General features: G+C 45.8%; 3 protein-coding genes and 1 pseudogene across 4 annotated transcripts; 1 reads left to right on the top strand and 3 right to left on the bottom strand.

The window, feature by feature from the left end:
- Window positions 1-6,957: 6,957 nt before the first annotated feature.
- On the bottom strand, window positions 6,958-11,484 carry LOC311218486 (uncharacterized protein; the record flags this gene model as incomplete). The annotated part of the gene is given in 4 exon segments (XM_084301166.1): window positions 6,958-7,032; window positions 7,034-7,613; window positions 11,056-11,144; window positions 11,449-11,484. Coding segments are annotated over 4 exon segments (780 nt in total).
- Window positions 11,485-11,514: 30 nt separating this feature from the next.
- On the bottom strand, window positions 11,515-18,606 carry LOC311218485 (ubiquitin carboxyl-terminal hydrolase 42-like; the record flags this gene model as incomplete). The annotated part of the gene is made up of 12 exons (XM_084301165.1): window positions 11,515-12,225; window positions 12,906-13,047; window positions 13,511-13,611; window positions 13,806-13,946; window positions 14,324-14,435; window positions 15,354-15,436; window positions 15,968-16,038; window positions 16,195-16,262; window positions 16,467-16,569; window positions 16,729-16,839; window positions 17,432-17,632; window positions 18,378-18,606. 12 exons carry the CDS (start codon window positions 18,604-18,606, stop codon window positions 11,515-11,517), a joined length of 2,073 nt encoding a protein of 690 aa, XP_084157291.1.
- Window positions 18,607-28,330: 9,724 nt separating this feature from the next.
- LOC311218483 (ATPase family AAA domain-containing protein 2-like) lies at window positions 28,331-45,429 on the bottom strand (annotated as a pseudogene). The gene is made up of 11 exons: window positions 45,364-45,429; window positions 44,255-44,349; window positions 40,560-40,719; window positions 39,602-39,692; window positions 36,393-36,707; window positions 35,337-35,463; window positions 34,116-34,299; window positions 29,939-30,098; window positions 29,489-29,602; window positions 29,303-29,392; window positions 28,331-28,353 (listed from the first exon to the last, which is right to left on the bottom strand). The product of its transcript is annotated as an ATPase family AAA domain-containing protein 2-like (transcript).
- Window positions 45,430-47,788: 2,359 nt separating this feature from the next.
- On the top strand, window positions 47,789-57,204 carry LOC311218482 (zinc finger CCCH domain-containing protein 11A-like; the record flags this gene model as incomplete). The annotated part of the gene is given in 13 exon segments (XM_084301163.1): window positions 47,789-47,842; window positions 48,043-48,162; window positions 48,938-49,061; window positions 49,492-49,602; window positions 49,605-49,694; window positions 50,335-50,454; window positions 50,960-51,040; window positions 51,392-51,445; window positions 52,826-52,891; window positions 53,411-53,902; window positions 55,747-55,916; window positions 56,331-56,392; window positions 56,937-57,204. Coding segments are annotated over 13 exon segments (1,812 nt in total).
- Between the last annotated feature and the right edge of the window lie 3,744 nt (window positions 57,205-60,948).

Below are 60,948 nucleotides of genomic sequence, written 5' to 3'. Positions count from 1 at the left end.
GGAGCAGGCCCCGGGCTGGACTGGAACAGGCTGTGCTGAGCCTGCTTTGCCCATGACGCTCCTTGTGGAGTGATCTCCCTGTCCTTCTGGCAGCCCTTGAGCCCTTGCCAGCCTCTTTTCTCCCCTTGGCGTTGGAGGAGGGGCAGGGAGAGAGCGCTTGTGCTGGAGCTCAGCTGCCCAGCTGAGGAAAACCACCACGGCTCTGTCTTGCCGCTGCTGCAGCACGCTGGTAGCAGCCAGCACCGTCTGTTCTTCGAGCCTCAGCAAGCCCACAGCATCTTCCCAGAAGGGATCCCTTTCCTTCACTCCTGACAGGCGCCGCCTCCAGAGGCTGAGGGCTTGTGCCCCGTTTGCAAGCGCTTTCTCAGTGCCCCCTTCCCCAGAGAAGGATCCCAGCTGCTTGGCTTCCCTGCCCTCTGCTGCCAGGCTCCCGCAGCTGCTATCCCAGCAGCGCAGCAGCCAGCTGACAATGTGCTTGCCCGGAGGACAGCTGCAATCTTGTCCCATGGCTTGCAGCTCGCCCAGGGATGGGGATCACCTGCTTCCTGCTGCTTTTCTCTCTGCTCTCCTTTCCAACAGCCTCCTGTGCCCTGGGATGGCCCTACCTTGGGGTAGGCTGCCTCGCCTTCCTCTTGCTCCTTCCCCTTCTTGGGAGGACTTTCTGCCCTGCCGAAACGAGATGACTTCTGCATGCATTCCTTCCCCTTGTGTGTATTAGCGCCTGAGACAGCAACAGGGTCGTCCCCGGAGCCAGCTCTCAGGGCCTGTGCCAGGCTTGGAGTGGCTGCAGGGAACATGCCAGGGGCTGGAGGGGCTGCAGGGAACATGCCAGGGGCTCGAGGGGCTGCAGGGTGAGTGACAATGCTTTGAGGGGCCTCAGGTCCTGCCGCAGTGGTTGAAGTCGATGCAGGGAACATCAGAGTTGTTGGAGGGGCTGCAGGTAAAATGCCAGGGCTTGCAGGGGCTGCAGGCTGCGTCACAGCTTTGCATTAGGTCAAGACGCATTTTCCTAGAACCATACATTTCCTCCTGGAGGGGCTGAAGAGCATGGAATGGTCTTCAAAATGCACAGAGCAGACCCCAGCAAATGTAGAGCTGCTGCTAGCAAGTAGGTAACTTTATTGTTCCTGTTGTTAATTTTGTTTCACAACAACAGATGCAAATATGTATCTTGAGTTGAGGGCAAAGGTGACCTTGGATCTGAAGCACACAGGCGTTCGCTAGTGTCCCCCCATCCGGAGTGAATCCAGAATGACTCGGAAGGAAAAATAAAGTCCAAACCAGTGCGTTGTGATAAAGAGAGTTTAATAGGGTAGAAAAGGAATAAAAACCAACAAAATAATAAATAAAGATATTTATAATTTATATTAATATATAAAAATATTTAATACTATTAAATACTTATAATTTTATAAAAATAAAACAATGCCATACTGTACAACACAGTCAATAAAGTGGATTTAATTAAATAAGAAAACCAATAAATTAAATGAAAATTAAAAAATTTAAATTTAATACAAATAAAACCCATTTTTCCCATTCCAGTGAATTGCTATCCCCATCATCACTTCCCATCCCACTGATCATTTGCTATCCCAAAGACCTCCCAGTTCTTATCCCCTTGGCATGCCAGTGCAAGAAGAGCTGCAGGCAGAGGCCTTGCTGAGTGACCACCTAAGGAGAGGAATTTAATCCAGAAGGCAGGAAAGAAGAGCAATGCCCCGAAAGAAGAACCAAGTCTTGTCTCTCAGCCCTTTGGTGTCCCAAGCAGCAGTTGCCATGGCCAAGCTTTCCCAGCCCAGCTGCTGCCAGCATCTCCCCAGCTTGCCATTGCCACCTTCCTGGGTGAGGCGCGCGCGCATTTGCCATTGGCGCTGTTGCCATCCCTGTGAGTGGCAAGCCCATCCCCTAGCTCCAGCACGAGAGAGGGGAGAGGGCAAGCGAGAGGGGCAAGGGCTGAGGAGCGTGGCTGAAGCTGGAGCAGGTGCCTGCAGAGGTCTCTGTGCCTGCCTGGGTGCTGCAGGGGCCGTCGAGGAGAAGCCCGAGGTCGGTCACGGGTAGCCGTAATAGTAGGCTATGGCGTGGTCCTTCTGCCGCTGCACGAAGAATTGCACGGGGCCGATCTTGGTCTGGTGGGCCGCCTGCTGCCGCTCCTCCTGGGCCAGCTTCTTCAGGCGCTCCCGCTCGGGACGCTGCTGCGGCGTGATGGGCACTGACTCCTCCTGCTCCTCCAGCGGCGTGGGCGCTGCGTCGCGGCCCACCCAAGGCCCACACGCAGGGCACGTAGTCCACGCGGGGCTGCGCCGGACGCTGCAGCGTGCGCGGCTGCATGGGCAGAGCTGGACGCTGCGCTTGGCCCCCCGTGGCTGGCAGGCCCAGCTCTCTGGGCGCCGGCTCTATGGCAGCGTCCCCTGTTCATGCTGTGCTGCCTGGTGGTGCTGGCACCTCCTTTTCCTTGCCGCCAGCTGGGGGCCGGGGGGCAGCGGGCACAGCGCTGGAGCCTGGCACTGTCGGCGGGGCGCTGGGCATGCTGCTGGGGCTGCTGGAGGTGGGCTGCGGCTGCACACAGGCCAGCTGGCACGCTGGCCCCAGCGCCTTGGCCCTGGCCCCCAGCGGCTGCAAAGTCTCGCTGGGGGTCTTTGTCCCCGGCTGCTGGCGCTGCAGCGTCTTGGCCCCGCTGGTCTGGGGACAGAGCCTGTCCTGGGGCCGCACGGCACGGGGCTCCCCACTCGGAGTCTCCGGCAGCAGCCGCGCTCTGCGGGGAGGTGGTGCCGCTGCTCCTTGCCCCCCTGCAGCCCCCGGGCTTCGCGCTCTCTTGCTGGGTGCCGTGGTGCTGTTGATCGCCAGCTGCTGCCCGCTGCTGCCTGCTTCCCTGCTGCTGCCAGCCACCGTGCTGCTGCCACCCGTCTTCCCCTGGCACGGTCTCTTGCGGCCTTGGCCAGCCTGGCCCAGCAGCGTCTTCCTCTCCTTGCCGGGGGGGTTCTCTGTTGTCGGCCTCCTGTGCTGGCAGCTCTGCGCTGTCCCGGGGGTGCTGCTGGGCGCAGGGCGCTTGGCCCCCCGCTTGGTGCCGGTGGACGCAGGGGCAGGCGGGGGGCTCTTGAGGGGACCCAGGGGGCGTTTGGGCAGGGGTCTCCCATGGTCACTGCGGCCCTTGGGGTTGGGGCGTTTCTTGGGGGAACTCGGGGGGGATTTGGGCTGGGGTCTACTAAAGGCACTGCGGCCCTTGGGGTTGGGGCGTTTCTTGGGGGAACTCGGGGGGGATTTGGGCTGGGGTCTACTAAGGGCACTGGGGACCTTGGGGTTGGAGCGGGTCTTGAGGGAACGCTGGGGGGGTTGGGGCAGGGGTTTACTAAGGGCACTGAGGAGCTGGGTGTCAGGGAGGCTCCTGGGGGGACTCAGGGGTGGACTGGGTAGGGGGCTCCTAAGCGCACTGGGCAGGGGACTGGCTGCAGGGCTGAGCGGGGGGCTCACTGCTGGCATGACGGGGGACTGCAGCGACAGCCCACCCTCAAGCTTCTCGGGGCGCAGCCCAGGGGTTGAGGGGACCTCACCGAGGGCTCCTGTGGCTTCCAGTCCCTGCGTGCTCGGCTCCTCGATGTCCTCGCAGAGGTCGGGCAGCTGCGAGAGGAAGCGGCCGAGGGCAGGACTGCTGGGCAAATCGGGGAAGGCGTCCTGGGGCTCCACGGCATCGAGCCAGCTGAGCAGCTCCTCCATGCCGGGGATGGGGATGTCCAGGTCAGCCAGGAGCTCGTCCTGCATGTGCTGCAGCTGCTGGCTGTCCCCTGCCAGCTCTGGAAAGGCCTCGGCAAAGGCATCAGGGCCCAGCTCGGGCAGCTGCGGGGGCTCCTCAGGCACCTGCGGGGCTGTCGCCGCTGAGGACGAAGCAAGAAAATCCCCCAAGACGGGCGATGTCAGCTTTCCCATGGCCCCTGGGTGTGGGGCACCCAGTGGCCGGCTGTGCCAGCCCCAAACTCACCGTCAGGCGTCGCCGTCTGGGTGCTGGCGGTCCTTGGAGCCTGGGCAGGCTTGGGGGCAGTGGGGCCGGGCAGCGGGGTCCCCTGGTCCTTGCTGAGCCCCACGGCGTGCAAGCAGGGCTCCGGCAGCTGCCCCCGGCTGCTGCTCAGGGTGCGGGGCGTGGGGAGCGCCTGCCCCCGCAGCGGAGGCCCCGGGACGAGGGGTGGCGGGGGGTTGCGCTGGGCGGGGGCCTGCAACAGGCAGGTGCCTGCGGGGTGCAGGAGCTCCCCATGGAGCACGGCCCTGGGCCCCAGCCCCAGCGCATGGTGGGGTACCAGTGTCCCCGTCACCATGGGCTGTCCCCACTGATGGACGGGGGCACAGGGAGGAGCGGTGTGGGGGAGCTGCCCCCCGGCGGGGAGCTGCACCAGCTGCAGCTGGTGCCCCATGGTTGGGAGCTGCACCAGCTGCAGGTTTTGCTCCACAGCGGGGAGCTGCACCAGCTGCAGGTTTTGCCCCACAGCGGGGAGCTGCACCAGCTGCAGATTTTGCCCCACAGCGGGGAGCTGCACCAGCTGCAGCTGGTGCCCCACGGCGGGGAGCTGCCCCACAGCAGGGAGCTGCCCCCCGGCGGGGAGCTGCCCAAGCTGCAGGTGGTGCCCCTGGGCTGGGAGGTGCCCCCCAGGTGGCAGCTGCACCCCGGCGGGGAGCTGCAGCACCTGCCCCTGGACCCCTGGCACCACGTGCCAGATGGTGGCCTGGGGCAGCGCGGAGGGGAGGGTGGGTACCTGCGGGGGCTGCAAGGGCAGCGCCGTCGCTCCGGGGAGGGAGGGCAGCAGCCAGGCAGCCACCGTTGGCGGCACGGCTGGGACGACGAAGGGGGAGTTTTGCGTCTGCGCAAGCCGCGGAAGCCGTCTGGGGAAACCCTCTGTGGGAAAAAGGCCGCTGGGCTGAGCTCTGGGGCGCTGGGCTCGCCAGCAGGGCCGCAGCCCCGGGAGGAGCGGGAGCCGGCTGCTGGACCTGCCATGGTGGCTGGAGAGTGGGGCGGTTGCTTGGGGAACCCGGGCAACGGGGGTTCCATCCCAACGGCTCACCAGCCCCTCGCCGACATCTTGGGGAGGACTGCAGGCTTTGGACCCAAGCAGGCTGCCCAGCGCAAGACTTGGCCATGTTCATTAGAACATTACTAGCCTCTAAGCCTCATGGCATCACCTTCCATCTTGACTGCTAAACCTCCTTGCTCCCTACTATCTTCTTTGCCAAGATACAGCTGTCCACATTTACTTTTCCTACTTGGCTGGACTGAATTTAAGAAGGGAGCTTGCAACTCTTCCTCTTGTTTGCCACTTCATCATCAAACCAAATGAAAACCATTTGCCTTTAACCTCTTTATTTCAGGCCTTCTTTCCTAGTGGTCATTCAAAACTGGGAAAAAAATAGTCTACCAAGTGGGGTTTTTTTTTGATTTGATAATAAATCTGCAGACTGTTAAGTCATCAAGCACTTCAAGACTGTTTGAAATAATCTCGAGATTAATATAAAAGGAATTCCTCACACACGCTGCGGCCGCTTACCTTTAGTATAGTCGTTGGATGCGATGGAGCAGTATTTCTTGCTTTCGCCTGCACTGGAAGTCTTCCCTTCCTTGTAAGGTTGTTTACTGCTCTCACTTCTGCATTACTGTCCTGGTTTCAGTTAGAACAGAATTAATTTTCTTCCTAGTAGCTGGTGGAATGCTGTGTTTTGGCTTAGGATGAGAAGAGTGCTGATAACACCCCGATGTTTTAATTGTTGCAGAGCAGTGCTTATACCAAGCCAAGGACACCTCAGACTTTTGCTCTGTCCTGACAACAGGCAGGCTGGGGGTGCAGTAAGAGCTGGGAGGGGACAGACCCAGGACAGGTGACCCGAACTAGCCAAAGGGGTATTCCATACCATCTGACGTCATGCTAAACAATATATAGGGGTGGCTAGCCGGGGGAGGGGGACCAGACTGCTCGGGGTTAAGCTGGGCATCGGTCAGCGGGTGGTGAGCAATTGCATTGTGCATCACTTGTTTGTACATATTATTATTAGTAGTACTATTATCATCATTGTATTATTATTATTATTATTATTATTATTATTATTATTATTATTATTATTATTATTATTATTATTATTATTATTATCCTGTCTTATTAAACTGTCTTTATCTCAACTCACGGGCTTCACTTTCCATTTCTCTCCCCCGTCCCAGAGAGGGAGGGGGGAGGGTGAGCGAACGGCTGCGTGGTGTTTAGCTGCCAGCCGGGTTAAACCACGACGATTACTCACATGAAGAGCCATCTGGAGGATGGGATTCTTCCTTCTTCTCCCGCGTTATCTTCTGGAAACGAGGATCTAAGTGTTCCAAGGAGCCTTTCGCTTTCCTGGTGTTTCTCCTTTTTCTTCTTTTTCTTCTCCTTTTTCTTCTTTTTCTTACGCTTGCGATTGGCATTGTCAAAGTGGAGCGCACAGAAACACAAATCATGAAGCCTGAAAGAAACATGCAAGTTAAAAAGGGAAAAAAAGATGTGGCACTTGTTGCCTATATGAAACTTGATTTATTTTACCACAGGTGATGATTTGCAGCATGTCAGCTATTTTGTGGTGCTTTGTGCACACGCAACTTACTTTAGATGCAGCAAACTTAAGTCGTCAGATTGAAGGACCATAGGTCCTGGTTTGTACACAGATCATTAACAACGGCTAGCTCTGGAATATGTGCAAGCAGAAAAAATCTTTTAACCTAATCTGGAATGGTGTACGGATGTGATTCGAACTATGTGGTCCAAAGCTAGTGCTCTGACACAATTCAGCAAGAGCTTTCCTGTCTTCACTGATCAACCTAACAACATGATCCCCAGCCAGCTGGTGCTATCTAAATAACTTAGAAACTACCAGAAAAAAAAAAAAAAATGACATGAGAAGCACCCAGAAAAAAATTAGGATAAAAAATGCGGAGTATGCTGGAATCCTTGCTTACTTGGAATCCTTCTCTCCATGTTTATCCTTAGACTTCTTTTTCTTCCAGAACTTGTGATATTTTTGCATTTTTTTCACCACCTACAAGCTCCTTTTCTATCTTTCTGTCTTTCCTTTCTATTTCACTTTCACTACCTTCTGCACGGGTATATTTTCTTTTTCTGTTTCCTTCTGTTTCATTTTTCTGGCGACAGTTCTCCAAATGAGCTGACACAGGTGGAAGCGCATGTCTTTCACGAGAATGTCTTCTGGAATTTTGCTGAGGTACCGAGCAACGATGCAAGTCTGCTCGGGGTGTGCTAAAGCGACGTACATCTTCCTCTCTCAAGAGGGAACCGTGAGGCCATCTGCTTTTGTAATGATAATGCTTATGTGACCTGCTGTAGTAAGTTGCAGTCGATCTGTCAAAGGCTGAATTGCCGTGAGAGAACTTTCTCTCTCTACTGTCTCCTGTCGCATGAGGTGAATAGTAATCCTTGTAATAGCTACATCTTTCCCATCTCCGTGCTTCGTCTCGATAGTATCTTTCTCTGCTCCAACTTCTTTCCCCTTTGGGTCGGTAGTACCTATTGCTACCTTGTTCTGATCTTCCTCCGCTGCCAGATCTGTACTTTGAATATTTGACTGCTCTTCTGCCATTCTCAGGGCTGTTTCTTTCAAGAGGGAAAGATCTGTACCTGCTTCCCTCCCAGTACTCCTGCTTGTGACTCTTTTGCTCAACAAATTCCACGCTCTGAGAACACCTCCTCTTGCTGGAAGGACTTGCTTTTTGACTCTCCTTCTCTTCACTAGGAGCATGTTCCCTCTTTCTTCGGTAATGCTCTTTGTCAGTGGTTTTAGTCTTGTCCTTTGTATCTTGGCGTCTATCTGCAATAGCTAAGGAAGAAAGATTGTTAGAGCTACATTCAGTGTCAGACTTGAGAGAGGAAGTTTGCCGCAATTTCTCACCAGGCTCACAAGACTCTTTGCCATACAAAACATTTTCTTTTGAAATGAGGTCACGTTCTTTTGATCTTCTTGCTTTCTCCTTGTCTCCACGGTCATCACATTGGTACTGGGCGAGGTATTCATCATTCCCAGGAGATTTCGGAGGTTCCGCAACACTGCATAAAATAAAAACCCATTTCTCACTTCTGCTGAAGGACGTGAATATTAAGAGTAAAACCTTCCAACGTCAAACAAACAAACAAAAACCTCCGGACTACAGGAACCCTCGCAAACTTATGCCATTTAGAAACCTCTCCTGTGATTAGGACACCTTCTTCAGCTCCCAGAGAAAGTGCTTTTTCCCCTCTTGCTTCTGAAGCCATTGCACTAAAAAAGCAAACGCATCTGTCTCCTTCCACCTGCTGCTCTGAGAAAAAAGGCATAGGGGCGAGCGGGGAACAGCCAGTGTTTCTCCAGACAGTTGTAGTGGGTTTACGTGGCAAGGTTTTGGTAGCAGGGAGCCATAGGGGTGGTTTCTGTGAGAAAGATCTAGAAGCTGCCCCATGTTTGGGAAGGGCCCCATTGTTTTCCAGATCCGAGCCAATAAGCGATGTTGTTTTTCGCCTCTGTGAGAGCATATTTAAGACAGGGAAAAAACGCTGCGCCACACAGCAGCCGGGAGAGTGAGAGGAGCGAGGAACAGCCTTGCGCCAAGGTCAGTGTAGAAGGAGGGGGAGAGGTGCTCCAGGCGCCGGAGCAGAAGTCCCCTGCGGCCTGTGGTGAGGACCATGGTGAAGCAGGATGTCCCCCTGCAGCCCATGGAGTACCACGGTGGAGCAGGGTTCCACGCTGCAGCCCGTGGAGGAGACCACGGTGGAGCAGGTGGCCCTGCACCGATGGAGGCTGCCGCCTGTGGAAGACCCCTGCCGGAGCAGATTCTGGGCCGGACCTGTAGCCCGTGGAGAGGAGCCCACGCAGGAGCAGGTGATCTGGCAGGAGCTGCTGCCCGTAGGGGAGCCAGGTTGGAGCAGTTTTCTCCTGAGGGATGGACCCCGTGGTACGGACCCATATCTGGAGCAGTTCTGGAAGAGCTGCTGCCTGTGGGAAGCCCACGTCGGATCAGTTCATCAAGGACTGCATCCCGTGGGTGGGACCCCACAGCACAGGGGACGAGAGTGACCGAGAAGGAGCGGCAGAGAAGAAGTGCTGTAGACTGACCATAACCCCCATTCCCCGTTCCCCTGCGCCGCTCGGGGGGAGGAGGTGGAAGAGGGTGGATGGGGGGAAGGTGCTTTTGTTTTTTTTTCCTTTGTTTTCTCACTTCTCTTGCTTGTTAGTTGTAGGCAATAAATCTTACTATCTCCTTATGCCGAGTCTGTTTTGCCCGTTACAATAATTATTGCGTGATTTTCTCGTCCTTATCTCAATCCTTGAGCCCTTTTCACATATTTTCTCCCCATTCCTCTTTGAGGAGGGGGAGTGAGAGAGCGGCTGTGGTGGAGCTCGGCTGCCCACTCGAGCGGAACCACGACAGTCTTTTGTGGCGCCCAACGTGGGGCTCGAGGAATTTGAGATAAGGATGATAGTTAGTAGAAGTAACGGGCAAAAATATGTGCAGGATGATTGTTAGGAATGTACAAGTTGTGAAGAATTTAAGAAAGCAGTAACTGTGATATGTTAGTGTGGTGAAGGGACGAGGGGTGGTGTGTGTGTGTAAAATGTCCACCTTGTCGGTGCTGTGATGATGTTATGTTTATTTTGGTGTGGTGAATTCTTTTTCTTTTTGATGTAAGTGAAGTTTGTGAAGGTTGTTGTGATAATTGTAAAGTAAGAGTATGTTGTGAGTAGTCTTAAATATGCTTTTAACAGAGGCGAGGGGTGGAATGTAGTGGGTTTACGTGGCAAGGTTTTGGTAGCAGGGAGCCATAGGGGTGGTTTCTGTGAGAAAGATCTAGAAGCTGCCCCATGTTTGGGAAGGGCCCCATTGTTTTCCAGATCCGAGCCAATAAGCGATGTTGTTTTTCGCCTCTGTGAGAGCATATTTAAGACAGGGAAAAAACGCTGCGCCACACAGCAGCCGGGAGAGTGAGAGGAGCGAGGAACAGCCTTGCGCCAAGGTCAGTGTAGAAGGAGGGGGAGAGGTGCTCCAGGCGCCGGAGCAGAAGTCCCCTGCGGCCTGTGGTGAGGACCATGGTGAAGCAGGATGTCCCCCTGCAGCCCATGGAGTACCACGGTGGAGCAGGGTTCCACGCTGCAGCCCGTGGAGGAGACCACGGTGGAGCAGGTGGCCCTGCACCGATGGAGGCTGCCGCCTGTGGAAGACCCCTGCCGGAGCAGATTCTGGGCCGGACCTGTAGCCCGTGGAGAGGAGCCCACGCAGGAGCAGGTGATCTGGCAGGAGCTGCTGCCCGTAGGGGAGCCAGGTTGGAGCAGTTTTCTCCTGAGGGATGGACCCCGTGGTACGGACCCATATCTGGAGCAGTTCTGGAAGAGCTGCTGCCTGTGGGAAGCCCACGTCGGATCAGTTCATCAAGGACTGCATCCCGTGGGTGGGACCCCACAGCACAGGGGACGAGAGTGACCGAGAAGGAGCGGCAGAGAAGAAGTGCTGTAGACTGACCATAACCCCCATTCCCCGTTCCCCTGCGCCGCTCGGGGGGAGGAGGTGGAAGAGGGTGGATGGGGGGAAGGTGCTTTTGTTTTTTTTTCCTTTGTTTTCTCACTTCTCTTGCTTGTTAGTTGTAGGCAATAAATCTTACTATCTCCTTATGCCGAGTCTGTTTTGCCCGTTACAATAATTATTGCGTGATTTTCTCGTCCTTATCTCAATCCTTGAGCCCTTTTCACATATTTTCTCCCCATTCCTCTTTGAGGAGGGGGAGTGAGAGAGCGGCTGTGGTGGAGCTCGGCTGCCCACTCGAGCGGAACCACGACAACAGTGGAGAAAAACGGAAAAACATTCTATAAAGGAACACAAGTTCTCCTTGAGGCACCAACCTGCATCAGAGTGATATGCTCAGTGCTGATCATTAGTTCTGTTCGTGACACTGGACACACAGTATGGAATTGTACTAATTTAAATCCTTCCATTAAATACTATTAGTAGACAGATAAAACTGTAACGAACTTCCATAAAGTCTTGTCTTAATCAGACTGTGCTCATTTTACCTCATTTCCTCTGACAAGCTGTTCAGCTGGCTGGCTGTGAAGGACTCCGTGATGACTTCTCGATTGACTGAAGGCATAGCTCCAGGCATCTGCAATTAAAACGCACAAGTCAGCAGACAAAAAAATACTATTTGTAGTAGTACTGAGGACTAGTCTTGTCAGAATTTCTCCATTAAATGGTAAGCAAGACCGCTGTGAGTTGTATGCATTATCTACACTTCAAAGATAACCCCAACTCACCCCCCAAAATCTACTTCATGAAACTTAGGAATTTTTATCTCAGCTGAGCTTAAGTTGACAAGTTCTAATGTAAGCGCAGGTCTGCAAATTCTAAGGGGATAATACCACAAAGTCTTACGATCACGTGTGTGCTGTGTTTTCTCAGTATTTCACCTGAATTAGGAACACAATAAACACTCCCGAATACATCGTAGGTGAGAAATTCTCGATGGAGCAAATCTATGTTTCAAGCGATCCATTTGTTTTAGAAAAGAACATCTCAGAAGGTTTAACAGGTTCAACTCGGCAAGTGGAATCATCAAGTTTCAGTCCGTTTTCTTTAGATTCATTAACTAACCTAATAGCACCATTTAGTGAATCTGTTTTTGGCAGCTCATGCTGGGATCTTCCTTTGTCAGCATTCTGACAGGAAGAATTGGAATGCTGCAATGTACGGACTACCTTTCCAACCAAAATTCCATTAGAGGACATTGCATTGCAATTCCTTTGAAATAAGCCCTTTGACTCCTCCTCAGATTTTCCTGAAGATTCTGCACCATAAGGGACTGTGTTATCAGAGCTGAGTTTAGGATTTTCATTCACTGTTGGCTCCACAAAAATTTCATCAGAAACTTTTTTGTTTGTTTGCATTTGCTTCATTTGCATTACCGAATTTGTAATTGTGGATGAAGGAACAGCCTGGTAGAGATCTTCATCCTCCACAGCACTGCTAAGACAGTCAGGCTGTGACACAGTCTGACGAGCAGGCAATTTATTGTGAATACTGATGGTGATCTTCTGTTTTCTTGACGTATCAGTAATTGAAGGCCTGGTAATTGCCTGGTTCTGAACACAGGCCATTGGTGGTGCTGAAGATGGCCTTTTTAGGGTGACACCAGTGGTCTTTGTGTCCTCTTTTATGGATCCATTTCCATTTAAACGGCTTGAATTCTGTATTTAGAAAGAAGAAATTGCAAGATGGATTAACGCAAACACTGCATGTAACATTTTCAAACACAAAACTCTCCTACTGAGTGTTTCTACAAATGGTCTTAACACCTCAAAAGAAAAACACACTGCCCTTTAAGGATAAATACAAGTCCAATAAGCGTATTCAATTCCTGCTTTTGGTTTACTGCAGATTGGTATCAAATTAACATCATCTTTGAAAACCAGCCAAGCAACTTAACATTACCTGCTGCTATTCCCAAATATATTTATTTTCCCCTTTAAACATACCCTGAAAAGCCTGAAGTAATCGTTCTGGTGCTCAGGAATAAGACATTTAGTTTTCCCTGTCTTAGCTAAAGTGACGAGGATAGGAAAAACAAGTCCTCTTTTAAATGATTTGAGGATTAGTACACTCTGCTTAAATAGTCAAAGAGCGTAGCTCTCTGTGCTTTAGAAAGCTGTCTTGGAGGTATAAAGTAACGGAGTCGCATGGCTGCACAATTTAGCAGTAACCACTGTTTGAATGACTCTGGCTGTAGCATGAGGGCTGTGAAGAAAGCTGCAGCGTGGGAAGGAAAACAAAACTAAGATGCCGAAAACCAAACAAAAAACCCCACACCAAACCCCAAACCCACTAGCAGTTTGGTGCCGTTATCTGCCCTCCCGCTTCCCTGAATTACCTTAATCATATGAGGAAGAAGTCGTGGTCCCATAAATCCAGCCTGCTTACTATTAGCCCCCTGCTGACCAGGAGGGAATGAACAGGGATAAGATGGTGCTGGCAAGTAAAACGCACGTTCTCCAAGTGTCAAATCATAGCGCCTTCAGAAAAGAGCAGTGATCGTAGTTTAGTTTTTCTTTCAGCCTACTCTTGGATTAAATCCCATCCTATAATTTTAGAGGAACAGCTCATACGATATGGAAGCCTTCTCTACAGAAGGCTTCGCCAAGACTACAAACTGAAAAGTAGAGAACAGTCTTCCTACTAAGACTATCACTTGCACAGCAATAATTCATTCTTACAGCACAGATGACCTTCATTTCTCTCCTTCTCTAAATTAGCCAGCTACAGATAACACATAGATAGCAATTTACACAAGTGCTGCAGTTTAAGGCCAAGCAACAAAAGATAATAAACGACACAGAGAATTTCAGGTTAGACAGAACTGAATTAGACAAATAATAATCTTCTCCCGGGATAGCAAGAAAAACACTTGCAAAACAGAAAAATATCAATAACAGGAAAGTAAATCTCTTCTGAACACATTTTAAGATTTGTTATTACCTGATATAAAAAAGTATGTAAGCTTGCTGACCAAGAACTCTTTTAATGTCAGTACGCACTACTTTAGCATCATTCATCTGATACCAAAGTCCATTACCAGCCTGCAAATAAAGACAACGATTTCTTTAGGTGAATTGCACGTTTTCCAATTGAAATCACGGATAGGAACAAAATACACACATGTCAAATAAAAATATAATGAAATCTTTTTCCCTAGAAACAGTAGCTGCTAGTCATGCTTTAATTGGTTTGCCAGCACAACCTTTACCCTGTTAGAAATGCTGTTGACTTCTACCTTTACATAGCATATATAGTGTCCTGAGTGACAGCTGACACCGTGATGTACCAGCACCGCGTATAAGGCATAGAGCAGTGGTTCTCCCATTGACTGCGACATGTAGGCTCTCAGGTCCAAATACTCCGGATATTTCACCTCCTAAAGAGACATCAAGAAGATAGAAAAATTATCCCAGAGTACTTCGTGGACTAGCCAGAGAAAAACACTTCCAAAAAACACAGACTAGAATTTATTTCTAGAATATATTTCTAGAATATATTTCTTGATTCACTACAAATAAGTCTTCCCATAAACAACGTTTAAGACTAGAAGTTGCAGAGAACTGTTTCCTGATGAATCAGCCTTCTCAGAGGAAAGCATATGCTTCTTGTCAAGCAGGAACTTTATTGATATTAAGAGAAAGAATAAGCCATAGTCGTTAGTCTACAATTATTGTCTGAAAATATTAACAACTTTCAGCTTTGGGGGATGTCCCATTACACAATGATATAGTTGCATTACAGTGGTAAATATACCTTGTTGATCTTTCCACCTGTGAAATCTGCAAATCTTTTCAGTGATATTGTGAGAACCTTGGAAGAACGGTGTATGGTAAATCTCTTGGACGCAGGAACCATCTTTTTACACCTTAAAAACAAGCAGAGATAAGTGTTTGAAGGCATCTTCTTTTTTCGCCCCCAAAACAAACTCCTTTTAATGTCTCACGCATGCCTATGCTATTTGAATGATATTTACTTGCATAATAGGTTGGTCTTTTTTCTTTTCATAAACCCATGCACTGCGTGTCAGGTTTGTTAATACACAGAAGAAGGTAAATTTTCCCAACAACTCAGAGCATAGCGGGAACAGGAATCTCTCACGAAAGGGTATGACCAGGTTGGATGGCAAGGTACCATTTCTTGGTCTACAAAAGTGGCTATTTGAACTCCAATCCTGGATACATTCTTTCAGCTTTCAAGGGAAACACAAATACTGAAAGCGGAACGAGAGAGCCTTGGTCCCCAGGACTAGAAATTGCAAATAATCTCCAACATAGGTCGACTATCAACATCAAAAATACAACAGAAGCACATGGTCATTCTACAGGAGGGAGACATTTAACAGTAGGAAGTCTTCATGTACTGAGCTTGTCTGGAAAGACACTGAAACCATCTGCCATCCTTTGAAACAAAATAGTTCAGTTTGACACATTGCCCGCTCCAAGGTAGGACCTACAGTGTAAGCAGTGAAAATTAGCCACTAGCCCAGAGAACAACGGAAACTGGGCAGTTTACATCAAGAAAAGTACTGTCGAGAGCTAATAAATAGAAAGAACAAAAGTAGCTCTTTTTGAATTCTGATGGCAAAATACAAGCCAGAGAATTGCAAACCCATAGGGAATGCCTATGAACAAGACTTCCCCCCTCCAAAGAAACAAAAACCCAAGTCTTTTATAAACTTCCACAAAACTTGTAAGTAGATCCAAAGTTTAGAGGTAGTCCAACAGAGTCATGCAACATAGAAAACTGACATCTAGGATTAAGACCTAATTCGTCAAAATCTTACTCGCTACATTTATAGCAATTCTCTCCATCCAGCTCTTCAGGTTTCACAAAGAGTTCCAGAGCTCTGCTAACAGACGAAACCGCCTAGAGCAGCGAGAAAGAAGAGCGCAAAGTCACCGTAATTCAAAATTCCAGAGACATACTAGTAGTTTATAAGAGAATCTTACTAACATACTCAAGCGATCTACTAGGAGCACTGTGAAGAAGGAGGCAGAAAGAGCATGCTCAGCATTGACCTCACCTGGAAGGCATTTGACTTTGGAACAAATACTTTTCCAGTAGCCTAGACAGCATCTACAGTGTGCTTTGTCATCAATACTGGGGACAAATTCATCAGTCTAACAATTAGATGTATATTGAGGTAGAACAACAAAGAAGTATGACAGCATTATAATTTTTGCAGAAAGAGAATTTTTTCCCCTTAAACCCAATGCAAATGTGGAGACTATTTACATGGGTTCCACGGAAGGACAAAGTCCAATCCACTTCCTTAGCACCACCAAGCTCTTATGTTTTAACATTATATGTGGTTTGGTTTTTTAAGTTAAACAAGTTTAATTTAGAAAGTTATGCATGTACTTAAACATCATGAATTATATTTAGAAAACATCTTACCTTTATATCCAAAGTGATATCAAGAAATGCCTCATACGTATCCGAAACTGCTTTGCAATTCAAGCACTTCACTGGAAACAAAATATAAATGCTTAACATTATGTGAAGGAGACTAACTGTCCAAATTCAAGTTGTTGACAGATACTACTTTAGACAAACTACAGACTGCTTTACTACCGACAAAAGACACAGATCAGTTCTAAGGACCGGAATATTTTTTCAAGTACCTCTCGATCTTAGAAATCCTCCAAATATTTGATGAATGATGGTGGTAGCTTGAGAAGATCTGTCCAATCTGGAAATAAATTATAATCAGACCTCAGAAGATTTAAGGCACAGAGTTAACTCTTCAAAGAGTTTGATGAAAACCAAGGATGATGTAGACTTTCGTTGCTGATAGTAAATAAGGCACTAAAAGGTGCTAGAGATCATTTTTGAGAGTAAATAAAGGACTAGAAGGTGCTAGAGAATGTATGAAAGTGAACTTGTTTATGCTTACTCGGTGCTTCCGTTCAAGCACGCTTCCTGCATAGCATCAACAGTATAGCGCAAGAACTCGTGTGCGTCTTCTTGACTGCCAAAACGGAAATGTTGTCCTATTCCTAAATAAGAAGATGATAGTATTGACCTCATTTAAAAATGAAATCATTCTTGTATTTCTAAAATCTCTCTTCATTTGAGTGTTAAAACCACTTATACACATCAAATAATTATTTGAAGATTACAAGCTATCGAAAAGAAACACATCTGAAGCCACTTACGACTGAGATTACTGATAACATGCGTGGGCTCGATGGCATCAACAGTGCAACGCAGGGCCTGGTTAATGTGAGTCTCCATCGTGCACATCATGCAAAAATCTTGTTCACGACCTGAAGAGTGAAAGAACAAAGCATCCCAGTCCAGCGAAATATCCATAACTACAAACATCTAAGTACAATTTAAACTATAGATACAATATCCACTCTCCTTGCTACATTCTATTCTCCCAAGATGCCAATGTCCCAACAGTCTTGTAACATTTCATTTCACACAACTTTACAGAATAAAAATATCCACTAAGCCTGTATTCAAATGCATTTTGTGATGAGAAATCTAAAAGACTACTGCAAAGTCGCAGTTGTAAAGGCTGACAGGAATGTGAACTCCACAGGCTGCAAAATGTATTACTCTCTAAAATTACTACCAAATGCATTACTGTCCAATGCACTTCATTATTCCCATGAAGCAATAAATGATCCTTTAATAAAAAAACAAACAAACAAACAAACAAATAACTAAATAAATAAACCATGGTGCATTAATTGCACTCCATATGCTATTCGGAGCCCACTGCTAATACAGTGCTCAAAGCCAGCTTCTACAGGTAAAATCAGGCAAATAAGCTTATCTCACAGAATCACTGCTGTTCTTTCACCTTCAGAGCTATCCAACAGATTCAAAATACTGTTAGAAAGTACTCACATGACTGGCTGTGCTCAAGAGAAAGCATGTAATTGGCAAGTGGGGGTGTGTAGGTCAAACACTGTAGAGTAGCATTAAGAAAACATGTGTTGCCAAGATTGTACAGGCCAACTCCAACACTTTGTGTTTCTCGCCAATCCATACAAATCTTCTCAGGTGGAAAAAGAATGCTCTGTGGCGGAGCAATTCCATCATTAACGACTGCAAGAAAGTTAAATTTAAAAAGAGATCTTGTTTGTTTGTTTCTAAGAAAGGTATTTAAAAAAATACTATTCTGCAGGAGCACCTAGAGGAGCTAGCTACAATCCAAACCAGAAAAACTTATTGCAGACAGCTTTAATACCACCAAATTCAAATTGGCTGGTCAACACAATGTTTTGGGGAAAAAAAAAAAAAAAAAAAACAACTTTAGTCAACCATTTTAATTTTTCTAAGGCAAGGCTAACTGCCATTCTGTTTGTAGCACCTAATGCCAAGTTCCTCTCCATCTATAATCTTTAACCTGATTAACTCAACTACTGTTTTTTTCCTTATTATAACTTAAACCACAAACTTAGACTTGAAATTATACGGTAAAAACGTAAAAACTAGGAACTAGGAATGACGGTACCCCTACAGATACCAGATTTTTTCCTGAGCAATGTTATCCTTCAAAAAACCTGTGAAAAATGGAAGCTGTGAATAGCAACAATCAAACACTTTTCTTTGCAAAACAGAAAAGACATGGAGGAATCTGTGCATTACAAAAAGCTCCCCATATTTCTCTGTTGACTGTAAATATATCAAAATTAATTTCTGTAACATCAGTCACTTCAGTTGCCTTAGGAGATTCGCTTTTGAAGTCTTTGTTCACAGTAGTCCCCTTCTCTATCAGTGCAACAAGTAAGAACTGCATTTTCTACTTTTGCTTTGAAGAAAATGGAGGCAGGATAAAACGCACACTTACTTAGATCTCTTGGGGCAAAAGCCTTAGATTTTTCAGATGATCTACAGTAAATAGCACCTCCACGTCCTTGGGCCACAGAGACTTGGCTTGAATCTTCTGCAGGCACTATCCGGCCCCAGTTGGCGGTGCGTGACATCAGTATTTTAGTACTTGGTTTCTTGGATTTGCCAGACCGCCTTGAAGAGGGCTTTTTAGGCTTTGAAGATTTGGGCTTCTTAGCTACGGTCATTGTTCACATCTGCAACAGAGACAGAAGTTCTGGCTGATGTAAGAATATCAAGAAGCATTCCAAGAAGAAAAGAGTAACAGAAGTCCTGTCACTTAATCTCAAAGAAACAGCCTTAAGAACTAAATCGCTGGTATGAATGATTTAAAAAGAATCCCCAAACTAAACACACAAAGTGAAAGTTTCCATCTAAACTCTATCAGTATTACTTTTAGCTTCTGCAGAACTAGTGGCTGATGCCATTTCTTTCCCTTCCGTAGGATTTTAATCCATTACAACTCTGGAGTCTTTTTAATATAAAAATGTAGAAGACATTCTCTGAGGGGAATCAGTTATTTATTGATTTCCGGAGTTTCGCAATTATCTGTTAATTAGTACCTATGATCTAATAGATAATTGTTGCAATTATCTATTGCTGGCATGAGTAACGGAACACTATTACTTCACTGCCTGCGTTTTTCTGTTTCGTCTGCACAAAGGTACCCAGAACTCACTGCTACTTTTCTTCTGTCTTTCCAGGGCTCGCCCTCTACCTCACTGTCTACTGCACCAGTCATGAGGGGTTTGTTGTGATTCTATAATGAGCCTAGCTTTTAAATACACCTTTTCTGGGCGTCACTTGGTGATGGCAAGTTAATTTGTGAGGGCTCCTCAGTCTACATCAAGCGGTCGCTTTTTCCAGGTGAAAAAGCGGAGCTGTAAGTGGCAGTACACTAAAGCCCTGGCATGCTGAGATCCAAGAGGAGAGATGTTTGGCCCTCCTTTTCACTCCTGGGAACCATATACCTCAAAACCCACAGAGGATGGGCTATATCTCAGAGAAATCTTGGGAAAGGAGAGCATGAAGAGCATGTTTGCAAATTTATTTCTCCCTGGGCTTCTTCTGCTTCTCCAAGAAAGACGAGTTTGAATATAACTTTGGCAGCAGTACTTCTGGTGTTTTACTCCTACCACATTTAAAACTCCTACGACAAACTGAAAAGTTAGACTAAAAAGCAGCTCTTTCCGTTCTACTTTCTAAAGTTGCACGCTTTCCTCATGCAAAACAACAGGGGAATGTAAGCTAGAAACGGAAATGCTGAATGTAAAACAAAACAAAACAAACCTCAGCCCTCCAGGACAAAAGCCAATAACTGCTACAAAGTCCTTTTTAAAATGCTGATTAGGTTTCAAGGTGATACCGCTTTAAATAAGCGTAGTTGTCTGTCCATAGGCAGAAGCTGAATAATGACAGGATGAACTTCTATACTTCATGTTTTGTTACTGTCTTACTGTAGCACACAGGGACTTGTTACCTTTAGGGAAACCACTAACCTCATGGAGGGTTTAAAACATAAGCTAGTTTGTTATACCAAAATGACGGAGAGAACAAAGCATAAAGTGCTTTCAGATTTCTAGCACGCCTTGATTGCTGTCCATTAAACTTCAGACACGTTAAACAAAACACAGTAAATAAGAAAACTCCTAGTCCCACAGCTGGCAAATTGTGTGCAGAGGTTGTAATTAGAATTTTTTTGCCTTGACATTTTACATTTAAAATTGATTTTAAATCCATTCTATACACACTTTCCATTCCTGAAAAAACAATACGCAAACCTGAAAAATGCATTTACATGAGAAATGAAGTCGTCTTTGTCCGATTGGAAGACTAAGGTGACAGCTCCTGGGCTCAGGGATAAGCTCCGATCTTCACCAGTGACAGCTCCTTTTTTAGGATTGAAAGGGAAAATGTTTCAGCAACACTTTGGAAACATACTTAAGGGACAAGAAACAAAATCAAGACTGCAGTGAGAAGGAGAACAGAAAAACAATACTGGGGAAAATGAAAGGGAAGGGAAGGGAAGGGAAGGGAAGGGAAGGGAAGGGAAGGGAAGGGAAGGGAAGGGAAGGGAAGGGAAGGGAAGGGAAGGGAAGGGAAGGGAAGGGAAGGGAAGGGAAGGGAAGGGAAGGGAAGGGAAGGGAAGGGAAGGGAAGGGAAGGGAAGGGAAGGGAAGGGAAGAAGAAAAAAAAGAAAAAAAGAAAAAAAGAAAAAAGAAAAAAAGAAAAAAGAAAAAAAGAAAAAAGAAAAAAAAGAAAAAAAGAAAAAAAAGAAAAAAAGAAAAAAAGAAAAAAAGGGAAGGGAAGGGAAGCAAAGCGAAGCGAAGACCTTGATCTTTATACTGACCAATGAGATAAGCCTTACACATTTTTAAGTTTATTTTTGACAACTGATTGAGGTGTTACCAGGTATTAAGTACGATTCAAGAGCAAATATTAACACTAGAAAGAAGAAATCCGATCCACCACCACTGTTTCAAAATACATCCATTTCTCATTTGGAGATGACGTCTCTCTGACAAGATAGTAGAAAAACTGTAAATACCGATAGAGCTTCCTCTCCCGATGTTCCATATACATACCGATGCTGTTCCTACATCTATGCTCTGAGCATAAATTTATGTTGGCATGAGTGACAAGAGAGGGTGTTACTCCTCTCTTTGTTTGCCTTGAGAGACACACCTCTTGTCCATTGAAAAGTAAATTCAAGATTCCAGATCAGTTAAGACAGTTGCTATCCCCCCATTCAGAGTTCTGCAGCAGCACTGTTCAGATGTGTTTAGCAGTCTCTTTAGAAAATGTTATCACTTAGGACCTGCTTCTCAGTAGGTCCACGTTTGGCCTCCGCTTAGCAGAGAGTCAATCCCAGCTTAAGCTTTCGTACAAGAGCCCCTTCACGAAACGGAGTTGAACCCTGACATAACTGAGTTGAACCTTTAACCTTGAAGCTTCCTTAAAGAAGAAAGCAGCACCCAGGCCAGGAAATAGAAATTAATCGTCACTTTACCCTGAAACGCAGTGGGCTATTCTGTGCTGGCAGGATTGCTGCCGGGCTGGCCGACGAGGCGGCGGGCAGCTCCCCGGGGCCACAGGGCCTGGCACAGGGAGCCGCCGGGGGTCTCCAAGGTCTGGGAACAGCAGCAACAGCGGCAACAGCAGGGACAGAGGGGACAGCAGCGACAGCAGCAGCCACCTCAGCCGGGGCCGTCTCCACAACCGCCACAACGGCCTCGGAACGCCACCGAACTCGGAGCTCCAGCGTGACGCCTTTTGAACCTGGCCGCGCTGCTCATGGCTAAAACCAGAGCGTTTCCTCCGGCGTGTGTTTACTGTCGGTGCCAGATCGGCCCTCACCCCGAGCTCTCCCTGCCGGGAGGGCTTTGGGGTTGGGGTTTCCCTCCCGCCGCCGCCGCGGGCAGGCCCCGCACGCAAGGGGTCCGCGCTGGGGAGCAGCATCTCACCCACGGCAAGAGACAGAGGGCACGACATGAAAAAGCCCCGACACGAAAAAGCCACGGCATGCAGCCGAGGCGGCGGGGAGACGGCTCTGAGGGAGCTGACACTTCGCCCCGCCGCCCTCCCCTCCCGGGCCGCCCCGCTGAGCCCCGTGCGCCTCAGGTGCTGCGCTGAGGGGGTGGCTGGCTACTGAGACAGCTGCCCAGGGCACTGCTCATGGCACCGAGCCTGACGGAGGTCAACAAGTGTTGAACAATGCTCTCAGACATCGGGTCTCACTTTGGGGTGGTCCTGTGTGGAGCCAGGAGTTGGACTTGGTGATTATTGGGAGTCCTTTCCACCTTGGGATGTTCTCTGATTCTAGGTCAGCAATTCAGTAGCTGATGAGAAGTGTGGAGTCATTCAAAGGGAAGAGAGAGCACAACACTTCTTGTTTGCAGAAGCGGCTATTTGGTAACCAAACCGATGATTCCTTTGCTTCTAGAGCAACTAACAGCAGGGATCCGCTTTACAATAGAGGGAAAAGAGTCGTTGGCATGTCATGTGAAGTAAGCTTCAAATCCCAGAGGATGATTTTGTTGGAACTTTATTCAGCTGAAAACACAGAAGCCTTGCTTTTGCTTGTGTTAGTTACAGCTCCAGTTTACTTTGGTTGGGAGGGCAGGCATTCCAGGCTAATGTGCTGTACCTGTTCCTTCAGCTCATTGTCCATAAACGGAGGAGCAAATGAAATCAGTTTAATCTCCATTAAATGCAGCAGACAAAGCGGAGTAGAGGGCGATCTAGCACTTAATTTTTCCTGTAAGCAGGAAACCCAGAACTCAACAACACTTTTCAAATCTTGTCCTGCAGTAAATGACCAGCTGAGTGAAGCTTGCATTTAGAGGATGTGCTCCTACAGTAGACGGAAATAGCTTTTCCTCTTCACAAGTGCAACTGAGTGGTGGACTGGCAGCTACGTGGTTAACTAGTTGTGCCAAAGGGCTTGTGTTGAATGCACAGAAAAACATGCAGGTCCCAACAGTAAAGGGTTGTCTGTAGGCATGACACTGAGTACAGATGTTGTCTGCAGGTTCGTGCAGAGTGCACCGCGCCAATAAGCACCCAGAGTCGGAATGCGCACGAAGGTCTTTTAATTATATAATTACTTATAGAACTCTGCAGAGTCAGGTACTTGGCCATCTTTCGCAAAGCAAGCATACCTCTGACTCGAATCACCGTCATTTATACACAGGAAACTTGTGAAAACTCTCTCTTTGGCTCCTTTGGATTGGTTATTACAGCTCACCTAACTTATCTCCACTGAGCTTGTGCATTACAGAGGAATACCGGGGGGGAGGGGGAACAGGAGAGGGGGGACACACACCGAATCCCACATTAGCATAGATTAGCATTTTGACAGGTGTGATTTTTAATGTGCTAATGACCCTTAATGAGAAAAAGGTTACTATAGGTCAGTCTGGAGCTGGTGTTCTCCTTCCTGTTTTTTCCCTTTTAGCCCTTCTCTTCCTTGCTTCTGCTAGCTCAAGGCTACCTGTCTCTCTCCTTTATTTTCTCAGCTAAAAGACTGCACAAGCTACAGGCCTCCCTATTTGCTTCAACATTTCCTTGTTTTTTTGTTTTTTTTTTTCCCAGCTCTGGGACGACACAGGTGTGGTTTGATATTTGCCAGTATAGCTAAAACTCACGCCAGTCTGCTCATGCACAATAAGTAGTAAGATTTAAGGACTGGTTTCATCGGCTTCTTCCATACTAACATCCTTCTTGTGTTTTAGATATGCTGTAGTTAAATCAACACTAAGTTACTACTTGTGGAGTAATTGCCTTAAGCGACTAGGCATCATAAGCACACCTGCATCCCAAAAGCTACCCGCCTCCAAGGTGCAACCACCCCTCACTGAGCACGCCCTCGGAATTTCTCAGAGCCTGTACCTTTAAACGCAAGTGAGATCATTTCTACCAAGCACAACCAAGATATGCATGACTAGAGTCACTCAAGCTCCACCTTAAAGATAGAAAATAATATCAATTGCTTTAAGAGAAAGGGGATGTTAGGGAAGATACTATCAGGAAGGATTCCTTCTGACATCACTCGACAGGCTGAGCCTCTCACTCCCCCACCCCCACTCCATTGGGACGCCGTGGGGTAAGATCTGAACGCTTGCTTATACCAGGCGTCTCTGTGGAATCTTAGAAATCTCTAGAGTTTTGATGCTTTTTAATGTCTTAATACCTAGGCTGTGTACCTGTGCATTTCATGCATGCTAGCTTGCTTTTGCAGACAGTGAATTTATCACTGACAATCCAAAGAACCTGTGTACCTGTCGCCATAAGAAATTGCACTTAATTGCATTCTTCCTAGCTGTGAGAGTTCTCCTTGAATGCGACTAGAGCGAGGCCGTACTGCGGTGTTGGTGAATCCGTGACCGTGATAGTTCAGCACCCTGAATCCGACGGGACCCATGACGGTCAATCGGCTACACCCCTTAACGCGACACTACTAGACGAAGAAGATGACAGGGCTTGCATGCACTGCATTAGGCTTTGCATGTGAAAACACCCCCAAATAATTTCACATGCATTTAACGTTTTTAAAGGGAAAAAAACAGGAAGGTGTAGTCTCTCTGTAAGCTACAGCCCTACATAGTTAAGGCATCAGCATTCATTCCTTTGCTTGATAGCAAAGTATGAACATACAGAAGAGTTAAATATTTTCTTTGCATTCTTAAAGGCGATTTTTCAGACTTGGGCTTCAGTTGTTGGAGTTGAAGAGATCAGTAGACATCCTTACTTTTACGTTAAGACCAAAATCTTTATCTAAGATTGTGTTATCTAACGCAACTAAACTCCCACCCCCACATGTTTTTTTTGCAACTTCGCAATGATCTTGCTGCAGTCCCACTCTGATGGTCTTTCAGTAACATGCAAACTGCCGTGGCAGATTCTGTTACAGTGCTTTTCTATTGACAGTGTGCATAACACTCAAGGTAAAGCCCCTCGTTTCGCAGTGGGGACATAAAGTGTTTCTTTGGACCCTGCTGCTTCTGTTAGTACTCATTTTTTCACAAACTTGTTGAACCTGAGCCGTGCCTACTGAGCCAACGAATGCTTTGATGACACAGTATTTTGTCAAAGCAGTTTTGCTTCTTGGAGCTACAGAAGCAGCTCTGGCTACGTGATAGGGAATTGTGCTGCATTGGCAAAACCAGACTTAGCTACAGACTTACAACACTTGCTAACTCGATCTATTTCAAATCTCATTTTAACTTTAAAGGACAATCAGTTTTGTGGCTCCTGTCTTACTAATTTGCCTTGTTTTGCATGGAAGGGCAGCCTGTGAATGTTTTGCTTTATTGCATGCTTCAAAAAAAAGGCTGAGGAAGAGACTGGAGGAACCTTTTCCATTCTATGGACTTTCCCCCGAGAGTGTGGAATTGCAGGCTACTTGGATGAATGTTCGAATATGAGTAAGGGAGCAGACCTCAGCCAAAGGAGGTGGAATACTTGCTTAATAGTAAGTATCAGTGTGGGGACATCTTTGCTTAACGGGAGCCATTTAAACTCTTCATAGAAACAAAATAAGCTGGACATCTTATGCTTGGAAAGCAGTATGGTTACACAGCTGCTAACATAATGACTTGAGTCTTCTGCTCTGCAACTTCAGGTTTTGTTTTCAAGAAGTGCATACATCAGTTTAAGCTTTGGACAAGGAGATTTGCAATGCAAATAGTGATAAACCAGAATCAGCGGCGCTGACGAGTGTAATGGTGAAATGCAGCAAATCAAGTATTCCTGGAGAAATGTGAGATTACAAAACTAGCAAGCCATGAAGCACTTTTGTTGTTGTTGCTGTTGTTGGTTGTTTTTTAAATCAATTCTTATATGCTGAAATAGCACCTTCAAGAAAATCTGTTTATCTAGCCAGGTAACGGTGTCTCCCTGTAAACAGGAAGGAAATGCCAGGAGCAGCCATACCTCTTTGCTGTCAAAATAAAGAGCACGTCGAGGCCAACATCATGCCATAGTGCAAAGGCTTGCTAAGAAAGATCATTCTAAGAGGTCTGCAAGAAAAGATGACTTACTTTGTCATAAGTTTGTCAAATAGAATGGACGAGTTAGTAGTCGAGTACCGACTGTGTCCGACTCTACAGCTGCGGCGCAGCTCCAAGTCCCTGTTTTCTCCGTGGACTCGTCTCACAGTTTTTGCACCAGCTCTACTCCTCAATGTTCTGGTGACTGAAACGCAGAAACAAAGGATTTTGAAACAGTGAAGATGGGATTCTCCTTATTTCACCGTTGCTCTTGTAAAATGGAAACAGACAAACAAAAAAGGCACCCTGAAGTGGATTGAGTTTTCTTTACATTTCAGATCAGAAGTTGGTGTCACAACCACTGCATTCCACTTCTTCATCGCTCTGCACGTTTAAACTGTCTACTTAAAACTGGGACCTGTAGGGAAATTTTTAAAGAGACTGAAAGCTAGCCAGACAAAAACAAATGTGCAACTTTTGTTCCATGCAGGAGGGAAATCTACTCCAGTTATTTCTGTCTTGGAAAAGTGAGAACAATCAACACCTTTCTCTAAGGTGTTTTCACTCCAGTCATGTCAAACTGTATCTAACAGTGCTCAAAACAAACACTATGACATTGCAAGCCTCTTCCTAAGAGGTGTATGTTTGATTACTCTGTTTATGCATGCAGCACTTCCATTTCCTGCATTAGGATCTAACAGCTCAAGGAGGGAAGAATCGTTTCAAGAGAAACACCCAAACACCAGATAACTCAAACTCGTGCTTTTTAGAAAAAAGCCTGCCCATTGTTTGCCATACAGCACCCTTTGGCACAGGTTTGTTGCTTGCACTGTCATTAAAAGAGCCAAGAGGACAAGGGGAAGGGAAGAGCTACACCACTGTGCTGCTAGGATCACAGCTAAGGTTTACTTTTGTGCTTGCCAGCTATAAAACTAAGTTTGAACTTATCAAGTATCGATTTACTTTGCACAATTAGAACAGTTTGCTTTGTGCCTACCAAGCTGCAATTCACACTGCTCCCTCCCCAAGGAATTCATAAAATCTCCTATTTGCACCTACCTCTCTTCACAGAAAAGTCACTGAGGAGTGAATTCAGCTGACTACAGAAGGCTTTGGGGCCAAATGAAAGCCATGGAGTGACCAAGTGCCATCCTCTTCAGTAACCAGCACAAATAGGTATCCCGGGGACTTACAGCCACTTACCTGTGTTATATTCTTTTTTTCGTTCCAATTTTGGCTTTCTCAACTGCCTACATTAAGAAAGAGGACAGGGCAGAGAAGGGAGAAAAGACTTGTTGTATTAGACCCATCAAGGATGGGAAATTTCACCATGTTTACAAGCCAGTGCTCCATGGTATACAAAGAGAAGCCTGTAGGCCTCACGCAGGATCCACATCCCAAGTCTGTTGCGTGCCATATACGCGCGGTTCTGTATGTACCCACATTTCCTAGCTTGCTCATGTTGAATTCTCAAAATTATGAGCAATAGCACCCAAGTGGAAAAGATACATGTCCTGGTTTCAGTTAGGACAGAGTTAGTTCTCCTCCTAGTAGCGGGTAGGTTGCTATGTTTTGGCTTAGAATGTGTGAAAGGATGTTTAGAAGATTGCTGATACCACCCCGATGTTTCAATTGCTGCAGAGCAGTACTTACAACAAGCCAAGGACCTTTCGGTGTCTCACTGTCCTACTGGCAATCAGAATCGGCGCACAGCAACAGCTGCGAGGGGACAGACTCAGGATGGCCGACCCCAACTGGCCAAAGAATTCTATGCCTTATGGCAACACGCTGCACCATGGATAGGGCGGGGCAGCCGGGCTGCTAGGGGTTACGCTGGGCACTGGTCAGCGGGTAGTGAGCAACTGCATTGTACATCACTTGTTTTGTACACATTACTAGTAGCAGTACTATCATCATCATCATCATCATTATTATTTTCCTGTCTTAATAAACTGTCTTTATCTCAACTCGCGGGCTTCACTGTCCCGTTTCTCTCCCCCATCCCAGAGAGGGAGGTGGGAGGGTTGGAGAAGGGCTGTGTGGTGTTTAGCTGCCGGCCGGGTTAAACCACAACAACACCTCAAACGGGTTGGGAAAAAAAAACATTTTTTTTTAGAAAAGCAGAAGACTTTCACTGAGAAGAGGGATTCTAGTTTTAAGGTACTGGTACGCCATCAGCATGCTCATAGGCCTCTGCTGATTTTAGCCGGAGGTTTATCAGGCCACAACTCACTGCACATGCTTTCTCTCTTGCTTTTCAATCTACAAATTGAACAGAGATTGAACATATAGAAATACAGTACCTTGAAAAGCATCTTCTCTTGACATTTCCTCTCAGTATCGCCATACTTTCTTCAAAGCTGGAGACTGAACACCGCAGGATGCTTTTGCTCATTGATCTTAAACGGTGTCCGTTGAAACATTCAATACTGGGAGAAGAATAATCCTAGGGAAAGAAGGAAACAAGAATATATTTATGTGAACCACGTAGATTCAGATAAACAAATTCTTCCTCGCGCAAGTTTAATTGACCCTCCTGACTTGGTAGTGGGGCAACTAATGGCAGGCAGACACTGAAATGCTGCTGTGCTCGAGAAAAACCTGGAGAGAAAAAAAAAAAAAAAAAAAAAAAAAAGCTTTCAAAACTAAAGCATCCCTCTCCCCACCATTTTCTTGTGGATAACTTAAGCTTAATATCCTTGGCAAAAAGATATTGCAGCAAAACCTTTCACATAAACTTAGTGTTTCGTGAAAAACAACAACAAAAAAAACCTTTAAATTCAATTGAATTTAAATTAAAAAAACTAAACTAATTAATTTAAATTAAAAAAAATTAAATTCAATTGACTGTTCAGAGGAACAGTCAAGCTTGACATTATACATCCTAGAATTAAAATCTAGTTTGAGTTTTTCTCCCATCTCCAGACCTTGCTAAAGATCCTTATTAGGAGCTCTGTCAACAAAAGTGTAAGGCTTGTTATATCAAAGCTTCGAACCCTTCTTACTGCCCTTGACCTTCTTCACATTGCTGCTCCTACAAAGGTGAGTACTATCATTTTTAGTACGGGAGGGAAGCTGTGATATCCTTGAGTGGGGGGTCGTTCTGTTTACAAAATGAAGTTCCAGTAAGAGTACATCAAATGAACCAACTTTCTTTGAACTTTAATTCATCACTATATTGAATGAATGACCTCTGGATTTCTCTCTCCCATTTGGAAGTCAATTTGAAAACAAAATACCTCTGCCATAAAGAGCCAGGCATCAGAGACACCTGTTGTGCCTCAAGAACAGAGAAGGTATGAACGACAAAAGCAGCTGAATAAAATGCAACTTGCCATTAGAAATGGGTGTACTGGCATCTACAGGTGCCGCTGGCATCTCCTCATTTTCATTACTCTCTTCATCTGGTTTCTCGTCTTCAGTAGCAGGGTTCTGCTGTGGTGACTTGGAGTTGTCGCATGGAGCACACGCTGCAGAGGTGCGACCTTGCAAGAAAGAATAGATACCAAAGATCTTCGTCGTGCATTTTCAGTTACAAATGCAGAGACAAGTCTTCAAATCCTTAGCGTTAAAGCACGTACCTCTTTTCTCACGAGATTCTTTAATTTGTTCACAAAGTCGTCCAAACTCTGTATCCGTTTCGTTCCTCACCATTGAATATGCAGTGTCTTCCAAAACATAGGCGCTGTGACGATCTGAAATTTTACAGACTTTAACTGAATGTTGTCTACCAACCAATGAAACTGTTTTGATCACAGAAAAAAATTGCTTTCTTCATAGGTTGGTTCCGAAAGGTTCTCTCAGTGAATATTTTCAGCATAACAACATCGAAGTTAATTAAAACAAAAGCACAAGTTCCTTGGGAACACTTATATCACAATTCCATGCCCAAGTAGCAAAATGATAAAATATTTACAGTCTGGACGTCCAAAATCATCTAATCCATCCGAAGTCTATTGTCCGCACACAGCATTTATCCATCTATATGTTTGACAGATTTTTTAAACTAGGGTTAAAAAGCACATCCTCACCTGTAGATCTTTGATCCGGGTAGTATTCTAAGGCATTGTTACAGATTAGATCGATGTCCTTCAGGTAGTCTCCTGCAGCAAGGTACTGGCGCGAGTCAATTTGAGTCAGTACTGTTGAAAGATCCATCGGCTCTTTAATCCTTGTGGCATAGTCAGGTACCTGCAGATCAAATACAAGCATTCAGAGGTTTTCTTAACCTTGCACACTGTCTACCAAAATTATTCTGAAGACTTTAAATAAACGACTTCCTAAAAACCCTGAACATTTGCGATGCATCAGAAGATGCTGAAATTTACCAGTTTGCTTCTCAAAAATGGAAGGGCTCTTTCATTTTTCATTAGCGCGGCCACGAGAGGACAAGAAGTAGGGAGGTCAGAAGCACGTGCATGGTAGAGAAGAAACACTGAGGGTGGGAGATTCATTTCACTTTGCTTCAGAAAATCACAACAGTGAAAGCTGAGCAAGCCATCCAGCATTCTCTTTGTTGTCGACATTGAGGAAAAGGTGCATGAATTGCACCTGTGAAGTACCTATTGCAGGCATCTACTTTAGAATGAGATAACTGGGCCCTGAGGTGCTCATTTCTTCCCTCAGACCAGAAGAGGAGACTAATGACCAGTTCAGATGAGGACATATGTATCTGTCTAGATTTTTCACAGCTCAAGAACCTAGGAGAAAAGGGGAAGAAAAGCCAGTGGATGCCCACAAGAAGAGGACTTTGCTGATCCGCAGGTATATTCAAGTTACATCTGTCTTTGAAATATACGCCCCTAGTTTAGGCTTATCTCATAAATTAAGGAGAAAAAGGCATCTAAGCAGCCAATTGGAGGAAAAAGAAAACACACTGCACTTATGGTTGATTCCTATTGAGAAGTTCCAGATGAAACAGAGAACAGGATCTCAAAACTTATTTTTACAAACTGCTGCTCTTATTCCTGTTCCCACAGGAACTGACAGTCCAATAAAGGGCTTCAGACTTCACTCAAGTAGTCCTGTAAATACTGTTTGTAATTACAAGGAAAGATCTCTGTGCTTTTCAGTGCTGTGACACGCCTACGTATCAAAGCCTTTTCACAAGCAAACTGTGTTGGCATCTGGACTGGCTTTTTAGAATGAAACCAGGGCTTTCAGCGAATAATCCCATAAGACACATTTGAGAGTCAGCAGAAGTAAAAGCACTGCCTCTGCTTCTTGCAAAATCCTAACAGTGCAGCCCTAAAAACAAAGTTGAACCTTCCCCAAAACGCTGAGAAATACGAACACTGAGAAGTTACAGACACACACAGATCAGCACTACTTTACCTTCTGTGGGTCAACGGGCTTCGCAAATTCCCTGAAACGTCTGTCAGTGGCAAGTCTGCGAGTAACGTCCCTCAAGAAAATTCTAAGGTCACGCAAGGTATCCTCCTCTTCCTCCTCCAGCATCCCTACTTTTGTGGGGATCACTCTTGTGGCTTCTGAGGCTCAGCTGGTGGTGCTACAGGCACGACTTCCAATGTCTAATCAACTTCAATTAATCAGGAAAAATTAGCCAATTTACAGTACTCAAATACAAGCATATGACAAATTACTGACAGAAAATGACCACCAAAGCAAAGCCCAACGAGCTAGTAACTTCGATAGAAAAGTTTTAGATGTACTTCTCATATCCTCCTCACCTCTTTTCTTTACAGGAGGCTTAGCCACTTCATTTAGAATTAGGTCCTCAAAAAAAGGCTGCTCTCTCTGCCCTACCAGGCAACTCAATATTGCACACTTCTCCAAATTCCGTATTAAATAATTTTTGGATCTAAAGCAGAAGGAGGAGAGACATTTCAGATTTAAGGCCACAAAAAACTCATCTTCTATTCCAAAAAGACGAGTACCTTTTCAAATTAATAATAACCTGAAGAACACAAACCGAAAAAAGTTATCTTCCTGGCCTTAAAAGGCTACATTTTCACAGGCTGGCACGGCAAATTCAAATATCACCTTTAAGAATCACCTGTAGAATTAAAGCTCGCTGAAGGGATTGTACGCTACACTGATAAAGTAATGGCTTTCACCACACCCAACATCGCTTCCTTTGTATTTACTTGCCTTGCTGCAGCCTTTACTTAGAACCTTTATGGCTATCGAGGGAAGAGACAGGCTTCAGCAGACAAGTGAGGGCTTTTTGCTGAGTTTTTATTTCTCTACCAAAAGGTGTCTGAAGTAGCTAGTACCTCTACATCTTCCTCCATTTTCAAGTTCTAGTATTAAAAGGTAGGTGAGGAATTTCACTACTTATTTTAGAAGGAATTTACAGCCTGTACAAAAACTTCTGTGGGAACTCAAGCACTTTCAAAGCAGTTGATAATAAACACGTCTAGGTAAGACCCGTTCTCTTCCCCCAGTGACTGAGACCAAATCATCAGAATGACAACAGCGTGGTCCTGTTTTGGGCACCTTCCCTTAATGTAAACTCTCAGAAGTCAATGAAGTTCTGCACGTACTTTTACTACAGTTTATTTAGGATTACAACTAGAATTCGATTCCAAAGTTACTTTAGCAGAAATTGGAACTCAGATTTCCAGCTTGGAAAGCTTTGGCCTCTATGAAGAAAGAAACTGATTTATTTATTTATTTTTTAATCAAAGTGTTTCAATTCTCTACTAAATTGCATTATTAGCAGTTTACCCAACATAGCATGGAATGGCAGACTGTCAGAAGACAGTCTTCTTCAGTAAAAACATCCTCTTGTCATTTCAAGCACTGCATATTCTTGACTGAACCACTTTGTAGCCATCAGAATTATTGTATTAATTTATTATTTGCATGTGTGAGAAGGGGGTGAAAGTCACTTGCTTGACTCAGAAAAAACCTTAAGCAGATGCTTTCACAGTATTCTTTTTCTCTAAGCAAATTTTAAGTGATTTGTTAGGGTGCCTGAGTAATAACAGCATGCATTTAAGAAAGCCCAGCATTTTGATGCTGAAAGCATTCATAAATTACAAGACACTGAAGAAATAGTAAGGAAAGTATTGACAAATACCTCTTCTGGGAGATCTGAGTGACGTACATCAGACGTAGCAAGCAGCAAAACTGGCAAAAATGCTGGAATGTTACGTAGTAGAGTTAGAAAAGTAAGTTTCAAGGCAGGTCCAGCGTTGTCCCACCATAAATGGATATCTGGGACATAAATTGTGCTTGGTGCTGTCTTCTGAGCATTTCGGATCAGCTAGTGAAAAGGAAAGCTTGGGTAAGAAAACTAAAACACGTACAATAACCTCTTAATACATAGCTACATAGCCATCTGACTGCCCCATGAAATGAAACTACGTGAACAGAGTGGCAAGCATCCTTTCACATAAGGAATTTCTCTGTGCACCCTTTCAGATTATCAGTATTCGGAGAACTCTAGTCAGAAGATGGGAAGGATATATTCAGGCAGTGGCTAGACACCGTAGCTATATGGCCACAGCCACAATCATCGCATAACAAAGAAAGGAAATGTCCCTCTTAAGGGACACATCAGTATTCAGTCATGTAACATGTCTGTCCTTACTTGTATGGATCTCAAACATTTCCACTAAAGGTAAAAATATTTTAAGGTAGTGATGCCAAACAAGAAAATGGATTTCCTGCCTAAAAGTAAAAACACCAAATCTGTTCATTTTTTCTAGTTAAAACCACATCACCGTGCAAATGAAGTGTTTTCTGAATGTTAATGCTTTTATTGCACATACTGCAACAGCACAAGTTGTGTATGTCCCTGTGAAAACAAAATAAACAGAAGCCCCAAACCTTGGTTGCCTTACTAATATAATTTAGAAGAAGGCTACAAAAAGTAGCCGACATGCAGTCTGATACAGAGCCATCTACTGGGAGCATACAGTCTTAGGAGGCAATGAGAACTACTTTCTGGATCCCAGTGACATGAGCAGCATTTCTTTCCACAAAGAGATGTTTATTAGCAACACCGCCCAGCTTCCTGAGCTGCAGCCTCACTGTAAAATTGGGTATGGAAAATGTCGACATGTACAACATCCAGATTGTTTGTGGTGCTGTCTAAAAGAAAAGGGGATTTTCAGACAGAAGCAACATTAAAACAAGGCCACCTCCATTACCAATTAATTTTGCTCACCTTACTTGCAACTCCATTGATCCTTTACATACAGTCAGTGAATCCGATGAGAAGAAAAAGAAAAAAGGTACCTGTCCGCAGATTTCTTCTGGCAATGCAACGTTTATAAGCAGAACAGAAAGGTCCAGGGTGTGAACGGGAAACTTCCCCAAAGCGTGCAACACCACGGGTGCCACGTAAGAAACCTGGCCGTACCCTTCTTTTCCTACTATTAGCAGACGGGGCTGGCATGATGTTGGTTCACAGAAAGCACTCCTAGAACAAGAGTTAAGAAAACAAGCTTATAAATGAGGTGCTGAATAGACACACAGATGTTCCAAGTAATTTTCCTATAGACTTTCTTTTCCCTCCCCAAATAATCCAAATGGCAGCGGTACATTAAATACATGTAAGATTTCCAGTTAAGTTATTCACTCATTCCAATTGTTTCACCTTCTTCCCTTGTGTTTCCTATTCTTTACTAAACCAAGACTGCAAATTAATATCCCTGCAATCTTGCTTTACTTTATTATAAATTTATTATTTATTATATATTTATTATTTACTTTATTATAAATTTATTTTTATTTAAAAATAAATTTGTGAGGAGCATTTGTTTCCCCACTACAATCAGGCTGTACCTTTGCTGGCTTAAATCAAAGATGCTAGAGACTTAGCCTTGCTCTAAAGCACAGAAAATCTTCTGGACAGCACAGCAATAGAAACTGAGAAAAATAACTGATCCAGCTGTGACAACATGATCTAACTTTCCAACTGTGGGCTTGCATGACTTCCATACTAAAATATCACAAGATTAACACAACTTGGTGGCTTAACAAATAAAGACACCATTCAATTTTTTCTCAAGGTGTTTTAACAAGCCCTTTCTCAGTTTTCTTTCTGCTACATAATTCACTACTGGTTTAACAATCGTGGAAAACAGAAGGGCAAAAGGTGGCAACACAAACCCATAAAGCTGGGGTATTTTTAGCTAAAAGGACAGACAGCACATTTATGTGGTCTTGAGTCTTTCAAAGAATGCCATGGATTAAGTCAACGTGTTCTGGTAGTCTACGGATCACTTTGGCTTACGAAGAGAAGCCTGGGCTTTTCAATTTGGTCATTCAGAGCAACTTCATTACAACTTTAGTCCCTCCACCCTTTCTTCTTGTGAATACCAAGCACCCCTTCAACACACAAACTTGATGTTGCCCCTTCGTCTACCACCCCTCGCACTTTTAACAGCTGGAACTGTTTACAAAGACTCAGCAGACCCGAGAATTTAAACATAACAGGGATCTATCTTTCTTTACCTGCTGAAACAGAGGCGATTTTTCTCTGGTCCGTCAGGCATTCCATCTTTTAATTCATCTCCAGAAACCAAGGATGCATCGTCATCACTGTCAAACATATCATCTTGTAAAATAGGATTGAAATGCTCTGAAAGGCAAAAGAGGTTTGTTAACTTTCCTGAATAGCCTTTGTCTCTTTCTCTTCCATTAATACAGCTTCTAAATCAGTGCCAAAACCCTTTCTTCATTTGAGAGCACACACTGAAAGCTATTTCCTAGAGTTCAGCCCACCACAGATCTAAGGAGATGGCACAAGGCCCTACAAAGCTGTACTAAGTCCCACTGATGTGTACGTATAAGGTACGCTACTCTTGGTGATTTTTTTCTCCCCCTTAGAATAAAGGAGATTACGAACAATTTCTGCAGTTGCTAAACAGATAAAAAAAAAACAAAAACAAACAAGACCATTTCTTTCTGGAGGAAGTTCCCACAATGAAAGCACGGGGATAAAGGATGTGATGGCCACAGAATTCCATTCATCTAGTAAGTATCAATGCTAATTGATCTCACGTGTATAGTACGATCCACAAACATTTAAATTAGGAGACTGGTTAAAAATGATGATAACTAAAACAATATTTAGCTTAGACCAGTTATACTTGTATCCTGGTCCTGACATTCTTCAGAAAGGAATTAGAAACATTGACCTAGAAATGCTTCCCCTCCAAATATCTGAGTTTTGATTTTTTAAAGAAAAATAGGTGCCTTATACTTCAAACCTCAAGTCAACCTCTACAAATGCTAATTATCTTAGCTGCCGTCAGAAGCAGGATGCTTCAGTAGAGAACGCATCGTCCTTTACTGTGTATTGAGTCATTCAGAGCTTCCATTTGGCATTTCAGTTTCGAATCCACAATAAAACCTATGCGTTGTATTCCAGACTTGCCCAAAAAAAAGACATGCACATGCAAATAATAAAATTCTACCACCATTATGTCTGAAAGGTTTAAGTTGATTGCACAAACCACAAGTTTTTGCTTTAGCAGAATTATAAAGAAGTGGATGCTGTGGTTATACCTTGCTGTTGGTCCTTCTTTAGCGCAAGCTGTGCATGCGGGAAGATCTTCTGCACAACTTGTAAAATATTCTCTACTGATCTTTAAAAAAGTGGCTTGAAAATGGGTGATAGTGCTTGTACGGGTGAAGCCTTGATCCGGTTTGAAGCTGGAACAACCTTCTTCATAGCCATGAAAAAGTCCTTTGCTTTTATTTTAATAGAATTAACGTCTAGTAGCAACTTCTCCCTACTTGCATAAATCTGAGGATAGCATCGGCGTAGAGAGCACAGAGCAGCTTCAGTACAGAGGGATTTGATATCTGCACCACAGTCTCCTAACAAACAAAAATCAAACGTTACATCAGTCAAGGCCCAGGTTTACAACATGCAACATTTAAAGAATTTGTAATGCCAAAACCAAACAGCTTAACAGGGAATTCAAAGTGCTACCGCTTGTGAGGAATGTTTTAACAATTCGTGTCCATAAAGAACAATTCTGTTTGAATCCTGTCTGCCTCTGGGCCCTGCACTGGCAATTTAATTCTTGAACCACAGATGCAGTGTGTCCCAGTCTCCCCCTCATTCTAGTCAATTTATCAAGTCTTCAGAAAATACTCCTTAAATTTATGAACCTGTTTGCTTTTGTTATTCCGGACTTCTATTTCTAACAGTTACAGCCTTTTTTTTCCTGTCTTCTTCGAGATTAACTTAACACTGCTATAGACCAGTTCTTATCCATGAAGAACTGGTTGGTGACCTGCTACGGCACTTAGATGTGCACAAGTCGATGGGGCCGGATGGGATCCACCCAAGGGTACTGAGGGAACTGGCAGAGGAGCTGGCCAAGCCACTTTCCATCATTTATCAACAGTCCTGGCTATCAGGGGAGGTTCCAATCGACTGGCGGCTAGCAAACGTGACGCCCATCTACAAGAAGGGCCGGAGGGCAGACCCGGGAAACTACAGGCCTGTCAGTTTGACCTCAGTGCCAGGGAAGCTCATGGAGCAGATCCTCCTGAGAGTCATCATGCAACAATTGCAGGGGAAGCAGGCGATCAGGCCCAGTCAGCATGGCTTTATGAAAGGCAGGTCATGCCTGACGAACCTGATCTCCTTCTATGACAGAGTGACGCGCTGGGTGGATGAGGGAAAGGCTGTGGATGTGGTCTACCTTGACTTCAGCAAGGCTTTTGACACCGTCTCCCACAGCATTCTCCTCAAGAAACTGGCTGCTCTTGGCTTGGACTGGCGCACGCTTCGCTGGGTTAGAAACTGGCTGGATAGCCGGGCCCAAAGAGTCGTGGTGAATGGAGCCAAGTCCAGTTGGAGGCCAGTCGCTAGTGGCGTCCCCCAGGGCTCGGTGCTGGGGCTGGTCCTCTTTAATATCTTCATCGATGATCTGGACGAGGGCATCGAGTGCACCCTCAGTAAGTTCGCAGATGACACCAAGTTAGGTGCGTGTGTCGATCTGCTCGAGGGTAGGAAAGCTCTGCAGGAGGATCTGGATAGGCTGCACCGATGGGCTGAGGTCAACTGCATGAAGTTCAACAAGGCCAAGTGCCGGGTCCTGCACCTGGGGCGCAATAACCCCAAGCAGAGCTACAGACTGGGAGAGGAATGGTTGGAGAGCTGCCAGGCAGAGAAGGACCTGGGAGTGATGGTGGATAGTCGGCTGAATATGAGCCAGCAGTGTGCTCAGGTGGCCAAGAAGGCCAACGGCATCCTGGCTTGTATCAGGAACAGCGTGACCAGCAGGGCTAGGGAGGTGATCGTCCCCCTGTACTCAGCTCTGGTGAGGCCGCACCTCGAGTACTGTGTTCAGTTTTGGGCCCCTCGCTACAAGAAGGACATGGAGGTGCTTGAGCGGGTGCAGAGAAGGGCGACGAAGCTGGTGAGGGGCCTGGAGAACAAGTCCTACGAGGAGCGGCTGAGGGAGCTGGGCTTGTTCAGCCTGGAGAAGAGGAGGCTCAGGGGTGACCTTATCGCTCTTTTTAGGTACCTCAAGGGAGGCTGTAGCGAGGTGGGGGTTGGCCTGTTCTCCCACGTGCCTGGTGACAGGACGAGGGGGAATGGGCTTAAGTTGAGCCAGGGGAGTTTTAGGTTAGATGTTAGGAAGAACTTCTTCACTGAAAGGGTTGTTAGACATTGGAACAGGCTGCCCAGGGAAGTGGTGGAGTCACCATCCCTGGAAGTCTTCAAAAGACATTTAGATATAGAGCTTAGGGATATGGTTTAGTGGAGGGCTGTTAGCGTTAGGTTGGAGGTTGGACTCGATGACCTTGAGGTCTCTTCCAACCTAGAAATTCTGTGATTCTGTGATTCTGTGAGATGTGACTGTCCCTGTGAATGGCTGGGGAAGAATGTTTTAATTACTCGTGAAGTGTCAATAAGAAAGCTATTTGTGTTTGATGTCTGGGAGTTTCATAACAACTCATAACAACTAGTGACTGTTATGGGATACTATGCAGACCTTTGGTATCTGGCCAGGGCGCCAAGAGATTAAGAGGAAGAAAAAAGAAGCTGAAGGACGGCTGGGAGACAAGACCTGCAGAAAATGTTCTATAAACTTGGTACAGTGCCAAAGGAGTACAAAGGGGAAGGACTTGGAGAGGAAGACTACGAGCCTTCAGCATGAAAGACCCCTAGAGACCCCCAGAGGAGACTGATGCGCATGCTCCAGTAGGAGGGACTGGACCCCGGAGGCTAATTATAATAATCTATTTTTTTTGGAAGTAGTAATGAATATGTACTAGTCTAGGAGCATAAAAATCAGCTGCTTGATGTAACTGGTGTGTGCCCTGGTGGAGCGGAGACTCTCAGTGCACCCAGCACTGTTTGCTTACCTCTATTCTTTTATATTCTTTTAATAAATCCTATTTTTTTATTTAATCCTAATTTGAATCCTGAGCCATTTATACCACTCTCTGCAGGGAAGTTTCATGTTGCTCACTGCCTGATATCCTGCGCTTATGCAGCTGAAGCAGACTCCTCATCAAAAACTATACTCTTGAGGAAGATGCCCCAGAACCATTTAATGTTCTCAGACAACAAGAGGAACGACAATAAAGAGTAAATAGATGAAAGCATCTCACTCTGATTGCTATGAAGGCGTGCCAGCTGCCTCGTTGACTAGTTGTGCAGCAAGGCACAAGAGCATGGGTACTGCCTGGTACAACCTAGGTTCTTTACAACTTGGTCACAAGCAAGAATCCATTTTGGTTTGTCTTACCAATGCATTTCTCAGCTAGTTCATCAAGCAACATGTCCGGTGGCTGAGGGGTCCAGTCACGAGTATGAATCTTGAAAATTTCTTTTCTAGCCTGGAGGCAAAATCATTGCATTTTAGCTTGTCCCAAGTTTTCCTTAAAAATACCAACAAGAAACAAACAAACCAAAAGGCAAACAAACAAACAACAAAAAACAAAACAGTCCTCCCTCAAAACCCCTCATCTATTAATACACTTTTCTTACTTGCTCAACTTTCAAGTATTTTACAGTTATTTAATATACACTCTGCATTGTCAACCAGGAAATTGAATATTTCTTATTTGTTATACTGAACTTTTTCTAGGAACCTACAATGAAAGAAAAGGCATTTATAGCTTCAATAACAAGTTTCCAAACTACAAGACCTAAGGACCCAGAGGAAAATACTGTAATGAAAAATTTATCCAGAAACATTTCTTTGCTGTCCAAAAAACTTCTCTAAAACTTAGCAAGCATTCATTGGGACAGTCTCATTACTTCATCACATTTGCTTTTCAGTCAGTAAATTCACAGAAAACACTTCTGGCACAATGCTTCCAATTGCTACAATTACTATAAAGAAGAAAAGAATTATGACTCAAACTACTACCACTGAGCAGGGGCACAATCAAATGCAAACACGTCCCCTATTCACTCATAAGTGAAGGACTGAGACCAAAAACACAACTTCATGATGAAAGCGCCCAAGTGGACTAAATAATTAAGCAAACAGGTACAACTTTGGGAATGAAAGATTTGATTATAGAACTAACTACTTGGTGGTATCATCCTGACCATATATATCCAGTACCAGATTTGCCCTCCATGGAACAACGCAGTGTCTCCACGTGTCACTCTTTTGTTCAAGTTGTCAATTATTTTTTTTTCCTATAAAGTTGGACTTTGCCATGGTAGCACTAACGTTGAATTTAAGTTCTCACCTCTTAATTTGGCAAGTTGAAGAGGAACTGTCTGCCAAAGCGTCCTGGTCTTCGTAAAGCAGGATCTATAGAATCCAGTCTGTTGGTAGCTCCGATTACCACGATCTCCCCTCTGTTATCTATGCCATCCATAAGCGTCTGAAGAGTTGAAACAATGGAACTAATAGAAAAATATAAGTTTTACTTACTGGGTCAGTAAATTTTGTTACATTCCACATGACTTTCTTGATGCCGGAATAACCTTCTTCCTAGTGGTCATTCAAAACTGGGAAAAAAATAGTCTCCCAAATCGGGGTTTTTTTGATTAGATAATAAATCTGCAGATTGTTAAGTCATCAAGCACTTCAAGACAGTTTGAAATAATCTCTACGTTAATATAAAAGGAGTACTGCAATCTTCTGCTCAGGAAGAAAATCACGGAAAATGTCAACTTTGATTTTAGATGTTGAATTTGTTGCAGTGAGATCTTCCTCATCACACGATTCTATTTGGATTTAAACCATATTATCTATGGAGAGACCACGATTAGGACAAGAACAGCACAGAGTTCAGCATGAAGCCAATCAGGAGCTCAAGTTTGTATTCTTTGTATTCAACTTTACCCTTCTCTTGCTGGAAGGACCTGCTTTTTGAGTCTCCTTCTCTTCACTAGGAGCATGTTCCCTCTTGCTTTGGTAATGCTCTTTCTCAGTGGTTTTAGTCTTGTCCTTTGTATCTTGGCATCTCTCTGTAACAGCTGAGGAGGAAAGGTTTTTAGAGCTACATTCAGTGTCAGACTCGAGAGAGGAAGTATGCCGCAATTTCTCACCAGGCTCACAAGACTCTTTGCTGTACAAAACGCTTTCTTTTGAAATGAGGTCACGTTCTTTTGATCTTCTTTCTTTCTCCTTGTCTCCACCGTCATCACATTGGTACTGGGCGAGGTATTCATCATTCCCAGGAGATTTCGGAGGGTCCACGACACTGCACAAAATAAAATCACATTTCTCACTTCTGCTGAAAGACCTGAATATTAAGAGTAAAACCTTCCAACGTCAAACAAACAAACAAAAACCTCCGAACTACAGGAACCCTTGCAAAGATATGCCATTTAGAAACCTCTCCTGTGATTAGGACACCTTCAGCTCCCAGAGAAAGTGCTTTTTCCCCTCTTGCTTCTGAAGCCATTGCACTAAAAAAGCAAACGCATCTGTCTCCCTCCACATGCTGCTCTGAATAAGAGCCAGAATATTCAAAGCCACTCTATTTGTTCTCCCCACATAGCCAAAAAAACACCAGTTGAAAGAGTTTTCTACCTCTCTCCACGAATTTACATCCACATATCCTATGACTGCAAAAATAGAAGGCGGGGCTCAGGAGAAACAGCCAGTGCTGGAAATGAAAAAAAGCAGCCTGTTTCTTCAGAATCTTAAGCCTATGCTACTAGGAACAAAACAAAACAAAACAAAACAAGAGGAGAGGAGAACAACAGCGGGAAATTTACCTATTCTCCAGGTGTTCAATTGCAAAGCCTCCTCTGGAGGATCAACAGTTGTGAATTCAGTGTGCTTAGGAGAAATCAGATCTACATCTGAACCACAACTATTTCAGTAGTATCACGAACTTCTGTTACTCTGAAGAAGCAGTCAGCACCATTTCTATGTTAGGAAAGAGCTGAACAGAGTCTGTTATTCACATCAAGTAGTCAGGCAGGTTTCTTCTTCTTCAGGCTGGGTTTCACTAGAACATTACTAGCCTGTAAGCCTCATGGCATCACCTTCCATCTTGACTGCTGAACCTCCTTGCTCCCTACTATCTTCTTTGCCAAGATACAGCTGTCCACATTTACTTTTCCTACTTGGCTGGACTGAATTTAAGAAGGTGTCTTGCATCTAAGAAAGGGAACAAAAGCTGCTGCCCAGCAGCGTCTGGCTCAGGGAGGAGTGAGAAAGCTCTGTGCAGCCCCCAAGGTCCGTGCAGCAGGAGGCAGGAGGTGCTCCAGGCTCACAGCAGCAGTTCCCCTGCGGCCTGTGCAGGGAGAGGCCCCTGGTGGAGCAGGCTGTGCCCCTGGTGGAGCAGGCTGTCCCCCTGCAGCCCATGGGTCCCCCGTGGAGCAGATCTCCACGCTGCAGCCCCCCTGTGGCTGGAGGAGCCCCCGGTGGAGCAGGTGGCTGTGGCCTGGAGGAGGCCGCGGCCTGTGGAGAGCCCCCACAGGAGCAGGCCCCAGGCTGGACTGGAACAGGCTGTGCTGAGCCTGCTTTGCCCGTGACGCTCCTTGTGGAGTGATCTCCCTGTCCTTCTGGCAGCCCTTGAGCCCTTGCCAGCCTCTTTTCTCCCCTTGGCGTTGGAGGAGGGGCAGGGAGAGAGCGCTTGTGCTGGAGCTCAGCTGCCCAGCTGAGGAAAACCACCACGGCTCTGTCTTGCCGCTGCTGCAGCACGCTGGTAGCAGCCAGCACCGTCTGTTCTTCGAGCCTCAGCAAGCCCACAGCATCTTCCCAGAAGGGATCCCTTTCCTTCACGCCTGACAGGCGCCGCCTCCAGAGGCTGAGGGCTTGTGCCCCGTTTGCAAGCGCTTTCTCAGTGCCTACTTCCCCAGAGACGGATCCCAGCTGCTTGGCTTCACTGCCCTCTGCTGCCAGGCTCCCGCAGCTGCTATCCCAGCCGCGCAGCGAACATGCGGATAGAAGGCTGCATCATCGTGAGTATCCGCACGTCCCCATGTTACATCTTTCATTTTGCCTCATTCACAATCGTGTTTTTTGGTCAAGAAATGTTATCACAAGGAAAAAAAGAATTGTACTTCTCTAATAAGTAGTCTTTGTTGTCCGGCCAGGATCAGTAAAAATCCCTGCTCGCCGGTAACTAGATCCCTTCATAGACCAGCGGGGGGCAGGGGAAAGGCCTCCTGCCCGGCCGGGCTCCCCTCTGCTGCCCTGAGGGGGAGCAGGCCGTGTCGCGGGCCCTGTGGGTCGGGGTGCGCTGAGGGGAGGGGGGGGGTGAAGGCCGCAGGGCCTGGAGGCAGGGCTGGGGGCTGGGGTGTTCCCTCCCCCTGTATCAGCCCCTTCTGGGCCCTGTGAGACGCGGAGCTGCTGCCCGGGGTTAGGCCCAAGGTCTCCTGTCAGGCCCGGGGCCGCCCTTCCCCTCGCCCTGCCCTTCCCTCCCGCTCCTGAGCCCTTCGTCAGGCCTTGCTGGGCCCTCTGTCCGGCTGTCTGTCCGTCCATCCGACCCTCTGGCCATCTGTCCCACCACCCTGCCCCGTCCCTGCCCTCTCCCTAAGGAAGCAAAGAGTCCCCGGGCTGCCTTCATGGGAGGGGTGGGGGGGAGAGGGGAGGTACTGCTGAGAAAAAAATGAAAGATTTCCCCCTTAACGGACGCCTTGCGAGTTCTTTCGAGTTCCAACCTTCTGCCTTCCTTCCGCAGCAGTGCCTCTAAGGGGTGCGCTGTAAGGCAGCCCTCATCTGGTGCGTTGCTCCTCCGTTCCCCCAAGGAACTGCCTTCAGGATCTGACTAACTCTGGATGCACCCGGTTGTCGCCTTAATTTCTCCTTTAGCTTGCTGAAAACAGCCCGGTTGGGTGACCTTTTGCGTTTCTCGCTTAAAATTTGGATCGAGGAGGTCTGTGTTTCCTTACGCTGATGTCCACGCTGAAGGTGCAGAAGGGTTCCGTGCTGTTGCTTGGGTCAGCCTTGTTGCCAGGTTTGGAATGTTTAGCCTACCGGTGCTTCGGTGCTGTTGGGCTGCACTCAGAGTGTGAGCTCTGGGCGTTATTTCTCAAATACTGCGTTATTTGAGCGTACAGACCCGAGATATTCTGCGGAGAGGTGATTTAAGGCACGTCAGAACCACGGCTGCGGCGTGTGCCAGCGTCGGACGCCCGTTCGAGTGATCGGGCGGAGCAGGTGAGTTGAATTTGGTGCTGGGTGGCGAGGTGGTGTTGGGGGAAGAGCTAGGCTAAGGAGAGCTTCCTCTTGCTCTGCCCCTTCCCATCTCAAATGGCCGCTTCCTGGGGAGATGGGTTCGTTGGGAGGTTAACTACAACGTTACAGTGAGGATGAGGAATCATCTTTAGTCCCGTAGGTATTTGCTGCCAGGCCGCAGCGTTGATTTCAGAAATTGTATTTAATAAAGGGAAAAGAATGGAAAGATGTATTCTTTACCATACTCTCTTTTCTCGGAGAGTAGATGGAGGAGCTTCAGCAGTGCCCTTCCTCCGGAAACGATTCCCAGTGTCTGCTCAGACACTGAGGAGGAAAATGGAGGAGAGCCACCCGATAGAAATAAAGGAAAGAAGGGGTCATGGATTAAGGGAAAAGCACTACTTAAAAAATTGGTGCTCTCTAAAAACGGGTTAAGGGTTTGGGACCTGCAGGTGCTGCCTACACCTGTGTGCGTTGCAGTCGTGCCTGTTGCCACTGAGCAAAACGGGGAGAGCTGCTTTGTCGAACGCGGCGTGTTAAAGCACGTGCCACTGCCTGGAAGAAAAGCACGGACTTCCCTCGTGTGGGCCTTCTTCCTTAGCGATCTGTGGTTTACCTGATGGTTTCCCATAAGCTGTGAATGTTTAAAAGAAAAATAAATAAAAAAAAAAAACCAACAAAACCAACACCAACGTTGAGAGTGGTGAGGCAGATCCTCACCTGGGGACTCAGAATCAGCAGTGACATCACCATGCGAAGCATTGTGTGCGCTTCGGGTTGGGGCTGCTGCGAGCCTCGCAGCGGGGAGGGAGAGCGGATCCGGGGTGCCTCTGTGTCAGCCCTCTGCCCTGGTGGCTTCGTGAGCACTGAGAGTTTGACTCCTGTGTTCCCAGCTTTCGCTTCCGCACCTGCGGTGTGGCAGAGCCAGCGAGCTGCTTGCTCAGCTGGAGGAGGAAGAGGAGTGACCTCAACATTGCCGAGGTAAAGCACAATTATTGAAAAGATTTGGCAAAGATGTGGGTTGTACCAGCGCGGCTGCTGCAGCTGCAGCAGATCCTGGAGCATTGGAGAAGATAGAGAGGGTTTTCTTCGTGAAAAGAATGCTGTTAAAAGTGTTTTCATGCCAGAAATTAGGATAAACGCCTCTGTTGTTTGACATCCTCTATTGAGCTGGCACATTGGCATTACAGCGTACCTGGCACGCTGTTTGTATTAAAAAAAAAAAGGTATTTTAGTCAGGGCAGGCCAGAAACCTGCCTTGGCACTTGCACATCGCAGCAATGCTTACAGACCCTGCATCCTGGCTGCCAGGCCAGGATCTAAATCCGATGGTGCTGTTGGTAAACTGAAGCTCAGGAAGCGCTTCTGGGTTTTTCTGTCCTTCCAAGTAAAAGCTTCCAACCTTTTATTATTAATTTGTAAGAACTATTTCATCCACTTTTGTCCAGAAGAGTCAGAAATAATTTGCACAGAAATGTGCAGCGTTTTAATGAAAGGATTCAGAATCACTCTAAATTGAACTTTATCTGGTCTGGTTGCAGGTTTTGTGACATTTAGTGTCTTTTAAAAAAAAAAAAAGAAATCAAAATTTCTGACTTCATATCAGAAAAAAAGAAAAAAAAATGCTTGTGGCTAAATAAAATCTGTTGCAGCTCTGCTCATCGAAAAATCATTGGCTGTTAAATTGGACCTAAGTCGTCTTCTCTAACCTTTCATGATCCTGCAGCAATGGATGATGATGGATATATGGATTAGGGAACAGCACGTGATGGCAAACCTGTGGTATTTGCTACAGCGCAGAAAGAAAAACCAAATTGCTTCCAAAAACTCAAACTAATTCAAAATCCTTGGTATCATGCAGCCGTGCCACTGGCAAAGTGAGCATTCCCCTGCCTCTCAAAGCTTGCTGTACCCTTGATCTGCTGTCTTGCTGCTGTTAATTGATTGCAACTCTACATGTCTGATCAGGGCTACGAGTTGTTCTCGATATGGAGATCATACAACATATACTGTGCACGCTTGTGTGTATAGATATGTTTATCCTGTATGCATGTGCATACATATGCATATTTGTGTGCTGGCCCCCAGATTCCTCATGTTACAAAGAAGGTATACTCATCAAAATCTTTTGTAGAGCCTCCATTTTTTTCTAGTTCCCTCAAAATGAGAGAATTTTTACGCGCTCTCTGTGTCGAAAAGGCAAAAATTCTGATTTTCACTGTTGCTCTCGCTAACTTTCTCTCACTCCCTCCTCGTGTGTGTATAAACATAGATGTGTGTATGCGTATGCACATCTGTGGATTTAGATGCACTGGTATGTTTTTTGCTGTACAGGTAATAAAGACGGGGAAAGGTTTTTGTGTTTTCTTAATAGGTGAAGAAATCTTGAAGACCAGAGATTGGAACATGCTGAATTTTAAATTAAAAAAAAAAAAAAAAAAAAAGTTAAATTGTCCGGCTGTGGAAGATGGAGCCTCATTTTTGCAGCCACTTTGAATCACGAGTTCATCTCTAAATGCGCTGTTTTTTTTTTTTGTTTTTGTTTTGTTTTGGTTTTTGTTTTTTATTTTTTTGAAGAGCTCACTAACCCTGGCTGCGTCCAGTCTGAGAGAGCATTCAAATGGACTTGCTTCCTCTATTAGTTATAAGCTGTTTAAAAGCGCATCCAATGTTTGAATTGTGGATGAGAGGTTCCCTTGGCAAAGTGAGGAGGAAAATTCTTCCTACCCCTTTATTATTAATTCACGGATTCAGTCTTGGTTCGGCCTACAGGAGCAGTTAACTGGAAGCCTTTGAAGATCGATAACTTTGCTGAGGTTGTCCAGGTCGGTGAAATCGAAGACCCACAGGGCCTGGAACATGCTGTTTAATGCGTCCTAACTGTGTTCTAGAGAAGTTATTTGTAGCCATAGTTGATTATTGACTTGCATGTATCATCAGGTGTTTTTTTAAGGAGTGACTCCGTTTTCAGGCTTCCAGATGTGCTCCAAGTCATATTATTGAGGATGTGGAAGAGAACGCTTGCTGACAAAGCTCCTGGCAGCTTTACAGAACTTTAATATTTAGTTAGTTCATGTAACAGCTGATTTCAAGGCTTTGCTCTCTTTGAGAGACTGATGACTTGATTTGATTAACTGAAGAAAGCTGGAAAAATGTTCGTTCCTCATTATTTTTCACTTGTTACTTTCTTTCGGGTTACTTTTAAAAAGAAGATTTCACTGATCACAAGCCGGTAGAAGACTTTCAGCCCAAGCAAGGGTGAAGACAGCTCTCTCCAAGAGCAGAGGAAGTCCCTGTGGAGAGAACCCGAGCTTGTTAGCAGAACTCGTCGGCATGTCTAAACAAGGAGACGATTGCTACTTCTATTTCTATTCTACCTGTACCAAGGTATGGCTGGCTTTCCTTTGCTTTGCTTTTTTTTCCCCTTTTTTTCAGGAAGGAGTAGATTAGGAGGAGGAAGCACACTGGTCTTTGGTTAACTTGAGAACCAGATAGATTGCGAATTCAGTTGTAGCACCATTAGGCAGCAGCATGGCCATTTTTGAGGCTGTACCCTATTTTCCTTGTTGGTTTCCTTTTGGTTCCAGGGAGACAAATGTGCCTACCGCCACTGCGAAGCTGCTCTGGGCAATGAGACGGTCTGCAAGCTGTGGCAGGAGGGTCGTTGTTTCAGGAATGTCTGCCGATTCAGACACATGGAAATTGACGTGAGTGCCTAACGATGTGTTCTCAAAATAAATCAACAAAAGCATTTTTCAGTGCCGTAGGTGTACTGATTGTGCTTTTGCAGGATAGATTCGTTTGCTTCAAAATCATACTGGTTTCTGTTACCAAGAGAGGGGGTGGGGGGAAGCAGAGGGAAATAAAATCAATGCCTTAGGTATGTCTTAGCAAGATATATATTTTTTTTTATTAGATGCTGACAGTTTTCTCAAGAGATGCAGAATAGCTGTTAAATAGACTGCTCAAACCTGCTGGAGCAGGGGGGTAATAAACAGGCTGTTCTATCCTCATGGGAGCAGGCTTGATAATGAACTATCAGGTCTCTTCTGACCCACAGTCCTTCAGATAACGCTGTTGTAGCTGCCTGGGGTGGGAAGTGGGGAAAGTTAAAGGTGCAGCAGAACTAAGTCTCCAAGAAGTAGTTCTAGACAGGGTTAACCTAGGCAATTTCAGATGTTCTTTTTCCCTCTGAATAATCCTAGTATAATCCTAGGTGTATTACTTTAACCCACCCTCAACTGATGTCTGAGAGTGCCTGTCTTCTCAAACTGAGTGATGACCAATCTAAATGTGCATAGTGGTTACAGCTTACGCAAACTTTGTGAATATGCCCAGAAATACTACACTTAACTGAGAAACTGACCTTTGGAATGATGTTTCAGCACTGTGTTGTGACAGCTGTCACGATCTGGAGCTGTGCATCTCTTTGCAAGCCTCAGGTGCATGTTATCACGAGCTTTTCTTTCTTTCTGTCTTCAGAAAAAGCGCAGTGAGATTCCTTGCTACTGGGAGAACCAGCCGGGAGGCTGTCAGAAAGCCAACTGTGCTTTTCATCATGCAAAGGGACGTTACATCGATGGACAATTCTTACCACCAAGCAAGAGTGAGTTTAGGTCCTTTTTCTTTAAGCGCTGAAGAATTAATTTTGAGTATTACTTAGTGGGTGCCAATCCTGTAGGGGGCGTCAGGTAACTGTTCATTTGTGAGTGCAGGAAAAGGTCTGCAGTCATAGGTGTACTGCACCGAGTGTACTGCTGGTGTTTGTTTTCTGCTTTCGTGCTCAGCTTCTCTTTGCTTTGTGTGATGTTTGCCTTGCAGTTTGCTTCCTGTTGTTTCCTCTTTTGCTGGGTGGTAGGGAGATGTGTTGTTGTTAGAAGGGAAGTCATTGTTCACGGTGTAAGCGGTGATGGGATGGGCAAAAGGAGATGCTGAACTCGTTGTCTGTGCGGGTTATCTGCCTTTGCTACCATCTCTTTGCATTGTGGTCAAAGTTTTAAACTGCCATATTACCGATGATCCTCCTCTTCCTCTAGCTACACTGCCAAGTCCGCCTGAGTCCGCGGACGATGATTTGAAAGTGGCTCAGATGTCACTGCAGCAAAACAAACTTTCTGTCCAGTCAAATCCCTCTCCACAGCTAAGGGGGTGACGAAAGTGGAAAACTCTGAAAATGTCCCAAGCCCTACACACCCTCCAGTTGTAATCAATGCTGCAGATGATGATGAAGATGATGATGGTGAGCATGTTTTGGTTCTTGGAAGGAATTTGTGCTGTAAATGATTGTGTAAATCTTTGGTTCTTGAAGGAATTTTTGCTGTAAATGAATGTGTTAAATCTTTGGTTCTTGAAGGAATTTGTGCTGTAAATGAATGTGTTAAATCTTTGGTTCTTGAAGGAATCTGTGCTGTAAATGAATGTATAAATCACAGATGACCTGAGGTCTGACTAGCGATAGGGCAGGCAGTCTGGCCAGGTCACTGGTGGCTTTGTCTGGCAGTCAGTGGACAGAAGCTGAAACGTTGGAGGAAAGCTTAGAACCACTCCTGGCTTTAGCTGGTCTTTTGTGTAAAGTTCTATGTGAAACTAGGAAGGAAATTTCTTTTTTCTGTCTGAAGAGCAATGTGTTGTGTAGTAGTTAAAGCTGCAGAGATAATCTAGAGTCCTAGATGTTTTGTCCTAGTGTATTCTACTTAGGAGTTCATCAGGTCAGTGTAGCTGTTTAAAAAACAAACAAACAAACAAACAACAACAACAAAAAAAAAACAAAACAGCAACCAAGTTTTTTATACGAACCATGGGCTGAAGTGTCACTGCATGAGCTACGTAATCATGACCAATCTGGTCTATGCATAACTGAATCGATTTTTCCCCTTCAGACCAACTTTCTGAGGAAGGAGAAGAAACTAAAACTCCCGTCCAGCATCCAGCTGCGGAAGGCAAAAATGGATTACGGGTGATTTCCACTCGGAAAGGCAGTTCTACTACTACTAAACAAGGTATGCCAGCACCTTAGTAGGATTAATCAGAAGAACTTGACAGTTAAGTCAAAAGCAGCGTGGTGTAAAAACACAACAAAATGTAGGGGTGCTGAATGGAGTCGGTTATTTCCATGATCTCATTTCTGCCATTAATACCATCATGTGCCCATTGGGTCAGAAAGGTGAACTCCTTTTCTTTACTTTTGGAGAACAAAACAGGGCCACAGCATGGAGTTTAAATGGCTGCACGTGCAGCCTTGCAACCACTGTTGATAAGCCATATCTAACGATAGAGGGATGTAATATCGTGTAAATGGATTAAAATTAAAACTACATTTTGAACCCTGAAGGATGAAAGGAGGGGCAAAATGCCATTGGTTCTATGGCTCTTTCACTTGTGAGGAGTGTTGACAGGCTTTATTTGAAATACTTCAGAAAGTTCCTGAGCGCTAAGAAGCCTGAGGACCTGTGGTCCTCAGTGAGTGCCTCTAAGCCTGTCTCATGAACTGTTTCCTGTTTTCAGAGGGCAATCTGAATTTTGGAATAAAAACACTTGAGGAAATCAAATGGCAGAAGATGAAGGAAAAAAATAAGAGACACGGTGGTGAGTTAATATTCCCTACTTTCTTATCCTGTTCACGGCAGGTGATGGTGACTGGGAGCTGCTTGAGGGACAGACTTCCATTTTTAGCTGGGGGCATAAAGCAACCTGATTCTCAGCCAGCTGGTATTCTAAATGGGAGTTCAAAGGGCAACCAGAGGCAAATTAGTCACCTCTCTTCTTTACATGCTCTGCTTGCTGTATTTTAGACAGTAACAAATCATTTAAAATTTTTTGTTCTTTGTGATAGTTTTTTATGTTGGGTAAACTTCCTTATGTTTTGGTTGCTCTGAACAGAAGGTTCTTCAAGATCTTCTCTTCGTCCCGTTGATTCTATGATTTTTCCTCCTCCAGAAGAGGAAAATGTCCGGACAGTGGTGAGAACTGTGACAGTGTCTTCCAAGAAAGGTAATAATGAATGCTTTTGTTTTGATTTCATTACTCCTAAACTGGAGAGTTAAGCAATACTTAAAACAATTCACCCATGTTAGCCTTCTGGTGCTGCCTTCTGTTCAAAACATGCTTTTATGCTTAAAGTCCCTGGTTGTACTGGAAAGATTTGGTGCTCAGGTTAAGTGCAGTGGCAGGAGAAAAAAAAAAAGTGTCAGTATGCCAATAGGGGGGTAACTGAAAAACAGAAGAGTAACGAGAAGAGCGAGCTGTAGAAGCCAGTGCTATATAAGAAGCAATTTCTGAAGCATTAAAGAGGCGTACAGGGGCAAGTGTGGACACAGTATGACAGGAGTTTGTGTATAAATTGTTTAGAGCTGTGCAAATGCCTTTTAAAGGGAAAAAAGTGTAGAAGTACTTTTACTCGTAGACATTCACCTTAGAAAGGAATATTTCTCAGCATTTGTACCTAAGAATGTTCTGCTTGTTTATGCAGCTTTGTTCTGCACAAAGTATAGGTGTCAAGCAGACTCAGATTCACTCTCTACTATCTCAGCTGGAATTTGAAGCAAGCACTGAGACTATTAATATTTTTTTCCATGTTAATTATAGTTAAAATATGAGTTTATGTGGTTTAGCTGTCGTGTTATGTTACGTTATAAAGCTGTTATGTGGTTTAGTGTCTGACTGGGGTTTTTTGGACATGGGCTAACAGGATAATATTTCTGTTGGCTACTCTCATTTCTGTGAAATAGAAAAAAAAATTCCCTTTTGTTTTAGGGGAGGAACCTGTGGTTCGAGTAGATCTTGCTGATAGACAAGGAAAACGGAAAGCCTCCGCGGGTAAGAACTTTTTACGAGCTATTATGTAGGTGCTGCCTTCTATATACGACTTCATTAAGGAGTATTTGTGATGTATGAAAGGAAAATACATTGCAGTGGAGATCTGTGTTGACGGCAGAAATGGAAAAAAAAAAATCATTTAGCAGCTGAAAGGCAATTCTATGAAAATATGCTTGAAAAAGAGAAGCTTATTGTTGACTGTTCTCAAACCTTCCTGCAAAGAAAAGTTCTTACAATATTCCTTGTTTTCTCTGAAGATGATGTAGGCAGCCTTCCAGTGAAGCGCAGCCTTGCTGAAAGGCTGGGGAAGAAGGTAGAGGCTCCGGGAAATGCTGACAAAGCACCCAAGAGAGAGACAGGTACTAAACGGGCATCTGGATTGGATTCCTGGGTTTTGTCTTTCTGTTTGTCCTTTTCCAGTGATGTTTCTTTTTGCATGTTGGCTGAGGTCGTAATCACTGGGATTCAAAGTTACCTTTCCTGTCTTGTTTTGAAATGTGAACCTGAAGTTGACATTATGCAGCCTCCCTAAATCGTTCTTTTTCTGTTTTGCAGTTCGAGTTCCCAAGTCTCTGAAGGACAGGCTGGGATTACTTCCTAAACAGACCAGTACTGAGAGAGGTAACAGCTAGATACTAAATATGCTTTCTCCTCCTTCCTTTCCATGAACTTGGACTGCTTTCATACATCCCTACAAACTAATTTAAACGAAAACAAAGAACTGACGCCTCTTGCTTGAGTGCTGAAGCTCTTCTGACAGCCACTATCAGAACTCTGGCTCTAGATGTGTGTTTATTTTCTACTTGTGCCTTGTCGAGGTTTATAGCTGCTTCTGTGAACCGTTACGTACAATTAGAATAGAACCACTGCCAGGAGCGGGAATTTGAAATGCAGTCTGAAAAAGTAATAAAGTAAAGCAGCATTTCTGTGTAGCAGTTCTCTCTGGATAGGGCTGGTCTTCAAAATACAAGTGGCTCAGAGGAGGAGGAGAATGTTGTTCTAAGGATATTGTTCTAAGATGCATTATTGGGAACGCTCAAGATGAGTTTTCCTTAGTGCTCTGACAAATTTTGGAGACTTAAAATATTGCTGGACTCTCTTTAAATGTTGGTGCTTCTCCTCATTTCTTGATGATGACAGGGAAGGCTGCCAAGCCGATGGGAGAGATCCATGTGAAAACACTGGAGGAAATCCGTCGTGAGAAAGCTCTTCAGAGACGCGAAACTCAAGCCAAAGCCGAGGCTGAAGGGCATGGTAAAAGTGAAGATTCCAGCGCAGGGGCAAGAGCTGCTTGTGCAGGTTGCATCCAAACTTTCTCTGAAGCCTTGTCTGAAAAAAAGAATAATCGCTTGGTAGAAGAGAAGAAAAAAGCAGGAGAATGCCATAGCAAGAGCAAAATTCAGGGTGAGTCCAAGAAGCAGCTCGCTCTGTCCGGGCCCAGCAAAGGGCAGGCGAAGGAGCCGGCAGGAAAAGTCAAGCCAGAAGGAGAAGTGCGTGTTAAAACCTTGGAAGAAATAAAGCGTGAGAAAGCTCTGCGGATGCAGCAGAGTGAAGGAGATGTGCCAGCTCCCTCAGCACAACCCGGACCTGCCCCAGCAGAGCAGAAATCTTTATGCAGCACAAAACTAACAGGTAATAAGATGCTTTAATGCCTGCCCCAGTGAGGTGCTTCCCATATTGAGCAAGTTCAGTTTGCTCAGGATCTGCTTCATGGATAAATGCTGAATGGCTTGCACATTGTAGCCTTTCTCTCTCTCTCTCATGGGACACAAGGAAATAAATGCACAACGGAAACAAGTACCCAGCTTTCTTTATTTCTGCCGTTGACAACACTTTTTTTTGTCTTTTTTTAAAGCACCTGAAAAAGAAGAAAAGAAGGCAGTGGAATTGAACCGGCCTTTTCCTAAACTTTCCTCTGGACCTGATGTACAGGTGAGTCCTCTGTGAAGACACACATACATTCGTACAATTTCTGATAATTCTGACAAGTTTTGTTACTCACCGTGTGCCACCCTCTTGAGTGTGTTCTTACCCTTCAGCAGCTGGTAGGAGCTGCAGTGCAGTCTAAATCCTATCGCCAGCAGCATTTCCAGACAACTCTGTAATCCTCAAACTTGGAATCAGTCTGTTTATACCACAGCAACAAAGAAACCCTGTTAGCACCAGCTGAAATCTACACAGTTAACGTGGAGGGAATTCTTTTTGTTCTTACTGACTTGATCTGTCAGACATGAAGGATTTAATACAGAAGGCCAGAGTTCTGTGTTCAAGGAAATCAATCTGTCAGTGGATACTGTATAGGGGAACTTGTATGACTTTCTGCTGCTTAAAAAGAATGTGATAAATAGATGTACAGCAGAACACCCTAGCTGTTTAAAGAAGCTTGCCGTAGTGGATATTGCAGATACGTGAGACTGCGTCCATAGTAAAGCATGGCTCTTGTTACAGGCAGAATTTTATGGAAAAAAAAAACAAAACAAAAAAAAAAAAACAACAGTAACCTGAACGAGATTAATATGCTGTTCCACATCAAGACCATTTTGGAGGGATTGCTGATCAGATTTTCTTAACGAAATCTCCACGGATTTTATTTTATTTTATTTTATTTTGTCCTATTCATGCACTACTTTTCTTTCCTTCTAGCCCACTCAGCAGAGTGGAACTCGTAAATGTCCAGAGAAGAGCTTTGAAGAGAGACGGTGGGAGAAGTGGCAACAGAGAGAACAACAAGAGAAGCTTCGGCAGGAGGAAGCTGCTGTCAAATCTACTGCTGGCTTCTTTAATACTGAAGCAGCAGGGAAAGTGGCAGCTCAATTTCAGGGCCAGGAAGCTAAAAGTAAGTGTTGAAGGTTAAGAGCTACTTAGGTTGTCTTCTGAAATACAGACAGAAGATGACAATTCTCATGCTGTAACTCTGGCTGGGTGCATTTTACCACGCAGTGCTATGAAGCGAAGGGTGTACTTTCTTTTTCTTAGTTTGTTTCTTTTCCTGCCAGCCAGATGTTAGGTAAGGAACGGGAGACTAGAAAATGACACTACAAATGTGGACTTTGTAGAACAACTTAACTGTGGGACATCACTGCAAGGGAGAGGAAGCTGGTACAACAGTTGCATAGACTCTTGTCCTACTATAACTGCTGCTTTTTCCTTTCCTAGCGGGAGCAGGACTTTAAATATAAAAGCTGTCTATATTTGTGAACCTAGCTTGCGCTTAGGATTGCTATGTGTCGGAGGTTTCCCTTGTCCTGGATTATTATTTACTGTAGCTCTTCGGTTTCTTTGTTCCTTTGTATGGCTTGTTGGTAGACAGAGTTTACTATGTGGAAAAGATTCCTGAGAATCCAGGCAATGGCGGTGTAATTGTGCTGGCCAAATGCATTTAACTGTGTAGAAGGACTGTGGAAATGATTAAGAGAACCTGGATTTTTCCTGAGGCAGAGCAAGACTGTATCAGTTCTCTCTTCCTTTTACTCTAGCCAACTTTATGACATCTGCGAAGCCTTCGCGTGGGAAAGTCACTTTCCCCAAGAAGAAGGCACTGAAACGTAAGGCACCTGGGAGTTATCCCTCTGCCATAGCAGCTGTGGAACTACAGACTGCCTTTGATGCTGACATGATGGGACCTCCAGCCAGAAAAGCAGCCATGGTAAGGCCAGGGGCTAATGCAGAGATGGATCCCTTATTAAATTTCTACCCTCCTCTAGGAGAAAAGGTGGAAAACTCAAACGTTCTGCAGGCCTTCTGTTTCCTTAGAAATCCAGTAGCTGTCTCCAGGATGCTTGTAGAACCCTTCTGTATTTATGAGATGAATGGCACTCTTTAACCGGTACTCTGATGCTGTGATTTCTCTGGTGTGGGGGATTTTGTCCATTAATGCCATATTCTTAAAAGACACCAGATCATGAGTAACCTCCAGGTGAATGTGAACTTTCTTCAGGAGCACCTTGGTTTTGTATTTTGGCCACGGCTCCGCAATGCCAGAGGAGAAGCAGTGTGGAGGAAAAAGCTATTAAGGAATCTTTTACCCATGTGTCATAAATACTGTTTTGCTGCTTTCTAGGGTGTTTCAGACGTGCCGGAGCACGTCCCAGCCATCAGACTTGAAGAAAATCCCCCAAACAGGTGACAACCCCAACTTGTTCTTTTTCTTAATCAGTGTATATCCCCAGGGAAACATAAGTTCTGTCACATGTGGGAAAAAATGAGGGTTCTGAGATAATTGAAGCCAAAATCCATCAAAGGAGTAAGTCACCTGAAACCACTTTCTAGCAGCTAGCAGGATTGCTTAATTAGGCTTTCTTGAAATGCTGCAAGTCAGCACAGCTTTCCGGTGACTTCTTGGGTTGTCTGAATACCTGAACGAGGATGAGGTGAAGTTCTACTTCCTCATGAGGTGATAGATGATGAGTAGTGTCCTCTGCCTTTTGGTCCTCAAGAATGCCACCTCAACTCCAGGTGCCCTGGCTTCACAGATAAACCCCCAGACTGAAAAATGTACCTGGTAGCACATCGGGCTCTAAATGTAGCCCTGGGTTGATTGATAACAATCCCTGTGTAAGATTGAAGCGTAGGAGGGCTTGCCTACAGTTTTAAGAGCCGGTTTGCAGGAAAGGGATTTCCCGTTAAGAAATGGCATATCCTGATTGTTCTTTCTTGCTCTCCCAAGACCTGAAGTGCGTCTTGGAAGCCCGGAAAGATTTGAGGAGCAGATGGAGATGGATCTCGAGACCTCGACCTCAGCTTCTTCCCAGCTAGAAGAGGCACGGACACGCCGGCTGAGTTCCACAGGGAACGCGCCCTTATCTGCGGATGAAGATTTTGAGAAGCTACTTTGGGAAATCTCAGGAGGCAGACTGGAAGCCGAAATCGACTTAGACCCAGGGAAGGACGAGGATGACCTCCTCCTTGAACTCTCCGAGATGATTGACAGTTGAACTGCGTAGTCCTAGGGTATAATTAAAAAAAAAAAAAATTAAAACTGTTCTTCTTGTTGGATACCCCGAGGTGATCCTTTTTCTAACTGAGGCTTTGCAATGAGACTTAAAGCACAGTCCGAAGTGGTAGAAATTGGCAGGATCTGCGCTCAGTTGTCCTAAATTTCCCTGCTGGTCAGAGTTAAGGTCTTGTGCATCCGTTCTGTAACTATAGGTGGTTACCTTCGATATCGAGAGGACAAAGCACTTCTTTTGGCACAGAAAGATCTCCATTGGCACGCCATGGTGGCTGCAAATCGATCTTCTGATGGAGCGATGCTCTGAAGGCTTAAACGTAAAGCTTCTTCCTTCCTCCGCCCTTGGCACAACTCGATGTTGGGCACATTGTGAAGCTTCGGTGTTCTGATTTCTCGGACAGTTGATAGCCAAATCCTGGAGTTACTATGTCAACTCTTGACTTTTACTCGTGTATGCCATTGTTTTGACTGTACCCGTGTCAGATGATGAAGCTGTAGGGGTGGGGGGGAGCAGAATCGTTATTCCAGTGTGTTGTGGACCAAACTTGCTGCCAGGAATGGGGGTGGGGGTCAGCCCACCCAGCCTTCCTTTCAATTATCAGGGAGGATCAAATGGTGAAAAGCAGCAGCTCTGCCATGCGGCTCCGCTACCCCCACTCCCTTCTCTTGTGCTGTACCAAAGTTCCCCCAGGCTTTGGTTGGTGCTTTTTGCTGGTGTGAGGACTCCGGGGCGAGCAGTCGGGACTCTGCCGCAGTCACGGGGTCGATGAAGGGTTGTTTAAGTGCCTCTTGGTTTTAAAACTTGCTCCCCTGAGCTGCTGGCTCTGCTGCCTGCTACAGCAAATGTTCGGGTGCCATCAGCATCGCGCTTGGGCGTGGGCACTGACCCTGCGGAGGACAGAGCTGAGATTCGGGTGTATTGTGTACCCTGCCACCAGCCATCGTTTTTTTTCCCCTAGCAGATCAATTTTGAATTATTTTCTGAACTTTTCGCGGCACGGTAGGCTCTTCCCGCTATGATTTGTGAAGCTGTGGGGGCCCTCAGGCATTTGCTGCTGGCAGAGGAAAAGTGCTTGTCGAATTTGTTGTAAATACTTAATGTTTGGACAAAACCACGCGTCTCTGTGTGTGTGTGTGTGTGTGTGCTGTGACGCCCCGGCCCCACCAGGGAAAACTTCCGCCGACGAAACTGCTGCTGGAGCTCACGCAGGCCTTCATCGTGCCGAAGGACTTCACGGGGACTTCTGCCGGCTCAGAAATGGGGGAGAAAAAGCAAAATCAGGAGGAGGAGAGCTCAGAGACTGCGCCCACCTGCCCTCGCTTTCCCTTCACCCCAAGAAGCCCTGTTCTACCATCAGCCTTCGCCTCTTCTGCCTGCGGTGCTGGGAGCGGGAGCGGCGAGGCGGCGGCAGCCATGGCGTACTGCGGGCAGGGCCAGAAGGTGCAGAAGGTGATGGTGCAGCCCATCGTATCCTTCCTGCGGCTGGGGGGTGCCGGGGAGGTGGGTGGGGGGCGGCTCGGACCTCAGGAGGCTCGGATCTGGGGCCCTGGCGGCTCGGCCCGGGCCTTGAGGCCTTGTTGCGGGGCCCTGAGGCCTCGCTGTGGGGTTTGGGGCCTTGTCCGGAGCCCGGAACTGTCGTCCCCGTGCTGAGCCCTTAACGCAGCGCCCCAGAACCTCATCTTCTGCTACCTGCAGAACGTGAGTACCGCGGGGAGGGGGCGGGGATGGGGATTTGGGGGGTGTGGGGGGAGTGGGGAGGGTCTGGGGATTCCCCTCGGTGAGTTTTCGGCTCCTGGCCGTGTCCCGGGACGGGTTTGTGGGGGATGGAGAGCTGTGCGGCGTGCTGGTGGGCACAAGGAGCCCGGTGTTTCCCCCTCGTGTAGCCGGGCGTGCAGGGGTGTTCCCTTGTGACTGGAAACGTGTTCTTCACCAAACGTGTAGTATTCACCCGATGGTATAACGCTCAAATGTCAGATTGTTCATTGGAACTGCCCCTGAGAGTTGCTCCTTGGAGCGTTTGGGAGCTGTCGTGGCTGTGGCTAGCAGGTATTTGTGAACACATGAGAGAACAAAAGTGCTCAGTGTTTGTGGCCCGACTTACTCTCCTCCTTCATTCTGCAGAGGTCGAGGATCCAGGTGTGGCTCTATGAGCAGGTGAACATGCGGATAGAAGGCTGCATCATCGTGAGTATCCGCACGTCCCCATGTTTCATCTTTCATTTTGCCTCATTCACAATCGTGTTTTTTGGTCAAGAAAAGTTATCACAAGGAAAAAAAGATTTGTACTTCTCTGCCCTTCCCCTCGCCCTGCCCTTCCCTCCTGCTCCTGAGCCCTTCGTCAGGCCTTGCTGGGCCCTCTGTCCGGCTGTCTGTCCGTCCATCCGACCCTCTGGCCATCTGTCCCACCACCCTGCCCCGTCCCTGCCCTCTCCCTAAGGAAGCAAAGAGTCCCCGGGCTGCCTTCATGGGGGGGGTGGGGGGAGAGGGGAGGTTCTGGTGAGAAAAAAATGAAAGATTTCCCCCTTAACAGGCGCCTTGCGAGTTCTTTCGAGTTCCAACCTTCTGCCTTCCTTCCGTAGCAGTGCCTCTAAGGGGTGCGCTGTAAGGCAGCCCTCATCTGGCGCGTTGCTCCTCCGTTCCCCCAAGGAACTGCCTTCAGGATCTGACTGACTCTGGATGCACCCGGTTGTCGCCTTAATTTCTCCTTTAGCTTGCTGAAAACAGCCCGGTTGGGTGACCTTTTGCGTTTCTCGCTTAAAATTTGGATCGAGGAGGTCTGTGTTTCCTTACGCTGATGTCCACGCTGAAGGTGCAGAAGGGTTCCGTGCTGTTGCTTGGGTCAGCCTTGTTGCCAGGTTTGGAATGTTTAGCCTACCGGTGCTTCGGTGCTGTTGGGCTGCACTCAGAGTGTGAGCTCTGGGCGTTATTTCTCAAATACTGCGTTATTTGAGCGTACAGACCCGAGATATTCTGCGGAGAGGTGATTTAAGGCACGTCAGAACCACGGCTGCGGCGTGTGCCAGCGTCGAACGCCCGTTCGAGTGATCGGGCGGAGCAGGTGAGTTGAATTTGGTGCTGGGTGGCGAGGTGGTGTTGGGGGAAGAGCTAGGCTAAGGAGAGCTTCCTCTTGCTCTGCCCCTTCCCATCTCAAATGGCCGCTTCCTGGGGAGATGGGTTCGTTGGGAGGTTAACTACAACGTTACAGTGAGGATGAGGAATCATCTTTAGTCCCATAGGTATTTGCTGCCAGGCCGCAGCGTTGATTTCAGAAATTGTATTTAATAAAGGGAAAAGAATGGAAAGATGTATTCTTTAACATACTCTCTTTTCTCGGAGAGTAGATGGAGGAGCTTCAGCAGTGCCCTTCCTCCGGAAACGATTCCCAGTGTCTGCTCAGACACTGAGGAGGAAAATGGAGGAGAGCCACCCGATAGAAATAAAGGAAAGAAGGGGTCATGGATTAAGGGAAAAGCACTACTTAAAAAATTGGTGCTCTCTAAAAACGGGTTAAGGGTTTGGGACCTGCAGGTGCTGCCTACACCTGTGTGCGTTGCAGTCGTGCCTGTTGCCACTGAGCAAAACGGGGAGAGCTGCTTTGTCGAACGCGGCGTGTTAAAGCACGTGCCACTGCCTGGAAGAAAAGCACGGACTTCCCTCGTGTGGGCCTTCTTCCTTAGCGATCTGTGGTTTACCTGATGGTTTCCCATAAGCTGTGAATGTTTAAAA

Source organism: Netta rufina (genome assembly GCF_964035555.1).
Source record: "Netta rufina genome assembly, chromosome: 24".
Classification (NCBI taxonomy): domain Eukaryota; kingdom Metazoa; phylum Chordata; class Aves; order Anseriformes; family Anatidae; genus Netta; species Netta rufina.
The sequence above is the reverse complement of the archived record's forward strand: the minus strand, read 5'-3'. Positions and strand labels throughout refer to the sequence as shown.